Below are 72,089 nucleotides of genomic sequence, written 5' to 3'. Positions count from 1 at the left end.
AAAATTATGTATTTTAGTATGGTGTGGCTTGTGATTATGTATATGGTACGGGGATATGTTTTACGAATTTAGTTTCCTGATTTTATGAATTTCAGTATTATGGTTATACGAACTTTAGTATCATGATCTTATGGATTTCAGTACCATGATTTTACAATATTTCAGTACCATGATTTTATGAATTTCAGTACCATGATTATACAAATTCCAGTATTATGAATATGCAGTTTCATGTTATGATAATTCAGATTTCAGTACGTTATGCAGCATCATGGTTATTTCAGTACTTCAGAATCATGGTAAATCAGTTAGTTATGTATAGAAATATATTATATGATATTAGACCTTGTTTGACTTGCAGCTACAGAGCACGGTACTGTTGCTACAGATACTATGTTACTTTACGAGTGCAACCACCTATTCAGATATACGTGGTAAAGTCGACCACCTAGGCCCTTGAAGAGGTTAGGCTCCCCATCCAGATATTGGTTGAGGTGGGCAAGTCAACTGACAGAGTTCAATGATTTATTCCTAGTTGGCCAGTTATGGTAAATCCAGCTTACGGGCCGCACAACCTCGTCATGAGGGGCATGTCATGACACAGATCGCCACAGGGAATAGTTTCAGTTATTATTTCATACGTATGGATTTACGGGTTTGGGGACCCTACTTATGTACATTAAAAGTATTTTGGGTTATAACTTACAATACTGCTATGTTAAACAACATGGAAAGGGGATGCATTTTCTTACTTATACTATACTTAACATATCCAATTATACATGTTTATATGAAATCAGATTTAGCATGATATTGTTAGCTCATTTGCCACACACTAGTAATAGCATATTTCTCCTGACTGAGCGTTGGCTCATCCTAGTGTTGATATATTTTTCAGGTGAACCAGGTAGGTGAGTAGATCAGGCTCACTAATAGAAGGGCTTCAGTAGTGCCCTAACAGAGAGTGAGTATCATTTTTGGGAGCATTTTTGTATTACCCTAGTTAGTTGAGGGTATTTTAGGGAAACAAATATATGTATATATTTTGGGGAAAACATTTTTGAACTTTGGTATTGTATGCAATAATTTATGGTTATGTTACATGATTTCCACTTCTTGCTGCTTAGGTTTTGGTTGGGTTTACCCCCAGCATGGTATCAGAGCATGTAAAATATTAGTATTTAAAAAAAAATCAAAAATCAATCTAATAAGCAGGTCGTTACAAGGTTAGTCGAGTCAAAGGGCTATAAATATCAGTTTTCATTACTTTTCAACTAAGAAATCTAAAATTCTCTCTCTTTCTCTCTCTCTCTCTCTGTAACGACTTGCTTAATAAACTGATTTTTTTTTTCTTCACTAATATTCTACATGCTCTAATACCATGCCGGGGATAAATTTAACCATAAACCTAAGCAACAAGAAGCGAAAATCATATAAACATAATCCATAAATCATTACATACAATACCAAAACCAATACTAGAGTACTACCGTGTTCCCCAAAATATACACATATCACTGCTTTCCCAAAATACCCTCAACTAGCTATGGCAATACAAAAATCATCCACTATACTCACTTTGCTGACAAGGCACTATAGACGCCCCCCTATTTGCGAGCCTGATCTGCTCGCCTACCTGGATCACCTGAAAAATGGTTCAATACTAGGATGAGCCAACGCTTAGTAAGAAGAAATATGCTATTACTAGTTTGTGGCAAATGAACTACTATATGTCATGAAATCTGTTTTCATATAAACATGATTAACTGAATACGAAAGTACCGTACAAATAATAAAATACACCACCCCTTTTCCCTATTGCTTAGCATGACAGTATTATGGTTATAATTCAAAGTACTTCTAGTGTACATAAGTATGATCCCTGTTTCTGTAAATCCATTCATATGTAATAGTAACTGAAACTGTTCCCTGTGGTTATCTATGTGTCATGACTTGCCCCCCATGACAGGGTTGTGCGGCCCGTAGGCTGGATTTACCCTGGCTGGCCAATGAGAAATAAATCATTGAACTCCGTCATTCGATCTGCCCACCTCAACCCATATCTAGATGGGGAGCCTAACCTCTTCAAGGGCCTAGGTGATCGACCTTACCACGTATTATCTAAATAGGTGGTTGCACTGATAAAGTAACATAATATCTGTAGCAATGATACTGTGCTCTGTAGCTGCAAGTCCAACAGGGTCTGATATCATATAATATATTTCTATATACATATCTATCTGAATTACCATGATTCTGAAATAATCGTAATAACCATAATGCTGCATAAACTGTAACTGTAGTTTATACGTAATACTAAGAACTGTATAATTATACACTGTCATATTCATAATCATAATACTGAAACTGCATAATTATGATACTAATATTTGTGTAATCATGGTATTGGAATATCGTAAAATCAGAATACTGAAATATCGCAAAACATACATTCGTACTATATTCATATTCAAAAGCCACATGATATATAATACATAATTTTCATCATATAATAAATTGTATAACATTTCAAAAATACCTAGCATAGCATATTTCCCTTACCTTAACTACTGGAAAGTCCCTAGGGAATACTAGCCTAACACCCGCAGGGCCTCTTACACAACACCCTGAAACCAACATATGCCAGAACATAATATCAGTATTTCTCTGCCTACATTATTTTATATAACTGTCATAAGGCCAAAAAGGGACTAAAAGGCCTTACCCTGAAATTGGGATGAAATCCAACTCTATTTTTCTGACAATCCGCTCTGGCAGATTTGTAGAAAACTTCGCCAGGAGTGTCGTGGTAGCTTCGGATCGTCGATCCGGCGACTGGTGGGGTCAGAATCGAAGAGAGAAGGGAGAGGATTCGTAGGAGAGAGAGCGGCGCGAGAAATGAATAAAAATCCGGTTTTTATCTATTTATAGGGCGGGATTCGTTGACGAGACACGTCACCTCGTCTACGAGTCCTTCATTAAATTCGTTGACGAGACCCTGTGTTCGTCGATGAAATTCAGAGCAGCTCGAACCATCTCTTGGTATTTTCTCATAGACGAAGCCCAGTGTTCGTCGACAAAATCCTTTATACCTTTGTCGACGAAGTCTACGGCCTCCTTCTGTTTCTGTATCTATTTCTCTCTCTCTTATTATTATTAAAATGCTATTATTTTTCAGGACACTACACTCTCTCTCTCTCTCTCTCTCTCTAGGAACTCAAATTCCTCTCTCTCTTTCTAGATTTCTTTGTCGTACGTTGTTGGAATCGTCGATCCGACGTTACCACGAGGATTAGGGAAGGATTCTCTACAAGATTTACATATCAAATCTTCGTTCCGAGCATTTTCGGGTTTTAGCTCGAAATTGAGGTAAAGTTCGATTTTCAATTCTATTTCAATAGTTCTGTAGAGGACAAAGTTGTGAGTATGTTCTATACTGTGGTTTATAGGTTTTGGGAACTCGGTTCACTGTTTAGGGCTCGTAGAGTTCAGGATTTGTCGTTTGGGGAAAGGTAAGGGGATTTTGTTTATGTTAGTTATTTTTGAAATCGGACTCGGTAGAATTGTGGTTCATAGTCCTGTGTGCGTTTTGGTTACTCATTTGGGGGAATCTAATGAGCAAAATTATGGGTTTTTCATGTTACAGTTTTGGGAAAAAGTGGGCATTGGGTTGCATCCCTAGTTTTGTTGGAAAACCGTAAATATATTGTTATATATATTGTGTTGTCGTGCCTTGACTTGTTTAAACTATATATGTTTAGAAAATCATGATTTTAAATTACCAAATAGGTGTGATTTATTTGGTTATATGAACATGCATGATTGTGTTTTGTTGAAATGCAATAGGAACTAGGTTCCGAATTGTTTCAGGAACTGAAAGAGTGTCCAGCTTTATACTTGAGGGTGTGAAATATCGCCTGCCATGTTTGACAAGAGTGTCCGGCTCTATATCTGAGGGCGTGAGCCTTACCGGCTGATCATCGAAGGGCGTGGATCCACTAGTTGCACCGGTACGATGTCATGAGAGCCTGGGGCTATGCAATGTGTCGGGGACGCCGTGTAATGCGAGCCGGGCTGAAAGGTGTAACGACACCGGGTTACTTGATCACGTGTGTGTGCGTGTATGCACTGTACTAGAAATGTTTACTGAAAATACTGGAATTGTATTTAATTGTGTATGTTTTGTGTCATGATAACGCTCAAATGCCACACACCGATATAACCTGAATTTACCTTGCTGAGAAGTGTCTCACCCCTACTGTACGTACATATTTTTTAGGTCCTTCGAGTATCCGGAACTAGCGTCCTTGTGTTGGGAGCATAGTGGTCGGTGTACTATGAGAGGTACTTGGGTAAGTATTAGGACTGTATTGAGTTGTCTTTTGTGGTTTTGGCTGACACTCGAATTGTGTTGTATCATGGATCCTAGTTCTTTTGCATAGACTCTAGTATGGTACATAATATGTATAGAAAGACCTTTTTCCACTGTGTATATTCATTTGTATATGAATGTGTATAGGGTGCTTGTGAACCCCCCGGGGTCAAACCCTCATTCATTGTGATGTATCGTTGGTTTTATATAATACAGGGATAGGTTAGGTTACTAATTCACCCCTGGGTCCCATTACCGGTTCGGGGTGTCACAATTTGCGTGGCAAAATTTGTTGATTAATTAAGAATGTTTGAATTTTTAATTCCTGTTTATTTTCAAACACAAATAGTGGTCCAAACATGCGTGAGGAATTGAAATATTTTATTAAGTGTGCACATGCCCAAGTCATAAGGTGCAATGAAAAACAAGAAAATGTTGAGATACATAAAAATACCATACAACAAAGGGAATTGTAGAGAAATACAATAAATTTAGAGAGATACTGAAATACAGGGAAATATCATACATGCAAAGGAAATACAAGAAAATCAAAATCAAAATCAAAATCAAAATCTTCAATTGAGCTCGCTAAAATATTTTGACGCATACTCGAGGGTCTTGTTCTCCAAATTGGAAAGAAAAGTTAGTGAATCAAAAAATGAAATCATAAGAATTTAAACATGTGCACAGAAGATACCTCAGTTAAGGGTCAGTTTGGAAAGATATATTGCAAAAATTTGAAATGTTCCCTCCTCAGACTCGCTGCCAAAATCTCCATTGATTGGAGAATTAGCACAATCGCAAGAATTGGGGACTGAATCACTGTTAGAAGGAAAGCCAGCAATCAATTGCTACTGGGAAGGAAAGAAGGAAGAAAAAAACTGATTGAACCTTACCTAAATTGACCTAGGCCCAACCCTATAAATAGTGAGTCTCGCACCAATTACAATACACACAATTGAGAGAAGGAGAAGGAGTGCATACTGAGAGCAAGGAGGGCAAACAGAAGCCGAATGAAAGAAGTTCCAAAAGCGGTTCACAAAGCTGCAACAACCTTGCAAGGCTACTAAAAGTTAGAGCCAACCCCTCAAGAGGCACACCCACTGGTGTCGAACTACCCTGTCTGAAGAAGGCACTTTGCGGTGCCTCCATTTAGAACCCAAGAGTCACCTCCCATTCAGAACTCAAAAGCCATCCCAGAAGGACAACCTAGGAAGATACCCTAGACTAACATCTGCAAACTCATAAACGGGATAAGAAGACTGAAGGAGAGTAAGATCAAAGGTAAACTAAAGGCTATTCCTTCCTGTTTTACTGTCTAAAACATTGAACTGTATATGAGACTCTAAATGTAGGATTCCAAACCCTATTTTTGGGTTCGAGCAACACTGAACCTAACACTGAACCGAGCTCTAGCCAAACACCACTGAGCCCATAATCGAACTGACACCCCAAGCCCAACCTATCTCTGAAAAACTCCCAAGCCCAAGTGACTTTTAAAAACCCTGAGCCTATACCTGTTTTAAAAAAACCCAAGACCATACCTATTTTAAAAATAAACCCAAGCCCATTTGATTTTAAAAGTCATCCGAGCCCAACATGTTAAAGCCCATGACCTATTTGAACTCAAGCCTAGCATTTTAAAACCTATAGCCTATTTGATTTTTAAAACCGAGCCCACCAACTTGTTTTAAACTCGAGCCCACAACATTTTTTAAACCAAAGCCCATTTTTTAAAAGAAACCAAACCCATTATATATATATATATATATATAAATCTAAGCCTATCATTGTAAGCTTAAACCCAAGACGTGTCAGAGCCCACTAGGCCCACTTGGGCCATAACTGAGTCCACACGAGTCCAAGGGTTGACTCGTGCGAGTCAACCCCATAGCCACTTAATGAGTTAGGGTTCAAACGAGTCAACTCGTTCCTGAACCCTAACCTTCCAAATTTGAAACCCTAGAATCACCCAAAATACAACCAGCACTCAATTCACATGCAATAAGGAAACATACAGACAACCACACACATATAGAACAAGAGATTGAGGGGGATAATACTTATCTGTTGCACATTCGAGAGCCAAATAAACCCTGTGTTGAGTCTTGCATCAAACTTCACCATTTGAACACCTTCGGTTTGCCATTGTAAAGGCGAACAAAGTTAAGGTATCAGTTTAAACAAAGAAAGAGGGAAGTTGTAACACAGGATTCTTGATTGTTGAAAGAAAAGAGAGAAAGAGAAAAGAGGAGAGAAAACGAACCTAGGATCTCAGGTCCTCAAAAGGGTTAGGGTTTTTGGACGGGAAATCTAGGGTGTTTTCAGGGAATCAAAGAGATTTGAACTAAGGATTCTAATCACTCGAAAGAGAGAAAAAATAGAGAGCTTCAGAGAGAGAAGAGGGAGCTTTAGGGAACAGAAGAGATCTTGTAGTGATTCCAAAAAGAAATAAATAAATAAAAATTTAAAATTTAAAATTTAAATTAAATTAATTCATTAATATTAATTAAATAATATAATATAATACAGTAATATACTAATATAATAAATTATATTATAATATTATAATATATTATATAGAAAATTCAAGATTTCAACATCTAGAGAACCCCCTCCCCCCTCACGCCAACTTTCTCTCTCCTCCGCCTTTTTTTCTCTCTCTTTCTCTCTAGATTTTGTGGCAATCTTACGACCAAATCAAAAAACGAACACCACTACGAGGTCCTGGCTTCGATTATTAGTAAATTAATCGGAACAGATTTTTGATTTGGGGATCCTAGGCACCACTCCAAGGCTAAGGTAAGGAGTACAAATTATGTTTGTTGTTTTAAAATTTTTAATCTATTAAATTGTAGTATTCAATTATATCAGATTTTGGGAATGTTTTGAGATTAAGTTAAATTGTAGGGATTTGATGAAATTAGATTTATGGGAATATTTTAGGTTTTAGATTAAATTGCAAGGATTTGATCATATTGGTGTTTTTAAATATGTTAGAAATTAAATTTAAATATGGGAAGTGGATCATACCCGCATTTTTACTAGAATCTAACCGGTTAATTGGAGTACGTGGGCCTAGGAAATGGTAAAATAATTATAATTTTTGGGTAGAGCTAATTAAACCTAGGCATGTGAATACAGAGATTTGTACAAATGTCACGGATGTTAGTTTAGGATCCTTGCAGGCACGTTCTTAGTAAACAGGTAAGGGGAATTAAATTATGTCAGGAATTTCTAGAAATTAATTGATTAAATTAAAGTACGATATGAAAATATTATATGTGATATGTAACGCCTCGGACCCCCTACGTGGGGCTCGGAGTGTTATGAGACCGACACACGTCTCTGATACCATTCATGCAACGGAAAATAATTAAGCAACCTCAAACATAAAATACCAAAGTTCTATATTTATACATCAGCAAATGCATATCATACAACCACTTTCTCTATATTACAAAACCTGGAAGAAATATAAAGAAACATAAAAACTAAAACATAACTGCTCCAGTACCACTTACAAAACTACTCCGCCGTGGAGCTATCTAAGCTCGATCACCTGGATAACCTGAAAAATTTAGAACATCAACGTGGTGAGATACCTCTCAGTAAGGAAGAAATAATTTATAACAGTGTATGACTGAAGTGTTTAATATATATATATATATATATATATATATATATATATATTTAAAATATCCCTCTAAATTGCATTCATAATCCACAAGTAGCCCAAAATATCATACTCATAATCACACATGGTCTATATCTTTGCAATGCAATCACAAACTCACAATCATCATTATTTTACTGATAATTCCTGATAATAGAGAAGTCTACCCGCCCTTACAAGTAGGTTCCCTCTACTCTAGTGCTAACTCTAGGGCACTCACCTTTCTCAGTAAGCCCTTGGGTTATGTATCCAGGTAAAGTCACCAAGAATAGGGAAGGTCACCCACCCATACAAGTGCCTTTCCTCTACTCTGGTATCCACAAATGATTACCAGGGTACTCACCTTTCTCAGTAAGCCCTCGGGTGGAGTAATATACTTTACCATAAATACTTAATTAATTAAAGTCACACACGACTAACCACAATTGTAATGACCCAGAAAATATTGATATTCAAATATTAAAGAGAGAGGAAAAAAGAAAACAAAAACAATAGAAGCTCATAGTTGCACACAGGGCTTCGTCGACGAACACAGGGAGTTCGTCGATGAGTGCATAAAGGATTTCGTCGACAAACACAGGGCTTCGTCGACGAGAAAGTACCGAGATGAGTTTTAAGGGTAGCCTGAATTTCGTCGACGAACACAGGACTTCGTCGACGAATTTAATGAAGGACTCGTCGACAAGGTGATGTGTCTCATCGATGAATCTGGCAGTATAAATATCTTAAAACCAGATTTTTGGTCATTTTCAGAGCTCCACTCTTGATCGTCGGGAAAACAAAGTTGAATTTCATCCCAAATTCAGGGTAAGGTCTTTTATCCAATTTTTGGCCTTATGACAGTTATAGGAAATGATGTAGGTGGGAAAATACTGATATTTTGTTCTGAGATATTGTGTTTTCAGGATGTTGAGTTAGGAATCTTGCGGGTACAGGGCCAAAATTTTGTAGGGGCTTTTCAAAGTTAAGGTAAGGGAAATATGCTATGCTAGGAGTTTTTATAATGTTAACAGAGATTTCATAGACGCATATTTATTCCAGTTTATTATACAGTATTTACAGAATATGAATTTAAATGTTGTGTGGCCTGAGTGATTTTCATGTGATGAAGAAATTTATATAGCTTTTATAATGTATCATACTATACTGAATACACAGTTATTGACAGTATATGTAGTTTATATAGTTTTTCCAGTATATGAGATTATATAGAATACATAGATATAGATATATATATATATATATATATATATTCACAGAGATTATAAAGAGAATGTACATGCATATACAGTTTTTATATGAATAGTTTCATGAAACAGATATGTACATATATACATACACATGTTTACAGTTACTCAGATCAGTATTTATATTACAACTTTACACAGAACAGTAATACAGAGTTATAGCATGTCATGTTTCCTATTACCATAACATATAGAGTATACAGACAGAGTATATAGACAGAGATACAGACAGATGTATATATAGAGGGAGCATCAAGATGCTACGGATACAGTATACAGAAATTATAGAATATACAATATAGAAAAATAGAGTTATGGTAATTTTGGAAACATGACGGAAACAGTAAAAGAGTATATATGTATATATGTATATAGTATCAGATCCCTGTGGAAAGATTTCAGATAGATACAATATAGATATAGATTACAGAGCATGGTACCGTTGCTATATTCAAATAGAGTGCAACCACACATCTCAGATAGTGTATGGGTACCGTCTAACCGTGCTCGGAGAGGATGTAGTGACCTGAAGAATAATAACATTTTAATAATAAGAGGGAGAGAAAATAAATACAGAAACAGAAGGAGGTTGTAGACTTCGTCAACGACATTGCATTTTGGAGATAATATTAAATAATCATAGCTGTGAGAAATTACCAAGCTTTGTCGACGAACATAGGGTTTCTTCGATGAAGGTTTTAAGGATGTCGTCGACGAATATTCGTCGACGAGAATGTACCGAGAGGGGTTATGAGGCAGCCTGAATTTCGTCGACGAAGTGATGTGTCTCGTCAACGAATCCGGCAGTATAAAAATGGGAAAACTGGGATTTTTATCATTTTTCTCGCCGCTCTCTCTCTCTCCCCTCTCTCTCATACGACTCTTTCTCCCTTCTCTCTTCGTTTTCGGCCCCACCAATCGTCGGATCGACGATCCGAAACTACCACGACGCTCTTGGTGGAATTCTCTACAAGTTTGCTGGAGCGGATCGTTGAGAAAACGAAGTTGGATTTCATCCCAAATTCAGGATAAGGTCTTTTATTAAGTTTTTGACTTTCTAGCAGTTATAGGAAATGATGTAGACTAAAAAATACTGATGTTTTGTTCTGGAACATTGTGTTTTCAGGATGTTGAGTTAGGAATCCTGTGGGTATAAAGCCAGATTTTTATAGGGGCTTTTCAAAGTTGAGTTAAGGGAAATATGCTATGCTAGGAGTTTTTGTAATGATATTAGAGATTTTATAGATGCATAATTACACCATTTTACTATACAGAATTTTCAGAATATGAGTTTGAAACAGTATTTGTTTTAGAATATGAGTTTAAATGCTTGTGTGGCCTGAGTAGATTTTTATGAGATGAAGAAATTTATACATTTATTATAATATATCATACTATACTGAATTGAGGGACGGCGATACGTAACGCCTCAATCTCAGTGAGAGATTATACAGATTATACAGATAAGGATATACATATACAGAGAAATTTACATGTATATACAGTTTTTGTACGAGTAGTTTCATGAACAAATATTTATATATATATATATACATATACATGTATGCATATTTATTCAGATCATTATGTGTATCACAATTTTATACCAAATGTTATATATTCAGAGATTACAGCATTTACAGTATAGAAAGAAGGGAGTTACGGTAATTTTGGAAACATGATGAAAACAGTAAAAGAGTATATATGTATATATGTATATAGTATCAGATCCCTGAGGAAAGATATACAGACAGATACAGATTACAGAGCACGGTACCGTTGCTAGATACAAATAGAGTGCAACCACATATCTCAGATAGTATGTGGGTACCGTCAGCCGTGCTTGGAGAGTATGCAGCTCCCCAGTACACTAGGTTGAGGGGGCCGGTTTGACGAGGTAGTAGCCAGTCCCGAGCTTAGGAGAGGATGCAGTTTGACCGGACTGAGGTAGTGTAGAGTATGATGACTTATCTAGAGGGCCGACCAGATAGAGTCCCGCCTACGGGCCGCACAACCCTGTCATGAGAAGTCAAATCATGACGTATAGAGTTCCAGGAATACAGAATAGTTATATGTATGAAAACAGTTTTACAATATATGATGAGAATAGTATGATATATTATTAGTATGAAAAGTAGGAAACATATGATATAGTATATTTTAATTGAGAAAGAAAGAAATGTTTGAAAGATATGTTTTACATATTATTTATTGCATTACAGTTCAGTTGCTATTTTTAAGTATTCTTAACTTAGTTGTCACACACTAGCAATAGCATATTTCCACTTACTGAACGTCGACTCATCCCATTATTTTACCATTTTTCAGGTGAGCCAGTTAGGCGAGCAGATCAGGCTCATGGATAGAAAGTAGTTAGATCACCTTGGTTATAGGGTGAGTTTTTGTCAAAGCTGTATATCTTTTTTTAAGTAGATGACACTGGAGGGATATTTTTGTATGGTCCGTATATTATGGACTCTAGTATTGTACAGTTTATGTATAAATGGTTTTATGATTTGTGTTTCCGCTGCGTAGGAATGTTTATTGCATATATTTAAAAAAAAAATGATAAGAATTTTGAGGTCGTTACAGAGGATGCAGCTCCTCAGTACGCTGGGTAGAGGGGGCCGGTTAGACGAGGTAGTAGCCAGTCCCACGCCTAAGAGAGGATGTAGTTTGGCTGGACTGAGGTAGTGTAGAGTATATTGACTTATCTAGAGGGCCGACCAAATAGAGTCCTGCCTATGGGCCGCACAACCCTGTCATGAGGGGTCAAATCATGACGTACAGAGTCCCAGGGAATAAGCATAGATATGTATATGTATACAGTATTTCAATATATGATGAGTATAATATGATACTATCAGTATGAAAAGTAGAAAATGCAAACAATACAGTATTTCTTAAATTGTAAAAGGAAAATATGCTTTACAGATGTTTTATTGTATTACAATTCAGTACTATTTTTAAAAGTATTCATAACTTAGCTGCCACACACTAGTAATAGCATATTTCCTCTTACTGAGCGTCGACTCACCCCGTTACTCTAACATTTTTCGGGTAAGCCAGTTAGGTGAGCAGATCAGGCTTGCGGATAGAGAGAGTGTCTGATCTCCCTAGTTTAGGGTGAGGTTTTGACAAAGTTGGGTATATTTTTGAGTTGATGATGATAGAAGGGCATTTTTGTATGGATATAGTTTGTAGATATTGAATTATGGTGTTGTTTTGTATATATATAAACGGTTATATGATTTGTGTTTCCGCTGCTTAGGTATGGATGTGGATATATATATATATATATATAAATGGATAGAATTTGAGGACGTTACAACAATCGCCTCACAGAATTTCACACATACACCCATATCACAATCAATCCACCCAGGATATACATACAATTTTCAATTTTTACCCACACAGGATTTACATTCACATACCATATATTCGTCCTCACAGGGCCCTAACACACACATCATACATGTCCATATAGGACTGGTCCACACAGGACTAATCAAACCACATCATAAATGTCCACACAGGACTGGTCCACACAAGACACAAAACAACACTCCGTTCATGGTAAATAGGTAAACAACCTCCTTATACCACTGCCAATGTTTACCTCCCAATATAAACGTCCATATGACGACCTCCTTATATACCTGCCAACGTTATGTGACGGTTATACCAGGTACGATATAACGACCTCCTCACACTACTGCCAACGCTATATCATAATTACATGAACCACAACCCAAATCAACAGCAACCAATCATTCAACATATCCATAATTCTACCACAATATACACAACATCAGCATATTCAATCAGCTAGAGTTCCCAATCAAACGATATTTGCATTCTTAATAATTCTTCATTCCACATTATCCACAATCATTTAATTATCAAAAATGGTTTCAATCACACGATTTTTTTCCAATATAATTTATTTATCTAAAAGCAACATTTTCAATACCAGCAAGGTTTGAAAAATTATATCTATATGTATATAGAAATTCATATTCGAAACTAGTCGTTTAAAATTATAAAAGAGCTATTATAAAATATTTTCCCTTACTTGCTCCTCGAAATTCGACCCAAAATCAACAAAACGAGACTTTGTAATCTAAAAATTCTAAATTCCACAAATCTTAATAAAACACCCTTATGATACTTCCTAGGCTCCAAATACCTCAAAATAATGTTAATACCTTAAATTATTTTACTTACCTTAGTTTTGGGATGTTTCCCAAACTTCTCCAATCAAAGATCCACTCTGCCTATATTGCAGGGAATCTTCCCAAGAGTCTCGCGATAGTTTCCGATCGTCGAACCAAGTTAAATCCTGCCTGGAATCGAAGAGAGAGGGTAGTAGGGCTAAATATCTAGTGAGTGAGAGAGAGAGAGAGAGAGAGAGAGAGAACATGCAGAAAATTTGCGCTTGAAATGAAAGAACTTGCTATTTATACGTAGGGATTCGTCGACGAGATATGTGGACTCGTCAACATCCTAGTACACAATTCGGCGATGAAATAGTGAACTTGTCGACGAATTTCAGTCATGAAAACCCCCCTCTCGGCAATTCCTTGTCGATGAGACACATACCTTCGTCGACGAGCCAAGACAGAACACTCGTCAACGAGACCAGTTTGTTCGTCGACAAATGATTGTTGCCCCCCCCCCCTCTACAAACTTATTCTTCCTTCCCTTCTATCTTCCTTTATTATTTCATATAGTTAAAATTTTTACGGGTTGTTACATGATATTCAAACATAATGATATGAGTTATATACAAATATGTTTAATACAAATATGTTGAGATGAGATATATAGAGACTAGATTTATCATATATGATGATATGTGATATATATACAGACGTGAATTTCATTGATATGTTAAAATGAGATATACACCGACATGATGAAATATGATGAACAGTAATGAGTTATAGACGAGATGTGTTATTTACACATGGATACTCATGAGCTTGAGCTTGTTTATGAGAAATGAAAGCTTTTGGAAAGATATTATTATGTATACTGAGTGATGGAAATGAGAACCCGGTTGGTTAATGATATGAGAGCATGGTACCGTTACTAGTGATTGAGTTAGTACAAGCACACAGCTCGGGGAGCGTGTTGGTAATGGAAGTCAATTGAGCCTTCAGAGAGATGTTGACTGCCCCTGGGTTCGGACGATATTGTGGTGGGCCAATCGTACTACAGATGAGGTATTTTGATTTAACCTGGTAGGCCAACCAGGGTTAAGTCCCATCTTCGGGCCGCACAACCCGGTCATGTGGGGTTACTACATTACGGTGATATGAATGGGTTCCTCATTACAGACGCGATACATTCATATGATTGTACTTTGGCAGTTATGTTATTTTGAACACAGAAATATTTATTGAGCATGATCATATTTACGAGAAAAATATATGGATGCAAACGTATATATATGTTTATGGATATGAGTACAATTTCTATGATTTCCTCAATTAGGTTAATTTTTATACGAACATGATATGATATACTAAAACTCATTTGCCACACACTAATAATAATTTATTCTTGCTTACTAAGAGGTGTCTCACCCCAAGGATTTTTAAACATTTTAGGAAGTCCAGGACGCCAGGCGGAACGAGCTCCGAGATAGCGGAGGCTTAGATTTCCATAGTTCAGGGTATGTTTTATTTTTTGGATTAGGGATATGTGTAGTAACCAGGAAAAATAATTTTTTTAAAAAAAATAATAATAAAATAATAAAATAAAATAAATTAATAAATTAACAAGTAAAATGAATAGTATGATAAGGAATATATATATATATATATATATATATAAAATTGTGCAAGCTTCACCAGGAAGCTTGCTTTGATTTTTGGTGTGTTCTCTCTCTCTTCGATTCCGGGCTAGTTTTACGCCGGATTGACAAACCGAAGCCACCACAACGTTCCTGACGAAGTTCTCTACAAATATGCCGGAGCGGATCGTTGGAGAAAGCAATTTGGAAATCATCCCTAAGTTGAGGTAAGACTTTTTAAGCCAAATTTTAAATTGTGACAGTTAAGAAAAGCGTTATACGTGTTGAAATATTGAAGTTTAATACTGAGAGTTTTCGTTTTCAGGGGTGTTGATTGGAAACGTTGGGAATCATCCTTAAGCTGAGGTAAGGCTTTTTAAGTCAAATTTGACTTTGTGGCTGTTATAGAAAATGTTGTACGTACGAAAATACTGAAGTTTAATATTGAGAATTTTTGGTTTCAGGGTATTGGTCAGGAAATCTTACGGGAGTTAGACTAGATTGTTTTGGGGGTTTTTTCAGGAATCAGGTAGGGGGATAAATTAAGCTAATTTTGTTTTGAGAAAATGCATGTGTATATATATATATAGCATCTGGTTTCAGGAAAAATAAATATATTTATATATATGATTTATATTTGGAAAATACTGTGTAAATGATGATATGTTGAATACGTGAAAAATTTGTTCAGTGTGGCATGAGTATGAAAATGTTGTGAACTACTGTTTTTTGGGAATGAGGATGATATGGATTTCTATGATGAAAAACCGGCGTACGGGCCGAGAGATATATATATATATATATATATATATATGATTTGTTGGCGTATGGGCCGTGCTATATGGATATGTCTGCCGGCGTACGTGCCGTGCTATGTGGATATGTTTGCTGGCATACAGGCCGTGCTATGTGGATGAGATTTGCCATCGTACGGGCTGTGCTATGTGATTTGCCGGCGTACGGGCTGAGCTATGTGATTTGCCAGCGTACGGGCTGTACTATGATAAAATGTGTAATTTCGGCATACGGGCCGATGATTTTCATGAAATATGTATATGTGAAAAATAATATGATTGATTTGATAATTATTGATATGAGATATCCATGTATCACGATTTTAGTATATGTATATGATATCAGAACCTGATTGGCTTGGTCTAGGCTAGCACTTGCACGGTACCGTTGCTATGTGTCCATGGTCTTCGTGATCATGATATTTGTGTTAACGCCGCTATACGGAGTGGTGTGAGATTGGATGGTCGATGTGGTTATTTTCAAGAAGTGTGCTGTTATCGCCCCTGGTGTACGGACCAGCTCTGGCAGACCCATCGGACCTACAGACTACTGTTTAACTTGGCAGTGATCGGCCAACCATTGTCAGGTCCCGCCTTCGGGCCACACAACCCAGTTATGTGGGGGTAATACATGACAACAACCAGCTAACCTATTAGGATTGTTTTATGTTATTATTATGATATGAGATGAGATATGTTTATGAAATGCAGTATGTTCTGCCATGTTTTGATATACATATGTTTTCCCAAATTTGATAAACAATACTGAATATGATAGGTATGATATATGTTGAACATAGAATACTCATGTTACCACACACTAGTATTAGTTTATTTCCCTTACTGAGAGGTGTCTCACCCTTAAATCTTATTAACTTTTTAGGAACCCCAGATAAGAGAGTGGGAAAAGCCCCGTTGAACTAATGCTGTGTATTTGCCCTTTTGAAGGGTAAGTTTTGTAGGGACGGTTAGATTTTTGGGGAAATGTCCCTAGGTCTTATTTTTGAGATGTATATATGGAAATACGGTGGTTGTAGTGGCTCTGGTATTTGTCGTAAAATGATGGATGTTTTGTATTTACAATATTGTGAATATATATATTTTCTGCTGCTTAGGCTTCCAATTATGTTCTGATGTATCCCTAGTACCCACGGGTCCAGGTGGATTGTGACTTGCTGGGCTGGAATATATGATGTTGTTATTATTATAAAAAAAAAAATGCGGAAAATGAGCAGGTCGTGACAATATGTTCGTATGACCCTTGGGATAACTCGTGGATTTTTTGGGAGTTATATGTACTTTTGGGGAAGCTCTATAACTTTGGTGTTGTACATAAGGATTAGAAGTATTATGTTTTTCCGCTGCATTGACTTTGATGATGATATTATGGTATTAGAGATGTATGGTTATATATATATATATATAAATATGGTTGAAAAATCAGGGCGTTATAGATCTGAACCAGGGTTTCAGATCACTCAAGGAAGGGAGAGAGAGAAAGGAGAGAGTCTCGAAGAGGAGAAAGCTTATGAGGGAAAAGAGAGAGAGATCAACCGAGAAATGGCAAAAAAAGGAAAATTTTCATCTTTTATATGCCTTGATCTAAAGCCTCCGATGCGTGACACATGACACCTCAACATTTGCATATTTAGAGCATTACACAACTTCTTTTCAGCCACTCGATCTGTGCTTTTACACGACAGACAATATCGTGCGATGTCAATGATCCGGGTCACTTTTGACCGTGCCACTCGATGGCCAACACGTGACCAAATGATGTCACATGGACGTTATCCTCTACGTCCTTTAATTATTCAGATGTATATAAACCATATAGGCCACGTGTCCTCACTCGAAGATGACACATGGCCTGGCCTTTGACTTGGTCTGTTTCTCTGCAAACCAGTTGACCCACCAAACCGATTTTGAACTAGTATCCTGTATTTTCTTATTTATTTTATTATTATTTTATTTATTTGGGAAAAATATGAAAAAAAACACAAAAAATTTGGAAAAATTAGAGAAAGATTTTAAAAAATATTTTTGATGTCTAAAAATTGTTTTTACACACTTTTCATTCAGAAAAATAGAAAATGGTTCCCAAAATCTCCTAGAAAATTTTGAAAATATTATTTAATATCTAGAAAAATTTTATAAATTTTAAAAATAAATTTGGGAGTTATTTTTATAAAATATTTTCTCGATTTTTATCTCTATGATTTCAAAAAAGGGGCACGAACTTTTTTAAACCTCATGTGTCTTAGTTCTAAGGAATACTCTATATTAATACTATGTGAATATTTGTGTTGTCTATTTATGTGCATGTATATAAGTGTTTTGTAAATTTACAAAGGGAGCAAAATAAAAGACTATCAAACTTAATTTTAGATAATTTTCAATTAATTATGTATCATTCATAGAATGAGCGTGTAAGGGGTGTTAGTACTTTTCCCTCACATAATTGAACTTCCGATCCCGATCATGGTAACACAGACCGATTCTACCCTTAAGTGAGTACTAATCATGTGTTCTAACCACATTCTAAAAGGTTAGTGACAACTTCAACTTCAGTTTCCCCTGAAAATCATAAAATCATTGGTTATTCGCCCACCCCGGGGCACCCTCGCGCTCGAGACGTCGCGACATATCATGTTTAAATTAGTTGATCTAAATCATTAATCTAAAATATAGTTCCAGTTAGTTTGAGCTTGTCATATGAAACACACTCAAGCTTAGCTTAAACTCGAATTAAACTTTAAAAAGCCTTATTTTCAATTAATTCATGTAATATTTACAAGAGTTGAGATCAATTTGACATTAATTGTTCTATATACTAAATGAGTTGAGTTTTAATAAAGTTTAAATGTGCATTTTAAGCTCAAAAACTTTGATTTGAATTCAGATAAGAGTCACTTAAAGTCCCCTACAAATGATACTTTGAAAGAAAAGAAGTTTTGAAAATTTAAACTTTCAATATATAGAATGATGTCTAATCGAGTTATTCGTTTAGTTTTTTTTGGAAGTCCCAACTCAGAGTATATAGTCTAGAGGGGGGGTGAATAGAGTCTTTTCGCGGAATACGTATTTTTCTACAAATAAAAACTCTTGGCAAGATAGAAGAAATTATATTGCAATATAAATATAAATCATGCACAAGATATAAAATAAAAAGTATAATAGAGAAAAAGAATAACACTGATATTTTTATATGGTTTGACACCAAGCCTATGTCCACGCCTTAGCACCAAACCAAAGATTCCACAATCCACTAAAGATACTCTTTCATTGGCGAAGAAGTCTTACAACTTGAGAACAAATCCCTATACACGACAACAAATCCCTACCGTGCTCACCAAGAGCCTTCGCTTCGGTTCATGAAGAATCTTACAAGAGATTGGAAATACAATTTAATGCTCCTTAAATGAGCCAATATGAAATACAACCAAATCCTCACTTTATTCTCTGAAGGAATGAATCTTATAAGATAAGTGAGCAAGAGATGATTGAGCATTTGTGAAGAATAACTAAAATGCAAAGTGTAAAGTGTTTAGATTTTGGATAAAATGATATTTTTCACAAATATGATCAACAATGCTTAAAACCATGTTAATACAAGTCTAATAGCTTGTATTTATAGTCCAAGAGCTTTAGGAGCCGTTAACTAGCTGTTGGGGGGATGAAAAGATATTTTATTTGGTAAACTAACCGTTTTCCGCCCGTTAGCATTATTCTACCCATTGGACTCGTCGACTATGCCCCTGCACTCGTCGACTAATCATATACTACAACTCGTCGATGAATCCCTTATGTTCATTGATGAGGCCCCTGAATTAGAAAAAGTCATCAACATGAAAGTTGTGGCATTTTGCCTTAACTTTCCAGAGACACCAAGATCATCCCATTTGAACTTTTCTAGCAAAAGTTATACTCAAAATACCGAAAAATATTTAGGACTCAAGACTGCACAACGGTATTGACGATTGCTTTGTTTTTCCTTATCAAAAAGCGTTTTAATGACTCAAAACATTCTTGAACAAAAGTATATGAAATATATTAAGTCTAATGAAGATTAAAACTTGTCCAAATGAGTTTTCTTTTGAATATAAAATATCTTAATTAATAAAACACGTTTGAAAACTCATTTTGATATCTTATATGCTTAGTATGTCATTTTATAAATACACTTGACTTTCTTTAAACCTTTAGGACACAAGATTCGTTTTGATAAAAACAGGACTAAGTATGAAGATGTTCAAAATACCAAAATGTTTGAAAACTTGTCTCTTTAGAAATCATATTTGAGTTTAGGATTCATTTAACAAACTCTTTAAGTTTAACTTTGAAATCCATGAAATGTGAGTTTATGTTTATATCTTTAGTACAATCTTATAAACTCATGTGTCTTGTATGCATGTGCTTTGCTTAACTCTTACTCAAAAATCATGCAAAAAACACACTCGTAAAAGTTACAAAACATATTACCTCACACAACCCTTATTACAAATAATTCTACAATTCAGCTTCCTTTGATTGTGCTTGAGTCATTCCGAGTACGTGTCCATTTGATCTTTTCTTTCCTTCTTGACGTCTACTCGGTTCGATCTTTGTCTTTGATCTAATAATTCATGTACGAGTTTCTAATGCATAAATTCATTTTCTTTATAGCAATAAATGAGTTCAAATAAGTCATTATTAAGTAGCTCATGAGTGACAACTCATTTGAAACCCTGCTAGTATAAAATTACAACTTAAATAACTTAAAATAATATAAATACATATTATAATTTTTTTGCTTTTTGAAAAACCTAACAATAAAATGCACAAAAGTAAGCATTGTTAATTAAGTTTTAATTTATTTTGCTTTTAGTTACTAATTACTACTTTCTAATTTTCAATTTTTATTTATCATTTTTATATTCAATATTTTAAAATTTTCAGTGTGATACCAACTAATGTTTTTGGCTCCATTAGAGTTAAGATATAAAAAAGATAAGTCATTTTTCTGTTGTATCAACCATGATAAAGGTAGAAAAATTATTAAATACAAAAAAATAAATTAAGACTAAGTGAAAATTGACAGCACGTATAATGAATTTTTTGTTCACTAATGTCTTATACACTTCATTCTCATTTTTCTTTATTACTAATTAAGAAGCGTTCTCATTCATAAAAAACTACCATCATACACCTAACCCAAACTTTTTTTTTGTCTCACAAACTCCAAAGTACGTTTCTTTTTTGGGTTACTAACATTGTACAAGAGACATAACTGAACAGAAAATAATCAGAAGAAACGGCGGCCATGTGTAAATGGTTAAAATATATACACAGAATCCTGTCGTTCGATTTTCAATTTCAAATCTTTTTTGAGCAAATATGCTCTGCCCAAAACCTGGCCAAATTCTCCACAAAGAAAAAATCAAAAACACAGATTAAAAAAAAAAACGAAACATAATAGAAAAAACAAAAAAAAACAAGAACAAACACGAGCTGAATCGAAAAAACACACATTCTGAGAAGAAAAAAGGGATTATGTACAATAAAGATTAAACCCAAAGGTAAAGTGGTCAAGTCAAACATCCTACAACAATCATGCTCTCTTTCTGGGATCATTGCTTTCTGAATTATATTGGGGTTTTATCAACAAGCTCCCTCCGCAAATACACGGACTTAATCCCCTCATAGTTCACCCAAATTTTGTTAAATAACCTTCCCCAAACTCATTGTTCTAAGTGCAAGAATCCCAGTTTCAGCGGGGAATAAGCTGGTCTGATCCGGTTTGCAGAACACTACTTTGTATTACAATAAACTACCTATCTGGCCTGCAAAATCCATAACTCAATTTGCAGCACACTCGAAGCCAAACGATGCATACCACTTCCACAACATGTTACCTGCAACTTGACCATCCCTGGAATCTTCAGACTTGCATCCCTAGCCAGAAATTGCAAGCCAAACTTTCCAAAAATGCACGGGAGCCAAATGAGTCCACAAAAAATAACCAGAAGAAAACAGCTTCTATACATGAAAATGGGTACACAAAATGTACATGTAATCTGGCCACTCAATTGTCAAGCTCAAAGCCTCCAAAGCAAACAAGCTCAGCTCGACCCACCCTCAGCCAGATTCTCTTCAGTACAATAATGTACTGAAAATAAAAAATGAGAAAAAGGATAAAAGGAGTCCTGAACCACTACACCAACAGCCTGCATAATAATATAACATGAAATTTTCAGCCATTTATTCACAAACAAATTTTGAACTAATGAAACTAGCACTCGGACAGGTTTCGAGAAAGAAATTTGACGGGGCATGGAATTGGCAGTGGGATCATAAAACAAAACTTTTGTGCCAATGAGGTTTTTATTAGAGAGATTTCTAATTCTTGTAATATTATCAGTCTTACAAAATTTAAGATCCTGTTGACCACCATGAGAACATGTTTACTGCTACTCTCCACTTTTTGTCTTTCCCCGAGACAAATGCCACACTCAAAATATTCATATGAAGCATCTAAATGTCCCACAAAGAGGAAATGCTCTGTTTCACATGGCATTTGAAAAATGCATTTAGATGGGAATCATTGTAAAGGAAAAATACAAAATAATTAGAGATATTTTCAATCTTCACTACAACTAACAAGAAAAAAACAATGCCTTATAAAACAGATAAAGTCATGCAAGAGGCAAAATGCAAAAGGAGAAAGAGAGACTCTAAAAGAAAGCTACATTACTAAAACATGATCTACCAATTTCTTCAAATAAAGAAAGCTACCTTTCTCTAGAAAGGTACAAAATTGTTTCACTGCAATTACTTTGTCAAACAAACCTGCCCAGCCTATATTTGTTTCTTTGATGAGCTTGTTTAGAATGGCAACTTAAAAACCAATCAAACAATAGCAAAAAATGATAAAAAACTAACAATGGGTCAAGGCATATGTACCCACCACCATTTCCCAAGATTTCTGACGTTGGCAATGCAGGTAATGACATCTCTGCAAGTTTTGAATGGAATCCATTAGCCCCAGGACATTAAAACAAATTGGAATGACACTTCAAAGCTCAACCTCAATTTCATTGTACTATAACTAAATGCAAGAAATGCTAAAAACTGCCAAAAAATTTACCGGGAGCACAGAAGGACAGAGATGAAATTGATGATGATGATGGCCATGGAGCTGCAACATTGTCATTCAAGTCACATGTAAAGCTCAAGCCAGTAGAGTTGTCAAACACCATATCTGCTGGCAGACTTCGCAACAGACACCCTACTTTTGAATGATAACCATAACGTATCAGTAATTTTCATGAAACAGCAAGAGGGGCTTGGGCAAGATGTACATCAGAAATGTAGAGAAAACCAGGAACTGGATAAAAAAAAAAAAAATGCCTTGAACAAAGTTAAAGAGGCTCAGGCCTCACACCGATTCATTAAATGCACTCAGCCTACACACGAATGCCAAAAAGTATCATAAATAAAATCAGAAAGGATTGATTCACATAATGAGTACTGAAAACAGTAATTTGAAGTTAGTTCACATAAATAAATATGAGGAATTACAAAATTTCCAACCCATCTCGTGCTTTGGACGTCAAAAACCATCCAGATAGAAGTCCATGTAATAAATTTCACGCCAACTAAGTAATGTGTCGAAATTCCACCCCAAAGTTCAAGCACCAAGTGCCAAAATATTTTTAAGATATAAAATAAATACTCACTAAAAATTTAACAGAGGGTCCATTACATTGGGACACAGATGGAGAGAGGAAATGTGAAAAGAAATGGGCTTCTCTTCACTTCTTTTGTTTGGTTCACATAACGTGGAGAGGGGGAAAAAGAAGGGGGGTTTGGAGAAGCCACTTTTTTTCTCCCCCAAATCAGAGAGAAATGGAGAGAGACTATAAAGAGACAAACACCTTTAGATAACTTGAAAAAATAGTCCCATTGACAGTATTCTTATAAACTTCAACTGATTGTTGCTTTCTGTCCACGTGTTTACCTCCACCTTCTCTCTTATTAAACCGAACAACATAAAAAGAAACTAGTTTCTTTTCTCGTCTTTTCTCCTGTAAATTTCTTTTATTTTTCTATACTTCTCACCAAGAAGCATATTGCATGGTCACAATACTAGACAATGAATATCTTTGTCAAATATTAAAAAACAAGAGAAGCTCCAAATTCTTTACCACAGCAAGAGAGAGAGAGAGAGAGAGAGGGAGGGAGATGTTCCAACTTGAAAGAGGATGATGATAAAGAAGAAGAAGGGAACAACAAACCTTCTTGTCCATATGCTGCTGCAGGAAAAAATGCGGATCCACAAGAAAGAAAGAAAGAAAATATCAGATCAGGTGATAAAAAGGAATGATCATGAAATACAAGATTAAAGAATACGAATGCAAAATAGCAAAAAATGTACCTTGGACACTAAAATCTTTCAAGTCAACATCACAAAGATCATACATATTTGTCATGACACCACCTTTCTGTAACATGGAACCCAATTTTGTTGCACAGATTATAGCTTGTTTATTTGTAATTAGATGTTTCTGTATCCCAGCAATGTAAGTATTTAATGAGCTACAGCAGGAAGGATTGGGAGCACCATCATTGCGGCATGCTTCAATTACATCTGTCGGCTGTTTAAAATCCAAAGGGCAAACTGCACATGGATAACATAATTCAATTAGAGTTGACCTAAAAATGGAATTAAAATACAGGTTCAAATGTAATAAGGTAATCTTTTCTGATATTGGATTTGGATTTATGTGGATTTGAGTAGAACTCAATATAATTTTATGCTATGTTTTGTCTGAATCCACACAAATCCAAATTCAAGGCTTGAAATCCATGCTCCAAAATGCAAGATAAGGGCTTCTCTGGAAGCAAATCAAAAGCCACTCTTAATTCAACTCATGCATAAAATTTTACACTGGAATTAAACCAACTAACATGAAGTTAATTGATAAAAGTCTGCTGTTTGTATCCTGGGGAAGCACCAAGTCAAGCTATACATGTACTAGAACAAAAAACCTAAAAATTGTAAGTATATCACCCTAGCTGCTCTTGGGATGAAGATAAGTACAACAAAAATTTTGCACTAGGCCTAGCCAAAAAAACAAAAAAAATAAATTGCAGTATTTTACCACGGCTGGGTTTAGAACTAAACATGACTGACATATTTCTCCAATCTCGTTTCAATTTTCAACAGTAAGAAATTTAACATCATACATTACTAACATACAACCAGTTTATGCATGCTTCTCAATTAAAATTTAGTTCCTCACCAGCTCAGTAAACTAAAGACCTTTTGTATGATCATTATTCTAGGACATGTAAAGAAGCACAACATTCTATGAATGTTTGTGCACCTTCCAATGTCAGGATGTTTGGCTTAAAGTCCACATAATTTTAATTTCAATGACAGATTCTCCACAATTCATTCAAAATTTTGAAACTTATTGTCAATTCCTTATGATTAAATGACATCAGATAACCATAAAAGGTATTCAACAATAATAACGAATACTCAAAAGCAAGCCGCTCTATTTCACAATCCCATATTGGACATGCGCTAAAGAGATCTTGGGCTTATAAGGATGGTCTAAACTCCAGCTTATATAGGGTACCTTTTATAAGACAGAACTATAAAGCTAATTGGCCAGAGTGGACAACAACTAATTGGAGTTGGGCCAAGATCATTATATTTGGTCTTAAAGCCACCCCAGGAGTTGTTTCATGTGGGAGAATCCTATACAGAGGTGTAGGTCCCACATAGGGGCGTAGGCCACTCTAACGAGGGGGTTAGATCAAACAGGAGAGTCTATCATAATCCCACATCTAATGTCTATTGGGAAAATCTTAGGCTTATAAAGATGATTTGAGCTCTAACCATATGAGGCACCTTTTATAGGATAAAACTTTGCGGCCCATTGATCAAAGTGGATAATACCTCACGAGAGTTTGGCCATTACAGATTGCACAATTGTAGACATCTACAAAGCATTTCAAGGTTAGAACATCCTTTGAGCAATCAAAGCACAAGTGAAAATGGAGAGATTGATTAGTTCTAAGGTAAGACTAGCCATTGAGAAATCACTCTTCAATTGACTTCCCAACTCCCTAGTGCATTTGTTACCATTTATTGCCCTTATCTAAGTAAGAAAAAAAATACGCAATAATTTATTCCCATGTAACATAAGAAAACTCGCAAACTGTTTTTTCTCAATAAAGAAATCGAACTTCTTTTAGAAGGCCAAACAACTACCTTTGTTTGGACCCTTAGGCATCTATTATACATTTTATCAGTTTAGTAGAAAATGATTATGCTGTGAATTTTTTTTTTTTTTTCCTTTTGATATGCCTTGAATTTATCCAAAATATCCTAAAAGAAGGCCATTACATTATCTTGGCCCCAATAAACTTACAAATTAATGTGGATAAATTCCAAAATTCCAGCCATCTTGGACAATGTGGCCACTCCAAGACTAAAACAAGTCTCATTGTCTACTAAACAGCTTAAGACTTTTATCATTGCAAAGAACTTTTAAATCACTTCGATCCACATTCCCTTGCATGCCAGTTAGGTGTTCAAAATGATCCTACTGCTTTAGAGGGGGGTGGCTATTCATAAATTCATAATCATAAAATAGTTACTGATTTTAGGGTTGAAGACACAAAGATGCACGAAAAGAGATCTAAAAGAATGAGATTTTTAGCCCCACATTCATGCATAATCTGTCATTCTGCATACAAGAACAATAAAATTTTACATTATGATCTTTTTTTTCTTATAAGGACTAGAAAATTATATTTTTATTAATACAACAGATCAAACTAAGGGCACCAACAACACTTGTAGAAAGATTGTTGATGTTATTATATATAGAACACAAAACTAATTTTTTCTATTTTCTGATTCATTAAATTTGAAACTGAGCCTGCTTTGCCCCACCCAACCCTTTGCCACCTAAACTAAGCCTCAGTATACTTTCAAAACTTTCACATATCAGCAGTATAACGACATGCAGCCGAAAAAGAGGACAGAAAATAAAAGAGGGAGAAGAAAAAAATAAATAAAATACATTCATGAAAGAGCATATCAGACAGTTAAACACGCACCTTTGTTAACTTTGCAGGCAGATAATATACGAAATGCAGTATTGGCAGCATCTAATGATAGTTTCCTCGAAAGCCAGGAAAATACCACGCCTTTACAATCATTAAGAGGATCTATATGATTAGGCTCTCCAATTACATTTGTATTCTCATGATCTGTCGATTGTTTTACTGAGATCTGAAGTGCAGCTTCCATGATTGCAGGCTGGCAAACAGGTCGGCAGCACTCCTTAAGAGGATCAACAGTGCTGCAGGCCTCCAATAATTTACTTGTATTTACTGCTTTCTCAAAGGTGGCAACATCCTTCACAGGACAAACCCCACCAGTAAAATTTGATGATTTTATGGAGCAAATTGTAGATATCGTATTGTTCGCTCGTCTGCTTGTTAATATACTGATGATATCTTGAAAACAATCATTAGCAACTTCACTTTGCAAAACTAATTTATCAGATTTATCCTTGTAGTAGCCCTGGAAGATGTGGACCAAACTACTAAACTGAGGACAACACACTACATTTCCTACAACCGCTGCAAAATTTTCGAAACAATCACATGCTGTTTTGTCCATGATACTTGATAAAGCAGAAAAGTTTACAGGGCACTTTCCAGTCAATACCGGTTCATATGTAGTTGGAAAAGTTGGGTACATTGGCGACACTGGTTCCCCAGGATTTGGTAAATGGGGAATAACAGCAGGTGATATTTCAATAGGTTCAAAAAGTCCACTAGTAGGTGGATTAGCTAGAACAGATGTGGAGGAAACATGGGCAGATTCGAGAGCTGATCCCAGTGCCATTACATTTTGAAAACTAGATAACCAGATGATGAGTAATAAGAGCTGTTGGCACAGAGAACCTGCAACCAGATTTCACCATGGCTTCAGCATGTATTTACATGATCCTTCAATTAAAGAAAAATAATGAAGGACTTGTAAGCAATATGTAATAAAAACAAGACATGCGCATACACATGCCCACAAATAGACCTAAATTAAAATTAAAGTATCACCTCAAGAATTCATTTATAGTAAATAATTCTATGCCAGTTTTTAAAGTAAACAGTGTATTTATTTCTCTAGATACTTTGGGCATACATATCTTTACTGAAGTAGACTCAGAAAAAAAGACCCTTGATTTGTAAACCTGAAGGGCGGCACTGCTCAGCCTTGGTTCAGACTGTGTTTGGACCAACCCAACCTTCTCCAAACAATGCCTCTTCATTCAAGTTTTATGTTGAAAGTTAAAATGTGCATCATCAATCATCTTTTTGTATTTTCCCTTGAACAATATACCCTATACAGTACTCATGCAAGTTGAAGAAAGTAACTAGATAGCTCAACAACCATTCTTGACTTGGCCGCTTTGTTTGGCTCCATCCATGTGGCAAAACATATACACAAGCCTGAACCCTTCCACGTCTCCAACCTTCAAACTAGGCAACTTAACCCTTCCAAACAACCTTCTTTGGTCTCCATCCAAAAAAAGGTAGTTGCATCAAATGAGAATTCTAAAAGACTCATTTTAAGGCAAATATGCATGTACCCAAACACCATCCACCCCACACCAACTAAGCGAAGTAGCCTCTCCTGTTTTTGGTGCATCACCCTAAGTTTTTTGGTGGGGGGGGGGGGGTGAAAACCATTCAGGCCCCACCAGCCAATTGGTTCTTCCATGCATATAACTATACAATAAAAACATTATGAAAATGCCACAATTTGCTTACTATCAAACATTAATAAATAAACTCAAACCAGTTAACAAGTATGCTCTGTAGATCTATTTTCACTTCACTCTAATTCAGACCATAACATTTATCATCACATCTTGCTTAACAAACCTCCTTTACTGTCCTTTCTTTCCCTCAAGCCTTCCTTTTATCTTTCTAGCACATTCAACTCAGATAGCCCATCAAACATGTTGAATGATTTTATCACATTGTTCCCAATGCACCATATAACTCTCATGCATGAAGTTGTTTTATCTTTTGTATTTTATAGTTCGTCACTAATTTTTTTAATTCATCTAAAAACATTTTTATACTACCAGAAATCATTTCTTAGGAAAGTTACTTGATCTGTTTAGAGATTCTCCAAATCATTGTACAACAACAACAAGTCAACTACATGAATCCTTTTCTGCCCATTCACCTGATCAAGAGTGTCTTCCCATATTAGATTATGGGCAATTAACTCCAAATCATGGTAATTCTTAAGAAAATAAATTAGAAATTGCAGGAACTGATTTGATAATTCCTCAAAATTCAAGGTAATAACAGCAATGTGCAAATAAACTAGAAACCGAAACAGGCACATTCACAATTTTATCAGTTTATGTAAATCAATAATGTTAACTTATTTTGTCTGGGTAATCATTAGTGAAGCTAAGGCTACAACTTCTGAATAATATCATTTTCCCTTGTCTCATCGAAGAATGATGTAGCAAAACCCTGAGGAATTCATTATCAGACTTCCAAAGGGACTAGAGAACAGCACTTTTGTAATTATTTTTTTAGCTGTTTACTGGAGGATGTCTTATCCTCCAAAGCTTGTATTCTTGTTTCTTTTCTAATGGATGAGAAACGAAAAACCATAACTTCTAATATTGAATTCCACTAACTTACCCTTGAGAAAGACAGCCTGTAAACAGTCCATAGTTCCACTAACCACCCTTAGACAACATTGAGATCCACCAACAGGATTCGCAGCAGTGGGTGATGTCTCACAAATGGTTCACAACAAAATAGCAATGCCTGCACCATATTCAAGCAAAGGGGCCAAAGTCAAAGGAGAAAATCAGTCATCAAACACACATACACACACAAAAACTCCGAAAACTCTTTTCTGAGCCCAACAATCCTATGCTTGGGCTCCATTTTTATCAAGAATTTTAATTAAAAAAAGGAAAATAAGAAGGATTTTAGCCCTTAAAATAAAATTCTGTAAAGGCTTACACTGCAACACCTTAAAGCTTATGCCTCGCCCTATAAGGGCTAAAATGCCTCACCTTGAATAAAGAAAAATTAAGAAAGTTCCAAATCAAATCTAAAAAATTAAATATAGTTTGTAAACTATTTTTTGGCACTATATTGAATTCATTTAGTAAATCACGCCAAGAGATGGTTATAACATTACAAAATTCAAATTATTTTCAAAATCTAAGATATCAAATCAATTATTTCAGAAAGTTTTTGAGGTTCGAGATTTATAGAGATCAACCCATATTAATATATTCCTTTTATATAAACACGAGATTTAAATTTTCTACTTGAAATCTAACTTGAGAATCAAACAAGCCAAATGCAAAAGCTTCAATGTGAAATGGGTTGCACAAGCTCAGCTGGGCCTTTTAAAACACACATATTAAACACTATAAGAATGAAAAATTGTTCTAACATGATTAATATTTAAGAAAAATTAAATGTTAATGATGTGTAAAACTAAATTTTTGTTTATTAATTTGCTATATATTTTATTTTCTTTCTCGTTTTCCTTGATGACAAAATATGAAAATTAGGATTCTTTCCTATTTTTCTTTTATTCCTCTGATGTTTTCCAAGGTTCAAACGGGACCTTCGGCTACCCACGTTTTTCTTGCTCTCTTACGCACACAATTGACAGAATCTCCAGAAGTTCTTTTTGAGTCCAACAATTAAGCATTTAGGCAATTCCCTTTTTCTTGCTTGGTCATAAGGAAAATGGAGAAGAAAACAATATATAGAGCAAAAAAACAGTCAGAAAACTTTTTTATTTTACAGTCTTTGGTTGTTCTTACCTATGTAAGTACAATTTCACACTTACTAATTTTTTAGACAGAGACCAAATACAGCAGCTAATTGATTTCCCTCTTATTTCTTTCCTTTTCTCTGGCATTTCATTTTCCTGACCATTACTACATTTTCTGTTCATCTGAGAAAAAAAAAAAAAAAAAAGATTTTCCATGGCATTAATTTCTGTACTTAACGACACCCACTGAACAGTACGAACAGATCCAAAGCCAACTCAGTCATTTACTCTAGCCACAGCTACAGCCAAGCTAAGGGAGCAAATTTTACACTAAAAGAGCTCAATCTACCTAAAAGAGACACCAAATACTGAAAAAACCAACAAATCGAAGCACCTAACCTCTTTTCTTCTCGGATCGCATGTAGTGCCCGCAAAAAGCCCGAAATTCCGCGCGCAAATGAAGCAGGAGCTCGCCGAGATGCTCGGAGAGCTCAGACGCCGGGAATATAACCGGTAATAGGCGGAACGCGGCGGCAATCTGGTCGGCAGTTGCTGTGAGCTAGGGCTTTTTGGTAGGAAAGGGGAAAGCAGAAGCAAGTGACGGACATAAAGCCTGGTAAAAAAGGAAAATGAAAAGAACTTTTACGTATATAAGTAGAAACTTTTGCTTTTCCTAACCTCTACTTATGTACTTATCATTCTTACTCTCGAATAAGCACATGTAGATATTGTTGCCAACCTCAATATTTAAATTTTCTATTTTAAAAATCAATTTTTTTACACAAAAACCCCAAATTCTTCTTATTTATTTTACGTTTATTTGAATTATATGAACTAAAATGTATGAGCATAAACTGTTTCAGAAAATTCCAATTCAACATCCTTAATTTTACTAAAAAGACATTCGCTATTTTTTTTTTGAAATTTAAATCGAAATATAACAATAAATTTCACAACTATAAAACAATCTTACATTATATTTGGAAATGTTTTGAACTTCGAGTTGTATTGAAACTTATCTAAATCCACCTAAATCTAAATTTAAGGCCCGAAATTTATGATATAAAACGCCGTCTTTTAATATACAAAGTTCAAAGTAATAAATGTATTTTTAGTTTAATATTAAGGGCCTTTTTCGATCATTTAGGGTATAATTGTCCTATAAGCGGAGTTGTAAGTAGGGGTGTGCAATCGGCCTATTCGGCCAATTAACTGAATTAATCGAAAAAATTTGGTTAACTATATACCATAATCGAACCGACTAAGCTACCTTTTTTACCCAAACCTTACCTGATCGAATTGAATTTTCGATTAATTCAGTTTAATGAATTTAATCAAATCAAATTATAATTAATTATGGGGAAAAATATGATTGTATGCTTTTAATATTTAATTTATATTTAATTATTAATTATATAATACAGCTAAATCGGTTAACCGAAATGTAATTTTTCCATAACCGAACCGAACTGACCGAATTTGGTCGATTATTTTGATTAATTTGGTTTTCACTAAATTATTCACACCCCTAGTGATAAATGTAAATTTATTTTTGTTCCAAAATACTTAAAAGGAACAACTTATTCACATAAAAATTGAAATCTATTGGTTGTAAAATGTCACATTATTATTTGTATCCATTTAAATTTATGAAAGTCACAGTATTGGGGCCCACACTAAATAATATTTGTCAATTCAAGTGTTAATGCGACGCGTGCAATAATTTGTGGACCAAATTTTATGTCTAAGAAATTATTTCTTATGAGCGTTTAAAGTTTTGTTTTATAAATGGATTAAGTTGAATGCATATCAATATTCTATGACAAGGTCATCGGATGGGCAATGCCAAAAAATTATTTTATTCATGTAGATTTTTTTTTTTTGCATTTTTCTCATTTTTAAATAATATTTTCCAATTACCATATAAGACCCGAGGGCAAGTTTGGAAGTTGATAAATAATATATAAAGTATTTTACTTTTTAAGCCATGTTTGAAACTCGAAAACAATAAGACAAAAATAATGCAAAGAAATCCATCTGTTTATGTTTTGTTATAAAAAAGTGAAAAAAAGTTTAAAAAAAAAAATCAATTTGATTTTACACATAATTCATATTTTATTTTTTAATATTTAATCATATTAAAATAATTATTCATTTTTAATAGTATTTGGTATAAAGACAAATATAGAGTTTTTTCCCATTTTATTATTAAAAATGAATAAAATATTAAATAATACTCTGATTGGGAAAAATTTTCCCAAACTGCTTATGTAATCTCGCAGCTTGATGCTGCGAGATTTAAACTAATGGGCCGCTGAAAAATTGACACGTGGCACGGAGTAGAGCTGCGAGATTTAAAGGAAGCAAGGATTGAAGCAAATCTCGCAGCTTGAAGCTGCGAGATTTGCAAGACAAGGGCATAACACTATGTATCGATTTTCTCTGTTTTCTTTATTTCTCTATTTTGAAACTCAACATTTTCTTCAGATCTGTCAAGGTAGATGGCAAAAAATAAATTTACTTCTCTCACACAAAATTCAACTGGGATAACACTTATCCATCCCTCTCTTCTCATCTCCCTTCTTTGCTATGGCTTTCTTTTTCTTTAATTAACTTAAAAAATAAACATGAACCAGTGGTCCTCCTTTGTTTACTGTATATCGTGTCTATTGATCCAGAAAAAAATTGTCCAGTGTCTTCGATTAATGCAATAATTAAACAATGTAATGTAAAATTATTCAATTTGATTTGGGTATGGAGAAATTTGTTTCAAGTTGTTCATTTTTAATTTGTGAATGCAATCCGTGCCACTGTACCTCTTTGAGATGGCTCCATACGGATATGGAGGAGCTCTCAACCATGGCTTCCAATTGTCTATCACTATAGCCATTCTGGTTGTAAACGTGTGGGTAGAGAGGGGGAGCTGGTTGCAATTGATTCTGCTACAATTTATTCATCTATGTCGACGTCCCAAGACTACCACCATCAAGGCATCTTCACTACTTTCTCAAATGGGTTCGACAGATCTGCCATGGCCTCACATCAAGAACAGCAGCAGCGGCGGCAACACCACGTTGCCCAGCAGATCCGGCAGGATAAACAAAGAGTGCAATCAAGGGGGTTCGAACCGCCGCCGCCGCCGCCGCCGCTTATGGCTTTGGAAGAAGAGGGGACTGGGGGGCTTCCCACTGTGTACGAGACCGGCGGAATGCTGTCTGAGATGTTCAATATTCCTCCTGGTGCATCCCCGGTACTGCCACCGGCGGCCAACGACTGGGACGGAAACCGGCAAGGGATGGTGGGTGGGTTCAGAGAGCCACTTCATCGACGCTTCACATGCTGCTTCCGACGCAAATACGCAACCACTTGTGCCTTCCGCTGCTGGTGCCGCTCCTTGCAAATCTCGCAGCTCCAAGCTGTGAGATTTACTCCAGCCCTGCCACGCGTCGCTTTCTCATTGGCTACTTCCTTTAAAACTGCGAGATTTGCTCCACTCCATGCCACACGTCAATTTTTCAATGGTCCATTAGTTTAAATCTCGCAGCACCAAGCTGCGAGATTACGTGAGCATTAGTTTGGGAAAATTTTTCCCAATCAGAGTATTATTTAATATTTTATTTATTTTTAATAATAAAACGGGAAAAAACTCGACAAATATAGTAAAAAAATGATTTTTTTTTTATTGTCATTTCAACAAAATCTTTGATCAAAATAAAAATAGAATATTTTGAACTTAGGATGTGAATTGATTAAAATTGAACAAATTTTAATATAATTTCATGTTATATTTTATCTAAATTTAATATAAATTTAAATTCAAATCTAAATTTGAAATCAAAATTAAAACTAATTTGGGAGTAGGGGCAAGCATTCGGTCAGTTCGGTAATTAACCGAATTAACTTAAAAATTTTGGTTAAAAAATGTTATTAATCGAATCGACCAAAATTTCATATTTAACCAAACTCAAAACTGACCGAACCGAATTTCGGTTAAATCGGTTAACCGATTTAATATTTTGATATATATAATATATAATAAATAAATAAATTTTTTTTATATGTATAATATATAAAATATTTTAATAAATAATATAGATTATTTATTATTAATTTATATTGTTTGGTTAACCAAATTAATCAAACAAAAAAATTGAAAATCAAAATTCGTAAAAAAAAAAAACCTGAACAAAATTGAATAAATTTTTAACGGAATCAAACCGAACCAATCGAATTTACTCGATTAATTCGGTTTTAACTGAATTATGCTCACCCTTCTTTGAAAGTATGAATTTTGAATCTTAAATTTAGATTTATATATATTTAGATAAATTTTGATATAATTTTATTTTATATACATTTAATATAAATATAAATATAAATATAAGACGTCATCAAACATAAGGGGGAGTCTAATTTAGTTCACAATTTAGTCTAAGCTAATACAATTTATCTTAAAATAAAATATAAATAATAATAAGGTAAATATAAAATTGCAGATTATGCCACTGCCTTCACTGTAGAGAACTGGGAAGGAGAAACCCTTGCACTCCCATGATTTTCTCTCATTTTCTTCCCGTTTCCCTCTCTTTCTCTGCATCCTAACAGAGCTTTTTCTTTTTATTTTTTTAGGGTTTATGACTTTCGGCTAACTTTCTTCCACGAAGCCTAAACCCCTACTTCGCTTCCCCGGATTTGCATTCCCATTCTCTACCTAGTTGTTCAAACCAGTCAAGAACTGCAAAAGAAATCGATTCGTATCGATTGACACAAGAAATAAGAAACCAAAAATGCGAATTGTTCACCAAATTATATCTCAACTCTCCGCCGCTTCGCCGTGCGCAAGGGCAGCGAAATTTCTCCCAAAACCCACATCGGGAAATGCCCCGAGAATCGCGTCGTTCAACCAGTCGGTCTCTCGAGCATTCTCGGCTGCGCCTAGCGGCGGCGGAAGCGGAAAAGACGACGACTGGGGTAAAAGCATCGGCGGCAATGCGGCGGATGATTTGGGTTGGGACGTTGCGTCGTCATGGTCGACGGGACTGACCAAGGAGCATTTTGATGGGGAAGCAGTTGGGCATCAGGTTGGTTCGAGCGGGAGCGGTGGTGGTGGCGGTGGCGTTGGCATTGACGCCGTCGCCCAGCGCTCTACGGCGGTTGGCGGTGGCGAAGAGGTGGATAATGACTTGAAGGAATTGGATGAAGAGAATAAGAAGGGTAGAGCGTTTGTGGAGGGTTGGGGGGAGAGGATGAGGGAAATGAGCGTGTTGTTGAAGCAGGTGAGGGAGCCTGGGGTGAGAGGGTCGTATTTGAAGGATTCAGAGAAGTCGGAGATGTACAGGCTGCACAAGGCAAATCCAGAAGTGTATACTGTCGAGAAGTTGGCGAAGGACTATAGGATTATGCGGCAGCGAGTGCACGCCATTCTTTGGTTGAAGGAGCTTGAGGAGGAGGAGGAGAAGAAGTTCGGCCCTCTTGATGACTCAGTGGAGCTCTTGCTCGATACATGTCCAGAGTAAGCTATTGAATCTTAGCACTTTTTTTATTGCGATGTAAATGTTGTGTTTAATAGTTAATACTGAAATGAAAAATGCTCTTGTTTGTGCTTTTAGAGATTCATAATCATGGGATGATTTGGGCTAGTATCAGGGAAATCAGCAATGGAATATGGACTAGGACAGGCAAATGGAAACAATTATTGAAAATGTTTATTTTTCACTAAATGGGTTATATGTCAAGATTCAGGACAGTGAAACAATCTTGGAGTGGTGTTAAGATTCAAAACAATGTGGCAATGTAATGCTAGTTTAACATTGTTGATAAATTATAGGACAAAAGACATTGATCTCTCTTAAGGTTTGTTAAAAAAACAATGACCTCCCGTGAGGTTTGACAAAAATATATTAACTTTCCTTGAGATTTCAAAAATCCTATGGACCAACCTTGAGGTTTCATGACCTCCACAGACATCCACTAACATTTGATTTTTGGGTCACTTACACTCCTCAAAACTCTTATCTTTTTGTAAAATATAAGAGGATGTTGGTGTCTTTTTGACAAACCTTAGAGGAGGTTTATGGAATTCTTATAATTTTAGGGGAGGTCATTGTGATTTTTGAAACCTTAAGGGATATCAGTATCTTTTTGCCAAATCTCAGGGATAGTTAGTGTCTATTATCCTAAATTATATCCTTGGAAATTTTTTGTCAATGTAAGAGCCCCTACTTTTCTGTTTAATGAATAGAAAAAAGAAAGAAGAAAGAACAAATGAAGATGGTTATAAGCTTAGAGATTTTGGTCTTCTTCTTCCCCAACCCCATTTTGTTATTCATATTCCCAAGCATATATAATATTTTTTCTATGGTTTCAATTTTATTTTCCAAGGTTGCAGAACTATGCATTCAGCTATGATGGTTCATGATTTGTAAAATACTTCATTTGATCATGGTTGTCCATTTGTAATTTGGTAGTGTGATTGTGTGTATTCAGCTATTAATTGGTAAATCATGTTTAGCCTCTCTTCATGTTTAGCCTCTCTTTTAAGTCCTGCCCGCTGTTGAAGTCCAACCTGGAAACATTAGTTTAATTATTTTGGTCATTTGGTGCAACTGGTCTTGCCTAGAAACCCCATAAGGCCCTAGTCAGTCTGATTAAAGGGGTCCTTTAATATAAATATCAGGGAAGAAATAGAAAAGAATTGTTTTCTGAGTCAGTGTTCTGTGCATTATGATTTTTAGGGTTCCACGTTTTATATTATGTATTGATTTTATCCCCCCTTATTTTTTTGCATAATCTATGCACTGTGTACAATTATCTAACATGAATAGCTTGATTTTCTGCAATTTGAATTCAGCGGTTTCCTTGTAAATCAAGAAAGACTTCGAATGACTGTGGTGTTCTGCATTTATAGGCATTGACCTTCATCAAATGAGAATTCTAGGTTTATTTGTGTGCTGTCCCTAGAACTCTAGTGAATATAAGATCTTCTTCAAGTAAAAATGGAATTTTGCAGCTGCTTTGCGGCTTAAGTTGTGGATATGCCTGCCTTAGCTGCCTAATAATTAAGATGTGCCATTACTTAAGAGTGTTTAGCTGAAGAGTAGGGATGGTGACTAGGAATTGAGTACAATGCAGGGGCTGGGATCCAAATTGAAAGCATCCTTCCTTGCAGACCAACTAAGATTGTTTCCCAGCTGGAGAAGAAGAAGGTGGGTGCATCTTCTATGCAGATTAGGGTTAACAACAAGGTGCATGCTGCATGGCAGATTCAAACTCAGGATAGTGATGACTCAGGAAAGTGTGGGAGGCTGGCTGATGATTTTGTGTCTTCAGTTGGAGAGAGTTGCTCTCGTGAGGGGATTTGTAAGGATCCATTGTCGAATGGTGGTGGGTGGGGGAGTTTGACTATGTTTCAAGAAGGGTTTGTGAAGCATTTTCAGGGTAAAGGTGACGTTGTGGGGGATAAGGTTGCTGGCAAGGGAAATACTAGTGCTAATAAGGTTTATGCTTGTTGTAACGCTGGGGCCTGGGCAGGTAGGTGTGGAAATGGAAAAAGCTGTTGAATCCAAACGAGGTTATTCTAATAAGAGACCAAAAAGATTTTTAAGAAGAAATGCTGAAGGGTAGGTGGAATCTTTGAGTGGTTAGAGGGGGGATGCATGTTAGAGGGTAGCAAGGGGAGGGGAAAAAAAAGGCATGATGTGTTGATATGGTGGTGATGACACTAGTCAATTTGATCATGATGGTGGTGTTAAGCCGCGACGTTCAGATAGAGGGTTCAAGCCTAATCCCAAATATTTGGGAGGAGGTTAGACGTGCGACGCATGGACTGATGTAATGACGTCGTGCATGGGGATGGTTTGCAGCAGTTTGGCAGTTTGGATGGAGCCATTCAACACGTGAAAAACAACCCTTTTATTTCCGTTAGTTATGCTCTGTTTTTACGTGTCTTTGTATGCTTTGTTTTACGTGTGTTTAGTTCCCTTTTATTTCAGTTTTGTTGTACGTGGCTTTGCTTGTTTAAGCAGCCAAAAGTTATCAATGAAGAATCAGAAAAATCAGATTCAAACCTTGCGGTACTTTCTCACCCGAAGTGTAAATAATTTCACTTTATCATTTGAATATCTGTGTTGGGACCTAACATTGGTATCAGAGCATGGGAACCAACAAGGAACGTATTGAACAACTGGAGTTTGGGCTTGGTGCAGTTCAGGAGGGACTACATCGAATGGAGTTTGGTATGATTGACAAACTTCAACATTTGGAGGAAACTCTCAATCATCTTTCGAATGTTTTGCTCTCTAATACGGCGTCCTCCAGTCATGGAAATCACCACTGAGAAAACCAAGATGGAGGTCGACCGATCTTCTCGTCAAAATCAGCCAAGCTAGAATTTCCACGATTCTCTGGAGACGATCCAACGGAGTGGTTTAATCGGGTGGTGGAACAGTTTTTCGAATATGTGGGCATTGCCGAAAATCAGAAAGTTTCCATGGCTGTGTACCACCTTGAAGGGGAGGCCAATCAGTGGTGGCAGTGGATTCATAGAACATTACGGGACGAAGGACACGTGATTTCATGGAAGAGATTCGAAGAAGAAGTATGGGCTCGCGTCGGACCATCAGGATGTGAAGATTTTGATGAAGCTTTCTCAAGGATAAAGCAGCTGGGGACATTAAGAGACTATTAGAGCGAGTTTGAGAAACTCGGCAACAAGGTGCGTGGATGGACGCAGAAGGCGTTGGTGGGGACGTTCATGGGTGGCTTGAAGGCGGAGATTGCTAATGGGGTTCGGATGTTTAAACTGCAATCCCTCAAGGAGGCTATTAACTTGGCACGGATGAGAGATGACCAGCTCACGCGATAGCAGAGATTCATATTACCACCACCTACAAGAGCCCCTCTAGCTATCCCACAAACCACTTGTGTAGCTCCTGCCATTCCGGCGGCACCAATCATACGTTTATCATGGGAGGAGATCCAAAGGAGAAGAGCTCAAGGCCTCTATTTCAACTGTAATGAACTCTTCACAGCAGGACATAAATGCCAAAAAGCACAAGTGTTACTCTTGGAAGGATAAGTAGGAGCTAGCAACGTGATATTAGAGGAGGTCAATCCTCATCAGGCACTAGATAAGGACCACGGTGGAGAAACGGGGGTGGTGCAAGAACCATAAATTGATGTCGAAATCACGTTACATGCATTAACTGGAGGGTTGGCGCCAAGAACCATGTGCATGACGGCTAAGATGGCCTCTTACGAAGTTGCGGTATTGATCGACAGTGGGTCAATGCATAACTTCATCAGTGATCAATTGGCGAATATACTGAGATTATCGGTAGTACCCACGGAAACATTTACCGTTTGGGTGGCTAATGGAGAGCGGCTAGAATGCCAAGGGCGTTTTGATAAGGTACTGGTAAATTTACAAGGTACTGATTTTTACCTCACCCTTTTCTCTCTATCCTTAGCAGTACTTGATTTAGTACTAGGCATCCAATGGTTGGAAATGCTTGGATTTGTGGTTTTTAATTGGAAGCAATTAACCATGGAATTTATTTGGGAGAATCAAGCAAGGTGGCTGCAGGGAATGGGGGAGTAGACCATTCAAGAAGCTACCTTAAAAGAAATTTCCAAGGAATGCTGATGGGGTGATGCATTGCTTGCATTTTGTTTTTCGAAAGCCACGGAAGCTGCATCACCAAGTGTGGCACCTGACAAGAAGAAGCAAGATATGGAAGGACTATTGAAGGAGTTCATGGATGTGTTCTAGGCGCCTTCATGCTTACCACGAGTGTGTGAAGTGGACCACTGCATTACACTCAAGGAAGGCACCGAGCCAATTAATGTCAGCCCATATTGATATGCCCATTTTCAGAAGGAGTAAATCGAAAAACAGGTTTAAGAGATGCTGAATTCTGGCCCATTCGTCCGAGCACTAGTCCATTTTCGTCGCCAGTACTATTAGTGAAGAAAAAAGGCGGGAGTTGGTGATTTTGCACTGACTACCGCGCACTCAATGCTGCCACCATCAAGGATCGATTTCCCATCCCAACAGTAGACGACATGTTGGATGAATTGCATGGCGCCTCATACTTTACCAAGCCCGATCTAAGTGCTGGATATCACCAGGTAAGGGTGAATCCTTCCGACATAGTAAAAATTGCTTTTCGTACTCACAACGGACATTACGAATATTTAGTGATGTCGTCTGGCCTGTGTAATGCACCCTATACATTCCAAGCCATCATGAACTCTATATTTCGACCTTATCTTCGAAAGTTTATTTTAGTTTTCTTCGATGATATTCTCATCTATAGTTTTACTTGGGATGAGCATGTGGTGCATGTTAAACAAGCTTTGGAGATTTTGAGGCAGCATAAATTTTTTGCCAGTGCAAGCAAGTGTGCATTCAACCAGTAGGAGTTAGAATATTTGGGACACATTATTACGCCCTAGGGAGTGAAGGTAGATACTCACAAAATTGCAACCATGGTGGCGTGGCCACGACAAACTAATATTTCTGAATTACGTGGTTTTTTAGGCTTGACAGGATATTACATGGAGTTTGTTCGGAATTATGGCATCATTGCTCGACCCCTTACCAATCTACTCAAGAAAGGGCAGTTTGGATGGCACGAGGAAGCCGAAGTAGCCTTCGTGACTCTTAAGCACGCAATGACCGCCACACTGGTTTTGGCGATGCCAAATTTCAATGAATCATTCACCATTGAAACCAATGCTGCAGGAGAGGGTATCGGCGCAGTCTTAATTCAACAAGGCCAGCCCATTGCCTTTATGAGCTGTGCATTGGGAATTACAAAAATATCATGGTCAACCTACGCCAAAGAGATGCTTGCAATTGTGGAGGCTATACGGCTATGGCGACCATATTTGTTGGGGAAAATGTTTTTCATCCAGACCAACCACGCAGCCTGAAATATTTTATGGAACAACGTTTGGCGGCACTGGAGCTACAAAAATGGGTAGCCAAATTATTGGGCTACGATTATGAGATCACTTATCACCCAGGCTGTGAAAATTCAGCTGCGGATGCCCTCTCACGCAAGCCCAACAGTCCAGTACTTAATCACCTCCATGTACCCACAGTGACCATGTGGGAGGAAGTTCAGAAGGCTTATGAAGGAGATCTATATATTCAATCAATAGATCAATTGATCAAAAGTCAAATTGAAGGGCCATATACACAACGCCAGGGGTTATTCTATTTCAAAGGTAGGGTAATTATTCCTTCCCAAGGGGAGTTGCGGAAAAGGCTGATATACGAGGCTTACGACACTAAAATTGGGGGGCGTTCAGGAGTATTGCGGACATTTCTGTGTCTGGCTCAACAATTTTATTGGCCTAAAATGTACCAAGAAGTTCAAGCATATGTCAAGCGATGTGAAATATGCCAAAAGATGAAATCCGAGACACTCTCACCTGCGGGACTTCTCCAACAGTTGCCCATTCCTTGCCAAGTATGGGATGATATCACTCTTGACTTTGTTGAAGGATTACCCACATCCCACGGCAAGGACACTACATTGGTAGTAGTTGACAGGTTAAGTAAATTTGCACATTTCTTAACTTTAACTCATCCATTTACTGCTAAAGGGGTGGCTGAAAAATTTGTTGAAGGAATCAAGTTGCATTGTCTTCCAAAATCCATCATCAGTGATCGTGACCCAATTTTATTAGCAGATTTTGGGAAGAATTTTTTCAAATGTCAGGAACCAAGTTACAACTTAGCTCTGCCTATCATCCGCAAACCGACGGACAAACGGAAGTCGTCAACTGCTGTGTGGAGCAATATCTCCAGTGCTTTGTGCATCAATGGCTGCGCAAGTGGAGTGCCTATCTTCCTTGGGCTGAGTTATGGTATAATACAACGTACCATGCGTCGACGGGAATGACTCCATTTCAGACGTTATATGGGCGTCCGCCTCCCTCAATTCCACTCTACCACAACAGTTTTTCTTCCGTCAACGAAGTGGATGTAAATTTGGTGTCTCGGGATGAGTTACTACGGCAGCTCAAAGCCAACTTGGAAACCTCCATCAATTGCATGAAGCAAACAGCTGATCAAAAGAGGCGGGAAGTCACGTTCAAAGTTGGGGATATGGTGTTTCTTAAATTGCATCCCTATTTATGGGCCATATCCTGTGATACAAAAAATTGGAGCAGTTGCTTACGAACTTCAGCTACCGGCGGAGGCCCGAATTCATCCTGTTTTCACATTTCCCTCTTAAATTTTTTTTTTTTTTGAAGAATGCTTGGTTCAATGGAAACATTTACCAGCTGAAGAGGCCACATGGGAGACACACCAGTCATTGCTTGATCAATTTCCAGATGTGGACCTTGAGGACAAGCGTCCACTCGGTGGGAAAGGTATTGTTAAGCCGTGACGTTCGGAGAGAGGGTTCAAGCCAAATCCCAATAGTCTGGGAGGAGGTTAGACGTGCGATGCATGGACTGACGTAATGACGTCGTGCATGGGGATGGTTTGCAGCAGTTTGGCAGTTTGGACGGAGCCATTCAACATGTGAAAAACAACACTTTTATTTCCGTCAGTTATGCTATGTTTTTATGTGTCTTTGTATGCTCTGTTTTACGTGTGTTTAGTTCCCTTTTATTTCGGCTTTCTTGTATGTTGCTTTGCTTTTTTGAGCAGCCAAAAGTTATCAATGAAGAATCAGAAAAATCAGTTTAATTCAAACCTTGCGGTACTTTCTCACCCGAAGAGGAAACAATTTCACTTTTTCATTTGAATCTGTTTTGGGACCTAGCAGGTGGTTTGCTTCTAGATGAGTTTTGGGTACAATATGGCTATGTTTCTTATTCATCTGATTTTTTTGGGATTTTTGCAAGTGTTTCCATCTCTGTTTCCTTTTCTTGTTCAGTAGTTTCTTAATCCTATAGATGGAGTTATAATAATCTGAAGACTCTATTTATATTGGGATGAATACATTACAGATTGTTGTGTGGGACATGATCAAAGTTGTTAAAATCAAGATCCTACGTGAGATCGCCTGAAGGGTTGGCAGAATGGATCGAGGATTGTAAGATTCTACTAAAAATATAAAATTAATATAAAAATGTATTTTTATTTTAGTTTTCATATATTTAAATAATATAAACCAAAAAGAAATGTCTGGTGAGTGTTCGAGACTAGGAAATAACAAGTAGCTCATATGGCATAACTCTTACATGACAAGGGGACCAAATGTTCATTGTAGGTTTGCGTGCTTATAGAAAAAATAAAAAAAACATAATTTTAGGATGATCATTCAATAAAAAAACATACAATATAGAATTAATTAAGATAAAAAATTAGTAAAAGAAGAAGAAGAAGAAAAGCCAAACTATTGAGCTAGCTCATTAACATTAATGCCAACAGACAAGACATTATTTACTTATTTAGCATTGGTGTGATCATCCCTTCATTAAAATCTTCGTCACTATTATCATTATTCACATTCAAATGCATTAGTGGTTTAAAAATCTGCCTACCTCCTCAACCTACGTATTGATGTTTGAACATCTACTGAACATCAAGCAAAAAAAAAAAGAAATTTGAGTCTGTAATTTTGTAAATATTAGATAAACCAGTTTATTTTCTAAGTTGTATATTCCTTGTAGAAGTTGTGCGGGAAACAGATCTAGCATCTAGTACAAGTAATTTAGTAAAACTTTAAAAATATAATGTACCATAGGATCTTACAGTTTCTACCATGATCCTACTACATTTACTAATTCAACTTATCCTACTACCATCGTACCGTGATCTTACTAATTTGCAATTCTATATAGGATCTGTATCATTTTGGTAAAGTAGGGAACCCTACAATTCTACAATTTGTGTCCTGATTTTATTATTTTAACAACCATGGATTTAGTTGAATATGAAATGAGGACTGTTTTTTCATCTGAAATTCAAATGCTATTCTTTTCCTTATGCAGCCTGTAAGTTTATTGTGGTGTTTGAAATTTGAATAACCCATTTAAAGATGCATGGTAAGCAGGAAATATTGTGTATTGAATGCTTTTTTGCTCTTTTTCCTGGGAACATGTTTACCTCATTGGAAATTAACAGCATTGTGAAAACAGAAAAAGAAAAAAGGAAAATTGTTAATTTATTCTCTCAAGCTAATTTTTTTGCTGTGTTAAGGAAAAGAAGTATAATAACATTTGAAGGAGAGGAAGTGTTTTCCTGAGACTTTGATAAAAGCTTTACATTATTGTAATGATGGGGCCATGGGGGTTAGTTACATTGATGTGCAGTCCCTTTAGAGCTAGTTGATTTTTGTCATGTAAATGGTTTCGACATGGGTTGGCACCTTTTAGTCTTTCATGGAGCTTCACATGTTGCCTTGTTGTTTATATTTTGATTGGATATGGATAGGGATGTGTGAATAGTGGGCCTTGAGGGAATGCTGATCATGTTGTAAGCTATGAATTTTAGATTCTTGCCAAAGCAAAAACCTTCTCTTAATAGCCACAAGTAGTTTCACATTATGTAATCTTTTAGGCCTCAGGGTATTAGACCAGTATGTGGAAGGTGTTGATTGCTCACTTCTGTTGCCCTCGTTGAAAGAAAGAAACGATGTTTTAAAGACTCAAATTAATCAATGCTCGTGGCAGTTCCTTTTGGAGTGTAAATTTTTCTGGCATGGGCTGATCCTTATTATTTATAGCCTTCAGCACAATGCTTGATTTTCTATGATTTTTTTTAGATAATAAAAAATATATATAAAAAAGAGAGAAAGTACAAGCAGTAGAGGATAAGGAATCCTCAAAGAAAATAAAAACAAAAATTTAGACCACTCCAAGCCAAAACTGTCCATCACCCAAACCACTATTACCCTCCACCCAGGACCCTACCTAAGCTTAAACAAACACCTAAGAAAATCTCTTTTCAGACCTTTACTGTCATAATTGATGGAACATTGCAAATTAGCCAATTCATGTTGCTTCTTCTTAGCTTAGATTATGCCATCATCCAAATGAACTTCCTTCCTTTCTGAGTCTGCCAGCCACAAACCTTTCTTATGCAGCATATGTTTAATACGAGACATAAAATCAGTATTTATATCATTCTTCTCAATCTTATCTCTACCTATTCTAATTCATCATTCCTCAATCCAAGAACTCCCTCTTTGATCATCCATTGGATATGAAGGATGATCCCCCATAAAATCGGAATCTCATGAATCATAACCAAGTTGTTCGCGGACCTTATCTAAGAAAAGCCCTTCATTACAATCAGAATACTATCCATATCACTCTCTTCATTTGATATGTCTTCTTCTCTTCTCCCCTAATCTTTTCTATTTAAGACTGTTTTCATTCCATTTGATTCTTCAACGTAAAAATTATGATCACTTTGTTTTTAAGAATCCTAACTGGCCTCCCATCGGCCCTGAGATTCTTCCCAATTGAGTCATCCCTGATATTTTCTGCTCTTTTGCCTCGCACGGGTATAAACCTTTAATGCTACTTCCTTGTCAGCAACCTGAGACTCCTTTACCCCATCCATCCTTGCCTTGTCGTTTCTAAATCTTGCATCATCTTTATTCCTGTTTTGAACAGTCAAACTATAATCCTTTATAAGAGCCTCCTTACACCCATCCTCCAAAGCAACACCACTGGTAATGGCATCTATCTTCAATAAATTCCACCCCCCCTCCCCCACCAAAAGAAAAATCAGTCTGCTCACCGCTTAACTTCTCATGGTACCCTGATGATGTTTTTTCCTCCATTTTCTCACACTGCCCGAAACCAATTTTGCTGTGCCCATCTGTGTCATTACCCATCTCCACAGCCACCTCTTCCAAACTTTGGGCCTGGTTATTGGGTGATTTATTTGAAACCGAAGGCTGCTTAATGGATGTCTCCAATGGACTTTTGGGCTGATATCCAACAGAAGGACTTGGCAAAGCCAGAGACTTGTCTTGGGCCTGATCAGGAGAAAGCAAGTTCGCTAGAGCATGCTTCCCTTTAAATACATTGGGTCAAGCCCAATAGCACTCAACAGATGACGCAAGTTCAAAGTAATATGTATAATCCCTGGTCCACCCTACTGTAAGCCCACTCCTTCATTCTTGGGTTTGACCCTCTGCCCTCTCCACATTGCAAATCCTAGCTGAAGCAATGTCCACTGGACCATCAGCTGCCACCATGCTCACTGGAGATTGCACTGTACCTCGACAGTTGCTGCACTGCCACTCACCCTGCTGGACCTTCGGGGATTATTTTTCCAATCAAGGCATCCTTTCAACTTTGATGACTGTTTTGTTGTGCAGGCTCCTTCTCTAACTTTCCCTTGGGATTAGGAATCTTTTGCTTACCTCCCACCAAGGCTTCAACGAAGCTGTGCCAATTTTACCCTTTCAACCCCCCTGCTTTGTTTTCTATGATTGACTTCTTGTAATTCATGTGAAGCCCTTAAATCTATTTCACTGCTTCCTCAGTCTTATGTGAAGTATAAATTTGGTAACGGTGAGATAATTTGTTTTTGGGATGATGTTTGGGAAAAAGGAGATGTCCTTTCCTAAGCTTCCCCTCCAAAGTTTAAGGCTTTTATTGTATTGCTGTTCTCAGTAGAATTGACACTAATGATCTGTTGCAGAGATGGAAGCCTCATAAGTGATGAAGTCTTGGATGTGTGTGCTCTTGGTGTAATAGTTTGTTTAGTCGTCATTTGTTTCTGCACTGTTCCATTACTTTGAGGGGTTCTCCTTTTCAGGCTTGTGGGGGTTTGGAGGTATTAAAAGGGGTAAATAGTTGTGGCATTCTGCTGTTTTTGTTGTTGTTTGGGGTATTCAGTGGATGAAATTGCTCAAATTTTCATGGATCATGCATTGACTATTGATATTTTGTGGAGCTGGTTTATTTTTCTTACTTGTTTTTTATCTTCAGGTTTGTAGAGGTTTTGGAGGTAGTTAGAAGGGTAGGCTGTTGGTGTGTTGTGCTCTTTTTGTTGTGTTTGGATTTAGAGGAGGTTTTTAGTTGATTTGTATGGAGATTGCAAGGCTTGGAATTCCCCCCCCCCCCCCTGTTTGATTAGCTTTATTCTTCTACCTCTATTTTGCTCTCTTCATTTTCTTTCTTAATAAAATTTATTCTTTTATCATGAAAAATAAAGTGATGAATGTTGTAGAGAATCCAATTCTTATTTGGACAGATTTTGGTCCTCATGTAATTTGAGTTAAAGGGCATTTTGCAGATTTGCACTAGATCAGTAGATCTAAAAGACACTCATTGAACACCAGGAATTCTTTAGTCCTCTGTGAGCTGTTGATTGGCTTTTAGTGTCCTTTTGATGTGTTTCTTTGTAATTGTTGCATTATTTGACATCTACATCTTCAAAAGAGATTTCTTTATTATTACCAATTGCTATATTTGTGAATATCTGATGTATACTTGTTGCATTTGTTATTGTTTTATGTTGCTTTGCAAGGCATTTCTTTATGCAACATGAATGGTCTGTTTGGAAATGTTTTGTTTTGTTTTGTTTTTCTTTGTTGTTGATTTTTATTTGTTTTTAATTTTCTGATTTGTGTAAATTTAGTTTGTTTGGGTCTGTGAACATAGCTCAGACATGTTTCCACATTTAGAACTATAAGTGTAACACACGTTTCCACATTTGGAAACCATAACACATATTGTCAAATGTATTTTATGTGGTCAATTTTTTAAAAAAGTAGCAAAAAATGAAACAAAAATTTTGATTCTTGCTGAGGGAGCGGATTATTCTCTCTCTCTCTCTCTCTCACACACACACACACACACACATAAGTGGATTATTGTCTCTCTCTCTGTCACATACGCATGCACACACGTACACACACACCACACGCCCATATCCATCCACCCACCCACCTTCACCCCCCCCTTTTATAGCATTTAAAAATGACCGGAAATTGGGAACTCAGGAGATGAGCCGCACCAACTGACATGCCAAAAGAAAGTGTTGTTCCCATTTCCAACATGGAAGTGAATAAGGGTGAAAAAAATCATCCCGCTCTTTTTTAATCGCCTTCCAAACACTAATCCCCATGGGATTGCCTAGGCTCACTGGATGTCTACTCATTGTGTTTGAGGCCATACTTTAAAGCAATAATGTTTCTCCAAAGGAACTCCTTGTTCATGCATCTCTACAACCATCTAGCCTTGAGGAAAAGCATGAGAGATTTCAGACCCAAGCCACCTCTCGGGATTGGTTGCTTGACAACATCTCATTTAACCAAAAGGAACTTACAAACCTCCCCTGTATTTTCCCTAGGAAATCTTTTTTGAATGTCTTCCAAACTATTGGCCATAGAATGAGGAATAGGGAGCAGGAGCACTAAGTAAACTGGGAGGTTGTAGAGGTGCTTTTAGCGAGGGTTAATCTACCACCTTTAGCGAGGTACTCATGCTTTTGAAGAGCCATTTTTTATCCCCATTTTTTTTTATGATAGGATCTCATACTAATACTACCCTCAGAGTATTGCTCTTGTGGCATCTTGCAACAAGTGATTTGTGTGAATTTGGATGTAATCTAAAACTCTCAACCCTTTCTTGTACCATCACTCACATGTTCTACTACTCACTTCTACCCACCATGGCCATTACCACCACATCCTGCCAACCAATCACTGCCATACTCTGCTGCCCAACCACCATATTATTGCCACTAGTGCCCCAATGAGAGCACTCTTCCTGCAATATCTTTTAATTCAATTTCCTATTTTTGGTAATTTTGTTAAGAATTTTTCATATTTATACCTGCGAGCACCATTCATTTATACAAACATTGAATTGAAGTGATGTATTGTGGTCTTCTCTTTCCTGCAAAATACATATAAATCTGTTGTGCTTGCATTGTCAATGAGGAACTTCTATTTATTTTTTTTAGAAGTAAAATGTGTGCTCATAGAATGAGGAGGTTGAGGAAATATTCCAGCAACTCGCCCTTAGAATCTAATTCTTTCCGTATTGCAGATTTTTTAACTCTCATGACAGGGAATTCCATGTGGCATCCCTTCCATACAAACCTGAATTCAAGGTTATGCCAGAGGGTTGGGATGGCACCACCAGAGACCCAGATGAGGTTCATTATGAGATATCTATGAAGGAAGATGAAATGTTATATCAAGAATTTGTGCAAAGGATGAACTTCAACAAGAAAAAGGTGAATTCTGCAAGCTCTTGCCTGGCAGAAACCAAAATAGTACCACATGCTCTCTGCCTTTGCCAAGTAAAAAAATGAAAATGAATAAATATAATGAATCCTGCCCTTTTTCTTCTTCTTCTTTTGTCGTTCTTGTTGTTTTAATGGTTTTGTAGGTTAAAAATTTCATGGTTCTTTATACCTTTTTGAATTTGCATTCAGCGTTACTGTAGTAGCAGGGAATAGCAAAGCCTGGAAAGCTAGGGTGATCTTACTGATTAATTATAAGCTGATCCCATCCCACAAATCACATACTTATTTGTGCTCTATTTTTGTCAATTTTCCAACTTACAGTGGTATGTAATTCTTTTATCCATAACCACTCAAAACCTTTAACTGATGATGATGTTCTGTGGCCCATGTACAGATGGCAGGAGAGGTCAAGTGCCACAAATATAGCAGGAGGCGTCCTTCGGATGGATGGAGTTTTACAGTTGAGAAAATGGGGCCTCGTGGGAAGCGTGGAGGTGGCGGTGGTTGGAAATTTGTGAGCTTACCCGACGGCTCCAGCAGAGCCTTGAACGAAATGGAAAAAATGTATGTGAAGAGGGAGACTCCTCGCCGCCGACGCAAGATTTTCCCTTGATGACTCTCATTGCTGTATTTTCCCCTCCTCAAGGGCAAGCATAGAACTGGCTTTGCTCTTAGCAAACAGCTGCAAAGATTCCAGTTAAAAGTGGGGATATTTTGTCTTTGATATTTTGCAATTGTATGGAATAGGGATTTTTGTCAATCTGTTATACTCCCTGTTTCTAGATGTGTTTTTTTTTTTCCTTTTGATCCTCTGTTGTAGTGCACAATTATAGCCTTGCATCGTTTGGTTCAGTTGTAGGTTTAAGTTTTGAGCTATTTGGAAGCTCTCGAAACTCCGAAAAGTTTTAGTTCTTTTAACCTATTGTAGAAGGGGCTATGTTCTCTCAGGAGGTGAGACTTCTTGAACGGATCAATGTAAATTTACAGGCCTCTGGGTACCTTATCATATGTAAATCCCCTTTTGTACCAGTTAATCAACATTCTCCTGGTCTAAAAGAATCTGTAGGGATGTATTATGTGTCTAGTGGTACTTCGCATTCTTGGAATTGGAAAATTGATTCTGAACATAAGTAGGCTTAATGGGGATTCAAAATACAAAACATGGCCATATTTTCAACTAATATACAAAAATCATATGCATGTTCAGTATGTGGTTCAAGATGCATTCAGTATGAAGCTAAAAAGCAGAATGTCCAAGCATCTTGAAGATGCAAGCTTTTTGGAGCCCTTTCTAAATCCCACTAGTGCACTTATTTAGAATCTCGTTTTTTTTTTATATCTGTTTTATTTGTTTCTTCTTTTTCTTTTATTGGGTATTGGCAATATAAAAAATGCAATTTAAAAAAAAATATATGTATAGTAATACGGTACCAATTTATCCTAAACTTCTTTTAAGTGTGATATACTATTATATACAATACAATGAATGTAGAGCCGAGATTCTTTACTTTCAGATTTTAGATCGTTCTTTTACTACTTAATTTACTTATTACTCACTGAATGTTTGGTTTGTTGAATGAAATGAGATAAGAAAATTATGAAATAAAAAGTTAAAAGTGAAATATCTAATTAAATCAAGTGATAAATTTCTCTTGATTCTGTTCCTATCAACCGAATGCAGTTTGAATTTGCAACTTTCTTATTGATAGTTCTAACTTTGAAGGTTACATTATTATTAAAAACTTCAAGTTTACCTTGAAAATAGTGAAAAAAGGATATGAAATGGAAGATGATAAAATAATCTTGAGATTTTATTAACCACCGAAGCCTTGAGATAACTGTTAGAATATTCTTTTCAAACTTTGCGTGACAATGGAGATATGCTACTTCGGTTGTGTAGCTAGCTCAAACATAAGAAGAGTTACAAATGCAATAATAATAATGATAATAAGAAGAAGAACAACAACAACAGAAAAGATATAGCTATCAACTCCATTGACATATATACATATGTTAAAGAAAATTAAAATAAAAAATATTTTCTATAATTAAACGATTTCTAAATATTTCTTTACTCTTTTTTTCTTTTTCAAAACTTTACATTTGTTTTGGATTGTACAAATCAATCTTCTAGACCGTTACCTAATGTATATTCCTTCTTATCCTTTTTATGGTTGAATCAAAACATTAAATTTCTATAACTTTTTTAGGTCAATGTTCATATACTCAATGCTTAAGTTATAAACTTATAACAGGTCTAGAAGCAGGGCCATCCAACTGCTCTACTCATTGATTGGTTGCACATCGTTGAATGCAAGCTTCACTCTTTCCGCAATTTATAAATCCATGAAGTCAAAAATTTTTTCCAATAATTTTTCATTTGAAAAAGTCAACAATAGAAATGCGAAAAAATGTATGGAAGAATCGTACTTAATTATTTTTTATATTGAATATACATTCAATATTTGAACAAATCGATATTCTGTAGGGACGTTCCGATAATTAGAGGTTTAAACAAATTTATTAAAGAAAAGGGATTTTATTTGAATGCTTAGGCCTTGTTTGGAATTTAGAAAAAACTAGAAAAAGGAAAAAAAAAAACACGAATGAATTCATTTTTATTCATGTATGGTTATCGGGAAAGTGAAAAAGAAAATAAAAAATGTACCAAAATAATTAATGAAAATTTAATTTTTCATATCATTAATGCTTGATTTCCCTTCTATTTTTCTTTCATTTTCTTTTTCAGCGAAAATTGTTGATCCAAATACTACCCTAGACTAGCTTTGGCAAGGGAGTTTTGTTTGGATGAAGGAAAAAAGAAAGGAATTAAAAATACAAATTTATTTTAATATAATTAAAATATAAAAAACAAGTAATAAAATTAAAATTTATTATTTAATTAAATATATTTTTCATTTTCATTTTTATTTTACTTAATAATCAAACATAGAACAACAAAATCATGTGTATTTTTTTTCTTTGAAGTATCTTTTAAATTCTAAACAATCCGCACCAAAGACTTTATTATTTTAAGATATTGGGTTGGAACTTTGAGAAGGGTACCCCATTAGAGGAAAATATTATATACACAAATGTATATAATAATAATGATGACAACGATGATAATATATATATGGTGAATCAATCAGACCAATTAGAGCAGGTGGAAGTAGTAGTACCAGTGGTAGAAGAGATGAGTGGTAGTACTGTGATATTAGATCCAATTGGGAAGGTAGTTAGAAGCAAAGTGGTGGTGGTGCTGCTGGTGGCGGCTGCCTGGTTGTGGTGGAGGACCACCACGGTCGGATCGGCCGTTTGGCTTGGCCAGATGATCAACATGCCGACCACCACGCTGGTGGAAGAAGCAGTCACTGTCGATCATCAGTACCAAACCCCACCACCAGATCATGAAATAAAATTTTCATAAATATATCACAGCTAAGAATTTTCAATTATCATGATCTTCACATCAATAACCTTTATGCAGAAAAATAAATAATTCATAAACTATAAACTTTATATACTAGAATCGGCCATATCGAACCTATCGAGATGAACATCCGAAGAATCCGAAGAAATCCTTTCTCCCACTTTTCCTCTTTTTCTTTTCTTCCTTCACCAAATCTATGGGATCTCCTGATGATTAGAGAAGTAGAGTCAGAGAGAGGACAATTCCTTTCTTCCTATCTTTTCTTTGCAGCTAACATTACCATGCAGCTAACCCCTTAGAGTTTAAAAGCTTAACTTTTCCTTTCTCTTCTTTTGCTCTCTCTTTTTCTTACCCTTAGAGCTTAGCTTGATGTATAGCTACTCCCTATAATAGTAGCTAGCATATATGTGTAGGAATCTCTTCAAACTTCCACCATTAATTATTCATATTAAATAAGCCAACCCTTTAGTTAATCCATACAACCATTAATTATATCCTTATCATATGAGACACATACCCTACATGTGGGACCCATATCATTCATGTGGGACATATCCTTTGGGATATAAATTCTACATTCTCCCACTTGACCCATCTGAATGATATTAATATGAATTAACAAATAACCATAATGTGCACAAAACATTAGCTTATTTATACTTTTCAATGAGATTAACATAATATCATAATCAAGCAACCCATTAACTGTTGCTCGCGTGTTCTTGCGAGCCGTCGTCGCCGGACGTTAACTCGTCGCTTGCGTGTTCTGGCCTGTCGCCTTCACCGGTCTGTTGCTCGCGTGTTCTTGGGAGCCGCCGTCACTGGACGTCTCTGTCGCTCGCGTCTCTTGGCCTGCCGTCTTTGCCGGACTGTTGCTTGCGTTTCTTGCAAGCCGCCGTCGCCGGACGTAATCTCTGTCGCTCATGTGGCCTCGTTAGCCAGTCGTCGCGTCTGGATCTCCGAACAGAGATTAGGGTGGGACTGCCTTGCCGTCGCCAGTGGGCCTTGCAGCAGCGGCATCCCGCGACCATCTGTGGAGTGCCCGCGTAGATCACGGATTTGGCCTTGCAGCAGTGGCTTTCCGCATCTCCTAGCAACGGAGTTTCACGACGCAGTGGCAGCGTTTTCGCCTCCAGCGTTGGCAGTGATTAGCTCCGGCGTTGTTGCGAGGAGTGTTAGGGAAAAGACGTAGCTGGCGAATCTGCATAAGAAACATACGGGGACGGCAGACATAGATCTTCGGGACTGCAGGTTTGGTTTTTTATTTTTATTTTTTATTTGTTATTTTTTATTTATTATTTGTATTCGCTTTTCGGTGGTCAATATGGAAAACAGGTAACTTATTTTTTAGACATGACTGAACCATCTTTGGTAACTGTTAACGGAGGATTGAGGGGAGGTGTCGATGCTAGTATACGGGCGACAGGGAGTGGTTCGGGGGATGTTAAGATCGAAAAGGGGGAAGGTTTCGTTGGGGGAAAATCGTTTGCGGAAGCCTTGAAGAGGCCAATTCCATCTTCAAAATTCAAAATCCCATTGAGGAAATCGGAACTAATTAATGGAGAATTAGGTTTTGTTTTCTCAGATGTGGAGATGGAAAAGGCTACGAAAGATCTGAAGTTTGCATTGGTGCTTAAATTTCTTTCCGCAAGGCCGTCTATTGATGTCCTTCAAAGGCATATTATCCAATCCTGGGGTCTCTCTGAAGTCCCCATGATAAGTTTCATGGATAACTACCATTTTCTGTTGCATTTGGTAAACGAAAAGGACTACATTCATGCATGGGCACGAGAAGGAAGATGGGTGGCAGGGTGCCAATTTCGGATTTTTAATTGGTCCGTGAATTTTGATGTCAACAAGGAGCCATCAATCGCACCTCAATGGATTTTCTTACTAGGTCTGCCTTTACATTTATATAAAATGGACTGTTTACAGAATTTGGCCACAAAATTTGGTAGATTCTTGGGAACGGATAATGCCGCGTTATATAGAACATGAGCCACAGGTGCGAGATTATGTGTTGAAGTGGATTTGCAGAAGGATCTTGTGGAGGGTTTTCCGTTGGTGGTAGGACAAAAACATAATTGGCAAAGGGTAATATATGAAAAGAGGGGTTTCTATTGTAACAAATGTTGTAGACAAGGTCACACTGAAATAGTATGCCGATTTGGAGTTAAGTCTAAGGATAAAATGAAGGTAGGTATGAGAAAGGAGGTAGATGAGATGGTTTGGAAAAAAGTGAATAGAAAAGAGAATATGATAGTTGAAGAGGAAGATCCTATTTTGAAGAGTCAGGAACAATGGATGGAGGAGAAGAAGGATGGAAACGTGAATGGTCCGTCGAAGGTGATTGAGAAAAATAAAGAAATTGTGAATGAGGTTAATAATGTGGGTACTAAAAAAGTGGAGGAAGTTAATTTGGTAGAGAAAAATAGTGGAGAGAAAGTTGATCGTTGTAAAGACCAGAAGGCAGGGGTGCAGGTAGAACGGGGAGATTGTTCTAGGTCTGTTCAGGAAATCGTAGTTGTTCATGAAGGGGGGAGGGGAAAAGTTGAAAAGGATAAGGATGAAGAGTTGATTTTAGTGGAGGAGGTGGATGAGAGAGAGGGTGAAGTGGAGGGTGGATTGTGGAGGGATAATTATGATGTGGTATCTGAGGGAGATTTGGAGGTTTGCCTTGATACTCAAAAAGAATATTGTTCTGATCCAGGTAATGTGACAGTGGGTGAATCAGAAGGAAGAAAGAAAGATGATGGACAAGTGAGAAAGTCTAAGAGGTCTAAGGCAGTACCTCAAAAGTTGAACCTATGATTGAAAAAATTATGTTTTGGAATATAAGAGGGTTGGGCACGTCGAAGAGAAGATTGAAACAAATCGTGAAGGATCAGAAAGTTTCGATTTTGGCAGTCTCGGAACTTTTTCAAGATATAGAAAAGATACAAAGGTGGGCGATGTATTTGCAATTTACTAACTTTTGCTCTAATGTAGAGGAAGGTGGAAAGATTTGGTTGTTCTGGAAAGATGATGTTCAAGTGGATTGGGTGGGTACCTTAAATCAATGTGTGACAGTTTTGGTAACAGATGATAGAGACTCCTTGCTTCTTACTTTTGTATATGCTAAATGTTATCATATTGAGAGAAGAGATTTATGGGAACAGCTTCAAGGGATGTCGAGTGTTGACGTGGCTAGGGTTGTTATAGGAGATTTTAATGTAATTCGGTCAGATGAGGAAAAGGTGGGAGGTAGACCTCGCTTGGGTTCGTCTATGGCTGAATTCAATGGTTGTATTAATAGTTGTGGGTTATTGGACCTCAAATTCGAAGGAAGTCAATTTTCATGGTGTAATAGCCAACAAGGTTTGAGAAGAAGTTGGGCGAAACTGGATAGGGTGTTGATTAATAATGTTTTTTCTATAAAATATGGTGAAGCTAAGACTTCTTTGTTGAAAAGAAATACTTTAGATCATTCTCCTATCTTATTACAGCTGTGTGCGAGTATGGAGAGGTATGGGCCAGCGCCGTTTAGGTTTCAGAACATGTGGACATCACATAGGGATTTTTTGGAAATGGTTGAATCATCTTGGAGAGAACACATTGTGGCAGATTTAGGATTGTGTAAATTGGCGGGTAAATTGAAAAGGCTAAAACAAAGGCTTAGGGTGTGGAACAAACAGATCTTCGGTCGTGTTGGTAGTTTTATTCGAGAGTTGGAGGAAAGGGTGGAAAATTATGAGAATTTACTGTAGACAGAATACTTGGAATCAGTTGAAGAAGAGTTCCTTGTGTCTAAAACTGAATTGGAGGTTTGGTATAGAAGGGAAGAGGTTCGATTGGCGCAACAAGCAAAGGTGAAATGGTTGATAGACGGGGATCAAAATTCAAAGTTTTTCCATACTGTGATGATGCAAAAGAGACGAAATTCTTGTGTAAATTCAATGACGCTTCCTGATGGTTCGGTGTTAGAAAATATGCAGATGGTTCATGATGAGGCTGTGAAGTATTTTGAGCAATTCTTAGGGCAAAATAGTTCGGTGCAAAGGTCAAACCTGGAAGAGATTATCCAGTCGGTAGTTTCTAAGGAGTCTATAGGTCAGCTAAGTGAAGACCCGACCGAGGAGGAGGTTTATGAAGCTATTTTGTCTATTTCTGTGAATAGTAGCCCGGGACCTGATGGGTTTGGGTCTTCTTTTTATATTACTTGTTGGAAGATTATTAAAAATGATGTGATGGATGCGGTAAAAGAATTCTTCAGAGGTGATATGTTGCCTCGGTATTTTTGTTCCTTTTACATAGTGCTTATTCTTAAGGTAAAGGATCCTTAGTCTTTTGATAAATTTCGGCCAATAAGCCTTTGTAATGTAATCTATAAAATTTTCTCCAAAATCCTTGTTGGTAAGCTTTCGTTGGTGATGAGTGATTTAATTTCTTTAGAACAGGGTGCTTTTGTGAAAGGGAGGAGTATTTTTGAAAATATAACGCTTACTCAAGAGATGACAAAATTATTACATAGGTGGGTGAGAGGAGGTAATATAATGCTAAAGATTGATATGAGCAAAGCGTATGATCGAGTGGAGTGGCAGGTGGTAGATCAGATTTTTAAGGCTCTTGGTTTTCCAAACTGGTTTTGTAAGTTGATTCAGAATTGTATTTCCACTCCATGGTTTTCTGTCATGATGCATGGCACTTATAGAGGTTTCTTCAAGTCAAAAAGGGGTTTGAGGCAAGGGGATCCATTGTCGCTGTATATTTTTATCATCATGGAAGAAATTCTTTCTAAATTAATTCAAAAAAAGTTATCCGAGAAGCGGATTTTACCATTTGCACACCCGTGTGGTGCACCTATTATATCGCATTTAATGTACGCAGATGATGTTGTTATTTTTGCTAATGATGGAAAAAAATCTGTGAGTCAGTTAATGGAGGTGATTAAGGAGTATGAAAACTGGACTGGCCAAATGGTGAATAAAGATAAATCAACTATTTTTTTCTTAAACAAGTTGGGTGTTCAGTGGAAAGGAGAAATTCTTCAAGAGACTGGTTTTATTGAGGGTAAATTTCCTTTTACATATTTGGGTGTGCCAATAGTGGATGGTAAATGGAAAGGCTGTCATTTTGACCCTTTAATCCAAAAAATCAGTAAGAGAGTTGAGGGCTGGAAAAGTAGACTGTTGTCTCAAGGAGGTCGTCTTGTTTTGTTGAGGCATGTGCTTTCAAGTATGTCATTGCATCTGTTAGCTGTTCTAAATGTACCGAAACTGGTGATTAAAAAGATTCAAGGTATGTTTGCTTTCTTTTTCTGGGGATTTAAGGATGGAAAAGAAAAAATGAAATGGAGGGCTTGGAAGAAATTGTGTGTTTCTGTGGAGGAAGGGGGTATTGGAGTAAGGGACATTTCGGAAGTGCAACGGTCTTTATTCATGAAATTTGGTTGGCATTTATTAACGCAGAATTCTTTATGGGCTAGATTTTTTAAAGCTAAATATGTGAAAGGAGGACATATTGCTCTTTGTAGATCGCATGGATCAGATTCTTCCTTTTGGAGGAAAGTTCTGCAGGGTATGCCTAATCTGTTAAGTAAATCTAAGTGGAAGGTTAGAGAAGGAGATGTAAAATTGTGGTATGATAAGTTTCTAGATTCGGGACCTTTGTATGCAAATTGTCCAAATGATGCACAATCTCATATCAAATTAAAAGATTTAGTTATCAACAATGCGTGGGATGCGGAAAATTTGCAGAGGATTCTGGGGTTTAATAAAGCGGATGAAGTGATGGAAAAGGTGGGAAATCTTAGAAAATTTTCGGACATTCTGTTATGGCTCCCTGAAAAGGATGGCTGCTTTAATAAAAAATCCACATAGGATGTTATCAGAGTTAGAGTTCCAAAATTTGATTGGGCTAAGTGGGTTTGGAACAAATGGTTACCGAAGAAAATTTCTATTTGTATGTGGAAGGCTGCTTTTGAGTGCCTAAGTGTTGATGAAAAGGTAAGAAGGGTGGGGGCTTCTCTGGTTTCGGCATGTAATTGTTGTGAGATGAGGCGATCAGAAGATTTGGAGCATGTGTTAAATAAGGGAGACCTTGCTTCTGAGGTTTGGAGGAAGGTTTCGGTGGAGGTAGGTGTTCCTTTCCTTAGGCAACAAAGTTGGAAAGAAAGAGTCCAAATGTGGTTTAATAGGGCTTCTAGGTTCTCTCAATTGGGTTCATTGATGGGTTTGATTCCTTGTTTAGTAGTTTGGAGGCTGTGGAGAAGGAGATGTGTGGCTAGAATGGGAGGAAAATTAGAGAGTAGTACTGATGTGTGGCTCTCCATTAAGTATTGGGTGGGGGTTTTGAGTAGGAACATGACAGAAATGGTTCTGTTAAAGGATGCTGATTTTTGGGTTTTGCAGAATCTGGAAGTGCAAATTGTGAATAAAAGAATTAAAACTATGCAAAGTGTAAGATGGCTAAAACCGAGGCAAGGGAGGTTGAAACTAAACTTGGATGGGAGTAGCCTGGGGAACCCAGGGCCGGCGGGTGGTGGTGGCATCCTTAGAGACCATACAGGTTCTTTTGTATTTGGTTTTTCAAAATATTTTGGTTCTTGTTCAAATAATGAACCTGAATTGAGAGCTATGTTGGAAGGAATAAAGATTTGGAAACAGTTGGGTCATACCTGTATCGATATTGAATGTGATTCGAATATTGTAGTTAATTGGATTAGAGTCAGGAAATGCTCATTGTGGTATTTGTGGGATTTTTGGGAGCAGCTTATTGGTTTATTGGAGGGAGTGAATTTTTCGATAAATCATTCGTATAGAGAAGGGAACAAAGTAGCAGATGCCTTGGCTCAACAAGGTGCTATGGGGAGGAATAGTTTGTTTACAAATAGTAGTCAACTCCCTAAAGTTAGCAATGGTTTGTATAAATTGGAGAAGATGGGTATGGCTTATATGAGGTATGTTTAGCTGATTTTCTTTTGGTTTTTGCTCATGCTTTTTGCTGTTCTTCTTTTGTTTTGTTATGTTGTATGAGATTTGTTTTGTAGGTCATGATTTGTTTTGTTTTGTTTGGACTTGTAACTCAGTTTTGGCTGGATGTTGGTGTTGTTCTTTGGGAGATTTTTAACGTTTGTCTTTTGTTATCTCTCATTGATTGTCTTGTAATCACGGTATTCCTCTACCAAAAGTGAGGGGTTATCAATAAATAAATGGAGGTACCGCCCTTCTTAAAAAAAAATAAAAAATCAAGCAACCCATTAGTACGAGTCATGACGGTAAATATCATTAGAGCGACATCTTCCCTTCCATGTACCACATTACTAATAAACCACTTAACTATGATCTATAATAGGAAGTTACCAAACTATCCCTGTAATGTATTTGTCAAAGACCATTTCTATTTAACAGTGAACCATCTCCATAATTACGTGATTTATGGTAAACATAAATAATGTTCAGAAACACTTTTATTGATATCATTATACATGTTATAGAACAAAAAATAAAGATCCACTATCATACATCAAAGATTACAACAAAGACCCATGTGATCAATATGTTCTTTAAATGCCTTTGGTGTCAATCCTTTCGTTAAAGGATCTGCTATCATGAGCTCAGTCCTTATATGTTCTATAAGTACTATTTGTTTCCAAACTTCCTCTTTAATGGCCAAATACTTGAGCTCCATATGTTTAGCACCATTAGAGTATTTGTCATTTTTGGAGAAAAAGACTGCTGCGGAATTATCACAATAAATTCTCAACTGCTTGGCTATACTGTCGACAATCCCAAGTCTTGAGATAAAGTTCCGCAACCACAAAGCTTGAATCGTGGCCTCAAAGCACGCCACAAATTCAGCTTCCATAGTAGATGCTACTATGATAGTTTGTTTGGCGCTTTTCCATGATATTGCTCTTCCAGCTAACGGGAACAAATAGCCATACGTTGACTTACGACTATCAACGCATCCAGCAAAATCTGAGTCAGAGTAGCCAACCACCTCCAACTAATTTATTTTCCTATATGTGAGCATACAATGTTTGGTTCCTTTTAAGTACCTTAAGACTTTCTTTGCCGCTTTCCATGCTCCATTCCGGGATTACTTCGGTACCTCCCGAGTATCCCAACTGCAAAACTAATATCTGGTCTCATACAAGTCTACACATACATCAAACTCCCAATAATAGATGTAAAAGAAATATTTTTCATACTTTTCTTTTCGAATTCATTCTGTGGACAAACTTTTACACTGAACTTGTCCCCTTTACAAATAGGAGCAGGAGTTGGTTTACAATCAGCCATATGAAATCTTTCTAGAACTTTATTAATATATCCTTTCTAAGACAACCCTAACAGTCCAAGTGATCTGTCCCGGAATATTTCAATTCCAATCACATAAGTTGCCTCACCCATATCTTTCATTTCAAAGTTCATAGAAAGAAATCTCTTGGTATCATTCAATAAGCCAAAATCATTACTGGCAAGTAAAATATCATCAACATATAGAATCAGAAAGATAAACTTGCTCCCACTGACCTTTAGATATATATACACCGATCCACAGTGTTTTCTTTAAAACCAAAGGTTGTGATGGTATCATGAAACTTAAAATACCATTGCCTAGAAGCTTGTTTAAGTCCATATATTGATTTCTTTAATTTGCAAACCATGTGCTCCTTTCCTTTAATCATTAAACCTTCACGAATATCCATATATACCTCTTCATCTAAATTCCCATTTAGAAAGGCAGTTTTCACATCCATTTGGTGCAACTCTAAATCAAAATGAGCCACTAAAGCCATGATGATTCTAAGAGAGTCCTTTTTAGACACAGGAGAAAACGTCTCTTTATAATCAACACCTTCCCTCTAAGTGAAACCCTTTTCTATAAGTCTAGCTTTATATCGTTCAATGTTGCCATTACAATCGTGTTTGGTCTTAAAGACCCATTTACACCAAACTGTTTTAAATCCATTAGGCCAGTCAACGATGTCCCAAACTTTATTTTGTTCCATAGATTTCAACTCATCATTTATGGCATTGATCCACTTTTCAGAATCATCACTTTCAATGGCTTGTGAAAACGTAACCGGATCCTTACTAGTTCCTAAATCATAATTAGCCTCTTGCAGATATACTAAATAATCATCAGAACTAGCTGGTTTCCTTACTCTTTGAGATCTCCTTAATGCTATTTCTTGTGATTGTTCTGCAATTGACTCGATGGTGACATTTTCATTACCAAGTGATACATCATTAGATTGTTGTTCAGTGTTATCATGCCTTTCAACAACTAAAGGAACAACAATGTCTGTTAAAGGTCTAGATATCGGTATAGGAACCTGAATTTCTTTAATGACCACATTTCGTGATATATCACTCCCACTGATTTCACCATTTTCAAGGAACTTTGCGTTACCAGTTTCAACTATTCTCATACTATGATTAAGACAATAAAACCTATACCCTTTATACTTTTATGGGTATCCAATAAAATACCCACTCACAGTTCTTGAATCCAATTTACTTTCATTTGGATTATAGACTCTAATCTCTGCTGGATAACCCCAAACATGAAAGTGCCTTAAACTCGGTTTCCTTCCCGTCCACAGTTCAAAAGGAGTTTTCTGAACTGCCTTACTAGGAACCCGATTTAGCATATACACTGCTATTTTAAAGGCTTCCATCCATAATGAAATGGGTACTAAGGAATTACTTAACATACTCCTAACCATTTCTATAAGAGTAAGATTCCGCCTTTCAACCACACCATTCTGCTGAGGCGTACCAGGGATTGTATATTGAGCACAAATACCATGCTGTTCTAGGAATTTAGCAAATGATCCTGGACATTGTTTTATGCCATCATACCTACCATAATACTCACCACCTCTGTCAGATCTAATGATTTTTACTTTCCTATCTAATTGTCGCTCCACTTCATCAACATATGTCTTTAAAGCATCTATTGCCTGAGACTTTTCATGCAACAAATAGATATAGCCATATCGTGAAAAATCATCAATAATGGTGATAAAATACTTTTCTCCACCTAAAAATGGTGAGTCAAAAGGCCCACATACATCCGTATAAACAATTTCCAGTAGATTCTTACTTCTTGTGGCTCCTTCCTTTGTATATTGAGTTTGCTTTCCTTTAATGCAATTAATACATACATCGAAATCTGTAAAATCAAGGTTCGTGAGAACCCCATCCTTTACTAATCTCTCCATTCTTTCCCTGGATATATGACCTAATCATTTATGCCACAAGAAAGAGGAATTCTCGTTTATTCTACTACACTTAGTTCCAATATTGTGATGCAGAGTGAGGAGTGTTTCAACAAACATTTTAATAAGATTAAATTTATACAACCCCTCATACAAAATACAAGAGCCAACACATAAGTCACATTTCATAAGAAGAAAACCTTTATGTTCAAAATACAAGCCATAACCGTCATTATCTAATTTGGATATGGAAATTAAGTTCTTAGAAATATTTGGAACATACAAAGTATCAAACAGGTCTAAACAATGACCCGATTCAAGATATAACCGAACAATTCCAACACCCATAACGGGAACTTGATTTCCATTCCCCAAGACTATCATGTGTTCATTTTCCTTTACGCTTTGGATCGTAAGGTATCCTTGCATCGAATTGGAAACATGAACAATAGAACCAAAGTCAATCCACCAAGTGTTAGAAGGAACTTGTGTCATGTTTGATTCGAAACATACATAAGCTAAAGACTTACCTTTCTTTTCGAACCATGCTTTACGTTTCGGGCAACTTTTCTTTAAATGCCCATAGCCACGACAAAAGTAACACTTGGGACCATAATGTTCCTTCTTGCGAGCCTCACCACCATACGAAGTACTCGCCACCTTCAATGGATCTTTCTTTGAATCTTTCTTTATTTTCTTTCCTTTACTTTCAGCTGCGTGACTCATGACATTTACTGAATGTTGTCCCTGTTGTTTGAGTCTTGCCTCTTCTTGAACTAACATGCTTGCCAATTCATTCACATTCCATTTTTCTTTAATTGTGTTTAGTGAATCTGAAAAGGCCCATACTGAGGAGGCAAAGAGTTCAAAATAAACTGAACAAGGAAGCTTTCATTAACATTCATTCCCAAAGTATTAAGTCTAGCAGCCAGATTAGTCATTTCTAGGACATGTTCATTCATTCCTTTGTTGCCATCAAATTTCATTGTGATTAGTTCAACCATCAACCTTCCTGCAAGGGACTTATCAGGTGAACAAATTCTATCTTCCACTGCCTTAAGATATTCCTTTGCGTTATCTAGTTGAGGGAGTGTTGATTTAATATTATTTGCTATACACATTCGCATAAACATCATACTTAATTTGTTCGACCTTTCCCATGATTTATACAAAGCTTGCTGTTTTGAACTGCTGGTTTCAGTAATAGTAGCCGGTTTATCCATTCGCAAAGCTAAGTCCAGATCCAGAACACCAAGGTGAAACTGAATCTGTTCATTCTAGTAAGAGAAATTTGTCCCATTAAAGATCGGAACAAAAGAAGCCAGCGAATGCAATGAAACAAGAACAAACACTGCAATAACACAAAATGCTCACTACAAAGTGCTCTACGACTTTTGTGTTTCGAACTTTGAGAGATATGAGTTTTAAAAATATCGAAATTAGACTTGTGCATTGGGGGATAAAAAAAAGAAACAAGAAAAGAAAATAAAAAAAATTGAAGTAGGCAGGGTCTTGATGTGACTCGGCCATGCAATTCAAAAAAACAAGGGGCTTGTGTGTGTGTGCTGGCCAAAGTGAGGCCTGTGCGTTGGCAGAGGGAGGGTAGTAAAGGAAAAGCAAAAAGCAAAAGAAAGAAAGGGGAGAAAAGGCTAGGAGGAATAGGGTTTCTTGGCAAGCTGCAGTGCACATGATTGGGGGGCTTCTTTATTTGTTGTGCACCTTATTATCATTTTAATGGATAGTTTAATGTTGAGTTTATATTGATTGATGCATTGAACACTTTCATTTCCATTATTGTTGAGTTTATTCTCTTTCTCTCTCTCTCTCTCTAGTTTTTTTGTTAGTTTGTTTATTGTTATTTATTTTCATTTTGTCATTCAATACATGTTTTAATATTTAGTTTTGATGAATCATGACACTGAATATTTGTATTTGGAGTTAATGTTGAATTTAAATTTCTATTTGAGTTGGTTGGTGCATTAATCCATTTCACTGTTAAAGAGATTTTTTTTTGTTCACTCTCTCTCTCTCTCTTTGTGCCATTTTAATATTTGTTAGTCCATTTCACTTTTAAAGAGATTTTTTTTTTTTGGTTCACTATCTCTCTTTTTGTGCCATTTTAATATTTGTTTAACTTTTGTTTGGGGTATTTAGAGTGGTTGCTTTTACTTTCTCTCTTTTAGTTTTGAATCTTAGATACTTGTTGGAATGAAATTTTATTTGGGTTGTTTTTATTATTAAAGTCAGCTTTTTTTTCTTTTTAATTAAAGTCGTTAAATGTAGTAACCGGAAAAAAAATAATAATAATAATAAAATAATAAAATAATAAAATAAAATAAATTAATTAAATTAATAAGTAAAATGAACAGTATGATAAGGAACAAATATATATATATAAATATTAAAGCATGTATATATATATATATATACAAAAGGTATGAAAGCTTCTTAAAGAAGCTTTACTTTACTTTACTTTATTTAAGGTTTATTATATATATATATATATATATTATTAAATTATCACAATCTTATTTAAGAATATTTTGAAATCAAATTTTTGATATTTTTTTTGTAGTGCTCTCTCTCTCTCTCTCTCTCTCTCTCTCTCTCTCTCTCTCTCTCTCTCTCTCTCTCTTTCTCTCTCTCTCCTACGACTCTCTCTCTTCGATTCCGGGCTAGTTTTACGCCGGATCGACAAACCGAAACCACCACGACGCTCCTGGCGAAGTTCTCTACAAGTCTGCCGGAACGGATCGTCAGGAAAACGAAGTTGGATTTCATCCCAAATCCAAGGTAAGACTTTATATTCAATATTTGGATTTTTGACAGTTGAAGAAAGTAATATACGCGTAAAAATACTGAACTTTAATACTGGAAATTTTCAGTTCTAGGGTATTGATTGGGAACGTTGGAAATCATCCCTAAGTTGAGGTAAGACTTTTTAAGTCGAATTTGACTTAGTGGTAGTTATAGAAAATATTGTACGTACGAAAATACTAAACTTTAATTCTGTGAGTTTTCATTTTCAGGGTATTGAGTTGAGAACCTTGTGGGTACGGGGAAGATTTTCTTAGGGGCTTTTCAGGAATCAGGTAAGGGGATAAACTAAGCTAGTTTTATTTTGAGAAAATGTATGTATATATATATAGCATCTGGTTTCAGGAAAAATAAATATATTTATATATATGATTTATATTTGAAAAATACTGTTTAAATGATGATATGTTGAATATGTAGAAAATTTGTTTAGTGTGGCATGAGTATAAAAATGTTGTGAAATACTGTTTTTTTTTGGAATGGGGACGATATGGATTTCTATGATGGAAAACCGGCGTACGGGCTGAGATATTTTTATATGTATATGTGATTTGCCGGCGTATGGGCCGTGCTATGTGGATGAGATTTGCCGGCGTACGGGCTGTGCTATGTGATTTGCCAGCGTACGGGCTGTGCTATGTGATTTGCCAGCGTACGGGCTGTGTTATGTGATTTGCCGACGTACGGGCCGTGCTATGTGGTTTGCTAGCGTACGGGCTGTGCTATGTGATTTGCCGGCGTATGGGCCGTGCTATGTTAAAATGTGTAATACCGGCCTACGGGCCGATGATTTTCATGATACACGTATATATGTAAAATGATATGATTGATGTGAAAATAAATGATATGAGATATTTATGTATCACGGTTTTAGTATATGTATATGATATCAGAACCTGGTTTGTGATGACCCAAAAATATATATATATATATATATATGATTAAAGTACAATAATAATAAAATAATAAAAATAGTTATTAAGTTAATATCAATACAGAAGTATTTTTCTGTAGGATCCTTGATTCCATGTTTGATGCCTAAGAAAGACCTTGTCTTAGCGAGTGCTCAGAGACCATTGCGGCTCAGTCGCTCCCTGGAGGTCGGCCTGGTCAAAATGGAATTTCATAGGATAAACAGGATAGACACTATTTGTACACGTAAATAAGTATATATACATAAAATAGTGTTTTGACAGACATAATTTGTCGAAATACATAATAAGATAATAATAATATAGGTATCATATGTGGGGCCCACAATACTATGTGGGGTCCACATGAGTCCCGGAGCCACAAGACACTGTTTATATACGTAAATAAGTACATAAAATAATGTTTTAACTGATATAATTTGTAGAAATATATGATAAAATAATAATAATATAGGTATCCTATGCGGGGCCCACAAGACTGTGTGGGGCCCACATGAGTCCCGAAGCCGTATGGAGGTTTTCACAAGTCTCAAAACTATGTAGGATGCATAAAATCGTATAAGAGTTATTCGAGTTACGTAGGATCCATTCGGGTCTCGAAGTTGTGTGGGGCCCACAAAACCATGTGGGGCCCACATGAGTTTTTAAAATTTAAATTTAATTCTTATTTAAAAATAAATAATAAAATAAATAAATACTAAAAGTAGTTTAAAATTAATAACAATGATAATAATAATGATAATAATGATTAGAAAAAAAAATAATAAAATAATAGAATAATTAATTAAGTTATTGATTAATTAATTAGGTAAGTAATTAATTAAAAAAAAATTATTTAGTGGGAATGGTGGCAAGCACTCCCACATGGCCTCCATCCCTATCCCATACTCAACCCATACCTTGCCCATACCTTGCCCATTCTTTAATTTTTAATAATTATAATTTCACCCATTTCCCCACACTTTTACAAATTCCATTTCTTCCCCAAAATTTTCCTATAAATAGGGAGCTCTCAACCTTCATTTTTCACAACAATTTTCCAAGGAAGAGAAGGATTAGTGAGTGAAAGAATTTGTGGTGGAGAGAGAATTTTTGAATAAATTCTCAATCACCAACTTTTTCCGATCTCATTTCTTAAAGATAATTATTGTGTTCGTAGCACACGGTAAAAGAAGAAGGTAAGTAAATTTGATTATGTTAGTATTTTTATTCAAAATTTATACCCGAGTTATTTGTAAGTAAATTTTGATTATGTTAGTTTCTTTTTATTTTAAATTCATACCCGAGTTTATTATGTACGTAAATTTTAATTATGTTACTTAGTTCCACAAAATTTCCATGAGTTTATTTTTACGCATATTTAATTATACCAGCTCTATCTTTAATATACTTGCATCTATTTTTGGGTTAAGAAATGTTCCAATCCCTTCGGGTAAATTTTCAGCATTTCTTTCTATTCAAAAATAAAATTATATATATTTATAACACAAAAATTGTGTGGCATGAGTTTATTTCCACGTTACATTTTTTTTATGAAAATATGAGTAAAGATGAGATTTTCACGATATTATTTTTAAATTGCATAAATTATAATAAGATGATTTTAAAACCCCTTATGGCAACGAAAGTTCAAAGTTACAGATGCTCGGTACCGCAGCTTAAAGTTTATACGGATCAGAGTGCACCCACACTGTTTACAGAGTGGTTATTTATGTTAGTGGATTTCTCTTGAGTGCACACCTGGTTCCGGACCAGGACTTAATAAGGAAAATCTCACTTAAAGTTTACGTACGTTGATTTAGTTTGGTCGGCCAGCCAGCTAAGTCCAGTCTTCGGACCGCACAACCCAGTCATGAGGGTAAACATGACTTACGGCAAACAGGCCTAAGGGTGGTTTTTATAATATATGTTTATACATATTTAATTACGTGTACAAAGTTACTGATGATTTGAAGGAAAAGTGTAAGTTTACGTGAAAATGATCATTTTGGTACTTAAATGACGATCTAAGGAAAATGTATAAGGAAAAGTATATGTATGTTTATCATTAAATATTTTTACAGTTTTAAAGTTAAAAGTTTAATTTAGCAGTTATAGTATATGATTGTAAAAATTTACTGTTGAAATTGATGATAAAAGTTTTATGCAGAAATTTTTAAATTTATGTTTATTCTAAAAGCAGTATTGAAGTTATAGTATTAAATATTATTTTACGAAATTCTTTAAAAACTCATTTTGGCCACACACTAATAATAATCTTATTTACTTACTGAGCGTCGTCTCACCCCAATCATATTTTATTTCAGATAACTCTGAAGGACATGTCGGAAATCAGACTTAGCAAGCATGCGGGTGGGGATTAGAAAAATAAAGATTAATTAGAAATATAATATGATTTCAGATATTTACGTTTGTGTAATTTTCTTCTTTTGAAATAAGTGATTGTAACATGAATAATTAGCGCTCTGGTTTGAATAAAATTGAGTTTATTTGCTTCCGCTGTAAATTAGTAGTAAAAAGTTAATATCTCAGGCCCCTCGGGGTCGGGGTGTTACATGGTTGGCTTGGTCTAGGCTAGCACTTGCACGGTACCGTTGCTATGTGTCTATGGTCCTCGTGATCATGATATCTGTGTTAACGCCGCTATATGGAGTGGTGTGAGATTGGATGGTCGATGTGGTTATTTTCAAGAAGTGTGCTGTTATTGCCCCTGGTGTACGGACCAGTCTGGGTAGACCCATCGGACCTACAGACTACTGTTTGACTTGGCAGTGGTCGGCCAACCATTGTCAGGTCCCGCCTTCGGGCCACACAACCCAGTCATGTGGGGGTAATACATGACAACAGCCAGCTAACCTACCAGGATTGTTTTATGTTATTATTAGTGTATGAGATGAGATATGTTTATGAAAATGCAGTATATTCTGCTATGTGTTGATATGCATATGTTTTCCCATATTTGATAAACAGTATTGAATATGTTATGTATGGTATATGTAGAACACAGAATACTCATGTTGCCACACACTGGTATTAGTTTATTTCCCTTACTGAGAGGTGTCTCACCCCTAAATCTTATACATTTTTCAGGAGCCCCTGATAGGAGAGCGGGAAAAGCCCCGCTGATCTAGATCAGTTGTTTGCCCTCTTTAGAAGGGTAAGTTTTTGGTAGAGACAGTTAGGTTTTGTGGGGATTGTCCCTAGATTTCATTTTTGAGATGTATATACTTTGAGATAGTAATTGTAGTGACTCTGGTATGTGTTATGCACATTATGATGAGATGTATATGATTTTATACTTTCTGCTGCGTAGGCTTCTGCTGTATGTTTTGTTATATCCCTGGTGCCCACGGGCCCAGGTGGATTGTGACCTGCTGAGCTGGGATGTATAATGTGATGATAATTTATTTATAAAAAAAAAATATGTGAAAAAGGAGCAGGTCGTTACATTAAATCTAGTTTAAGTGATACTTTGTGTTGAGTTTACTCGCTGCAACTATTTAAAATTAATGTTGGATTTAAGTATTTGTTCAAGTAGGGTGTTTAGGTTATTTTATTGTTGAAGGACTTTTGTTTAGGTTAGCTTAGTTAATTTAGGTTGATTTTGTTATAGTTTGTTAAGATGTTGAATGGATTGTACTAGGTTAGCTTAGTTAATTCATTTGTTTAATTGTATGTTAGTTATTCTCCTGTTTATGCACGTTATGTTCTTGTTTTAGGTTTTAATTTGTTTCAATTTCACCACAAAGTTTCAAAACCCCCAAAATTTCGAATCTGAACCATATTCAGTAAAATTATTTTCTTATTTTCTTTTTATTATTTTGCGCTAGTTTAAAACTAATCTGCATTCCCTGAGGAGACGATTTGACCTTTTTGGGTTAATTATTACACAACGTAACTCCTATACTTGGGATAGCCCTAATGCTACTCATTTTTAGAAGTGAGTTAGTGCTCATAGTCCACTGCCCAAGTATGGAAAGCCCAAAGCGCCGACGGCCTGGCAGTGCCCACACGGTCCATTATTTATGCTAGGTCTTCACAGCCTATGGCCAATAGCCCAAACGACCACAAGCAAGACTCAGGATGTAACGACCCGAATTTTTAAATGAAATTTAAATAATAAAGAGAGAGAGAAATAGAAATAGAAACAGAAGGAGGCCGTAGACTTCGTCGACGACAATGCATTTGGGGAATAAAATAATTTTTAAGAGATTGCCTGAATTCGTCGAAGAACACAGGGTTTCGTCGATGAAGGCTTAAAGGATTTCGTTGACGAACACAGGGCTTCGTTGACGAAGAAATACCGAGAGGGGTTTTTGAGCTGACTGAATTTCGTCGACAAGGAGTAGATTTCGTCGACGAAATTTGTGAAGGACTCGTCGACGAAGGTCGGGCTCGTTGACGAATTCTGCTGTATATATATATATATATATGAAAAATTCGATTTTTATTCATTTGAAGCTTTCTCACCACTCTTCTCTCTCTCCTCTTCGGCTCTCTCACTCTCTCTCTTCAATTTTGGCCCCGCCAGTAGCCGGATCGAAGATTTGAGGCTACCACGACGCTCCTGGTGAAGTTCTTTGCGAGTTTGCCGGAGCGGATCATTTGGAAAATGAAGTTGGAAATCATCCCAGAGTTGAGGTAAAACTTTTTAAGCCAAATTAGACTTTATGGTAGTTATAGAAATTGATGTACGCATGAAAATACTGATGATTAATACTGGGAGTTTTGAGTAGGAAATCCTACGGGGGTTAGGCTAGGATTTTGGGGGGCTTTCTCA

General features: G+C 36.4%; 2 protein-coding genes across 6 annotated transcripts; one reads left to right on the top strand and one right to left on the bottom strand.

Moving 5' to 3' along the window:
• Window positions 1-21,405: 21,405 nt before the first annotated feature.
• Window positions 21,406-31,397, bottom strand: LOC131150946 (uncharacterized GPI-anchored protein At1g61900). 4 transcript variants are annotated; one of them, XM_058102029.1, is made up of 9 exons: window positions 31,131-31,387; window positions 29,630-29,758; window positions 27,011-27,865; window positions 24,309-24,551; window positions 24,169-24,186; window positions 23,019-23,162; window positions 22,839-22,886; window positions 22,299-22,432; window positions 21,406-22,098 (listed from the first exon to the last, which is right to left on the bottom strand). In XM_058102029.1, the coding sequence occupies exons 2-9, from the start codon at window positions 29,658-29,660 to the stop codon at window positions 21,994-21,996; spliced, it is 1,578 nt and encodes a 525-aa protein (XP_057958012.1). In that variant the 5' UTR covers window positions 29,661-29,758; window positions 31,131-31,387; the 3' UTR covers window positions 21,406-21,993. The 4 variants fall into 4 exon arrangements, with proteins under 4 accessions (XP_057958012.1, XP_057958013.1, XP_057958014.1 ...); XM_058102030.1 differs by having other exon boundaries at window positions 23,019-23,159; window positions 31,131-31,360; XM_058102031.1 differs by lacking the exon at window positions 22,299-22,432 and having other exon boundaries at window positions 31,131-31,397.
• A 3,823-nt stretch (window positions 31,398-35,220) lies between these two features.
• LOC131150945 (protein GAMETE CELL DEFECTIVE 1, mitochondrial) lies at window positions 35,221-50,973 on the top strand. 2 transcript variants are annotated; one of them, XM_058102027.1, is made up of 3 exons: window positions 35,221-36,243; window positions 49,716-49,905; window positions 50,312-50,973. In XM_058102027.1, the coding sequence occupies exons 1-3, from the start codon at window positions 35,519-35,521 to the stop codon at window positions 50,528-50,530; spliced, it is 1,134 nt and encodes a 377-aa protein (XP_057958010.1). In that variant the 5' UTR covers window positions 35,221-35,518; the 3' UTR covers window positions 50,531-50,973. The 2 variants fall into 2 exon arrangements, with proteins under 2 accessions (XP_057958010.1, XP_057958011.1); XM_058102028.1 differs by lacking the exon at window positions 49,716-49,905 and having other exon boundaries at window positions 35,230-36,243.
• Window positions 50,974-72,089: the final 21,116 nt, after the last annotated feature.

This window comes from Malania oleifera, chromosome 3 (genome assembly GCF_029873635.1).
Source record: "Malania oleifera isolate guangnan ecotype guangnan chromosome 3, ASM2987363v1, whole genome shotgun sequence".
Classification (NCBI taxonomy): domain Eukaryota; kingdom Viridiplantae; phylum Streptophyta; class Magnoliopsida; order Santalales; family Ximeniaceae; genus Malania; species Malania oleifera.
The sequence above is the reverse complement of the archived record's forward strand: the minus strand, read 5'-3'. Positions and strand labels throughout refer to the sequence as shown.

Excerpts from the sequence above, each read along its gene's own strand:
- LOC131150946 (XM_058102029.1), bottom strand. The coding sequence starts at position 29,660 with ATGGACTGTTTACAGGCTGTCTTTCTCAAGG. Across the intron at positions 27,866-29,629 it reads ACAGGCTGTCTTTCTCAAGG|GTTCTCTGTGCCAACAGCTC; the intron begins GTAAGTTAGTGG and ends ATCTGGTTGCAG. Across the intron at positions 22,099-22,298 it reads TCAACAGGATCTTAAATTTT|GCTGTTGGTGTAGTGGTTCA; the intron begins GTAAGACTGATA and ends ATTATTATGCAG.
- LOC131150945 (XM_058102027.1), top strand. The coding sequence starts at position 35,519 with ATGCGAATTGTTCACCAAATTATATCTCAACTCTCCGCCGCTTCGCCG. Across the intron at positions 36,244-49,715 it reads TTGCTCGATACATGTCCAGA|ATTTTTTAACTCTCATGACA; the intron begins GTAAGCTATTGA and ends TCCGTATTGCAG. Across the intron at positions 49,906-50,311 it reads TGAACTTCAACAAGAAAAAG|ATGGCAGGAGAGGTCAAGTG; the intron begins GTGAATTCTGCA and ends GCCCATGTACAG.